The sequence below is a fragment of the Crocodylus siamensis genome, chromosome 6, assembly GCF_052110815.1.
Source record: "Crocodylus siamensis isolate JL-2025a chromosome 6, ASM5211081v1, whole genome shotgun sequence".
Taxonomy (NCBI): Eukaryota; Metazoa; Chordata; order Crocodylia; family Crocodylidae; genus Crocodylus; species Crocodylus siamensis.
In genome coordinates, this window is record NC_143400.1 from 17680444 (window position 1) to 17749416 (window position 68973).

The 68973-nt window shown below is 54.6% G+C and overlaps 2 protein-coding genes and 1 pseudogene across 3 annotated transcripts; 2 read left to right on the forward strand and 1 right to left on the reverse strand.

Annotated features, from left to right (window-relative positions):
• The first annotated feature begins 7350 nt into the window (after positions 1 to 7350).
• On the forward strand, positions 7351 to 26944 carry NDUFS2 (NADH:ubiquinone oxidoreductase core subunit S2). 2 transcript variants are annotated; one of them, XM_090053323.1, is made up of 14 exons: positions 7351 to 7509; positions 7727 to 7833; positions 10848 to 11038; positions 17048 to 17168; positions 18161 to 18273; positions 19254 to 19328; positions 20080 to 20157; positions 20920 to 21005; positions 21816 to 21935; positions 22345 to 22474; positions 23698 to 23793; positions 24398 to 24481; positions 26459 to 26516; positions 26776 to 26944. In XM_090053323.1, the coding sequence occupies exons 1-14, from the start codon at positions 7376 to 7378 to the stop codon at positions 26811 to 26813; spliced, it is 1431 nt and encodes a 476-aa protein (XP_089909449.1). In that variant the 5' UTR covers positions 7351 to 7375; the 3' UTR covers positions 26814 to 26944. The 2 variants fall into 2 exon arrangements, with proteins under 2 accessions (XP_089909449.1, XP_089909450.1); XM_090053324.1 differs by lacking the exons at positions 26459 to 26516; positions 26776 to 26944 and adding an exon at positions 25243 to 25914.
• A 2407-nt stretch (positions 26945 to 29351) lies between these two features.
• FCER1G (Fc epsilon receptor Ig) lies at positions 29352 to 52930 on the forward strand. Its single transcript, XM_090054548.1, has 5 exons — positions 29352 to 29670; positions 42787 to 42878; positions 43947 to 43994; positions 47529 to 47552; positions 50152 to 52930. The coding sequence occupies exons 1-5, from the start codon at positions 29616 to 29618 to the stop codon at positions 50218 to 50220; spliced, it is 288 nt and encodes a 95-aa protein (XP_089910674.1). The 5' UTR covers positions 29352 to 29615; the 3' UTR covers positions 50221 to 52930.
• A 12453-nt stretch (positions 52931 to 65383) lies between these two features.
• The window catches only part of LOC149861340 (intelectin-like protein), a 6212-nt pseudogene continuing 2622 nt past the window's right edge, over positions 65384 to 68973 (reverse strand).

Genomic DNA, 68973 nt, shown 5'->3' on the forward strand with positions numbered 1-68973 from the left:
GCCTGTCCCAAAAACGGTTCTGGGAGGAGGCTAAGCTGGCATCCCGGAGCAGGGGTCAGCTTTGTGGAGCCCAGGAGCCATGGGATAATGACCTAATGCATCTGCTGTTCTTCGGATAAGATTAGAAAGAAGAACTGCTCTTGCCTGACCCAACGGCTCTGGAAAGAGGAACTTCAAAATGCCGGCTTTGCCGCATGAAACAATAGCTTTGCTCTAATCCATAAAACGTGATAAGGCTAGAAGGTACTCTGATTGGAGAACCCAAAGGGATAGGAAGCGGGGATGAAAGGATAAAAGTCATGAGAACTAGGCTCCTGGAGGAACCACTGTGGGGAAGGACAAGGCTGAGGACCCCATAAAGGAGACAGTTTCACCACCCTGGACACAGGGTGGGGTTCCCGAGACAAGCCAGGTAATGACTTAGGATGGCGGGGAGTGTCTTTCCTCCAGCCCGACACGCTAGCAGTTTTGTAAGCCCTGGTATTGAGTTGATGCCATTAGACCATTTTGCTGTTACTTGCAATAAAAGTTATACTTGTTGCTTTGACCTTGGCGTGTGACTTGTGGGTCACTCACCTTTCCCCTCGGGGGAGAGAGCCCTGACAGCAGGTTCCTGGTTTTCCACAGTGCAGGCCAGAAGCAGAAGATGGCCTGGTCGAGGCGCGCTGTTGGGGTTCCTTGCCGACTGGTCAGGTGCCCATAGAGAACCGCTTCCCTGGTCAGGTTTCTGAAACCTGTCACCACCAGGATGAGCGCACAGACTTTCTTCCACACCTCCCTGGCGTATGGGCAGTCCCAGAAGAGATGGTCGACTGTTTCTCCCTTCCAGTGGCAGGTTGGCCTCAGGCATTTCGATGGACCTCTCTGCCCTGTGCTGTTTCTCCATGCCTGCATGGGGAGTGCCCGGTGGGCTGCCCACCAGCTCACGTCTCTGTGCTCCTTCTGCAGGTGCCTGTGGAAGATTTGCTCCCATGTGGCCTGGGAGCTGTCACCAGGTAGTCGGTCTATGGGTGGTGTGGTGCCTCTTGCCTTTACCACCTCACATATCTTGCAGTGGTTCACCAGGGTCACTAGGGTAGCATTGTGCAGCTTGTATTTCTCTCAAAAGCGCTTCAGGATCTCATAAAACCAGGGGGAAAACACGGTCCATGGGCTCCCATTAGTCGTTGTGTGCACTTGCCACTGTCGCAGCAATTGCCCTGCAAAATACTTAACAAAGCTGGCCGTTTTAGGTTCCCTCCCTGTTGCCAGTTTGCAAACTTGGCTCGTGTGCTTGGCCCAGAGGAAGAGGAGGATGTTTGGCATTCCTCTGCCTCCGGACCGTTTCATTTTGTACCGCTTGGCCCTCTCCACTTTCTCCCATGTGGAGTTCAAAAGAAAACACACGTGGCTCTCTGGATTCTGCGAACAACTTGTTCTGAGGGGGGAGACTAGAGCGGTGTGTAGCAGTGTTGGCAGGAGCACTGCTTTCAGTGGTGCCACCCGCCCCCCATTGGCAGGCAACGTGATTGCCATGGCCCCAGCCTCTACATTGCCTTGCCCTCCGTCTTCTCCCATGCCCTCTGCCCCGTCAGCTCTGGGTCAAACCCCACCCCGAGGATCTTTACCTCCTCCTGGGGGACAGAAACCCCCAGGGGTGATGGGTCCTCGAGCTTACCCAGTACTAGGCAGGTGCTTTTGCTCATGTTGAGCTTGGCCCCTGCTGCTGCTCTGTATACCTGGGGGTGTTGTAGTGCTCTTTCCACTGACCCTTTGTCTCTGCATATGATCAGGTCTTCCGTGTACACGAGGACTTGCATCTCCTCCCCGTTCCTCCCAGGGATTTCCACTCCCCTGATCCGGGGGTCCTGTCTGAGAGGTTGCGCTAATGGTGACATTACACAAATAGACAGGCTCAGGGAGAGCGTGCACCCAATTCTGCTGCAGCTGTGGCTGCCAGGGACCTGGTCACCAGGACCCCGCTGCTCACGCTGGTGCAAAGTGTCTTTATCCAGGTGACAAAGGTTGCGGGGACTCCCATTTTTTTCAGAGTCTCAAGCAGGAAGCAATGGGATACCCAGTCATATGCCTTCTCCAAGTCGAGGTTCAGCAAGGCTATGTTCGGTCCCCTCTCCCACTGGTACTGCAGCGTGTCATGCAGCTGCATCAGGGAATTACAGATCTGTTGCCCTCGCACTGTGCATGTGGATCACTGTACCTATAACAGACTTCAAGCACTCGGACAAGACTTTGGATTTTGGTTTGTAATCAAAGTTCAGGAGTGTAATTGAGTGCTAGTTCCTCAAGTCCTGCCTCTCACCTTTCTTGTACAGAAGGATTATGAGGCCTTCCTCCATCTCTGCTCCAAAATGGCCCTCCCGCAAGCACTCCCTATAGACCTTCAGCAGGTCCGGGCCCACCTAGTCCCAGAAAGCAACATCAAACAATTTGGGTAGGCCGTCTGGCCCCGGAGTCTTACTGTTCTGGAAGCTGCCAGGCGTCGTGTTGATCTCCTGCAGCGTCCACTCCTCCACCAGCCTCTGTCCCTCGTCCTTCCTGAGGACCCGTGTGAGCCTCTGCAGGCAGTCCTGCATTGCCCCGGGGTCCTCCGGCTGTGCCATGTAGAGCTCCTGGTAGAAAAAGCTGCCACCATCTCCATCCGCCCGGTGCTCCACTCCACCTCCATTTACCAGGCTGGCCCACTGCTCCGCATGGTTCCGGTATCTGGATCGGAGGGTTTTCCATCCCGCATAAGCGCTGCCCGAACTCCCATTGTATCTTCTCATCTTCCAGCAGAGTCACGTTCAGTTTCCACATGCCTTGGCCTCTCTTGGGCTGTTCTCGTATTTCTGCTTCAACTGTTAGGTGGCAGTGGTCAGAGAAAGAAACTGGTGTGGATTCGGCCTTGGCTACCTTCCACCCTTTTGGGAGGAGGACAAAATCTGTGTGTGATTTGGACTGCCCCAGGGGATCTACTCAGGTGAAGTTTCCCCCTGGACCTGTGGCCTCTTTGCATGCATCCACTGACCTCTTTGATCCCCTTTGCCTGGGAGAAGCCCAGCCTGCGGCCAGCCGGAGGGGAGGATGCTGGGACCCTGGTGTCATGTTCCTATTCCCAGTGCCAGGCACACGAGACCAGGGCTGCAGGAAACCTGAGCTGAGCACACTCAAGGCACTGGACTTCCTCAACCAGGAGTTTTGCCTCTGTAGTGTAGCTCTGGGCACTACACTGGCTCCCGTGGGCTCTGGGCACTACACTGGCGCAGCCCTGCCTGGGCTGACCAGCTGGATACAGCCTCATTGGGAATGTCGCTGGTGCAGCTCTTTGGGAGTTTTCTGGGCTGCGTCTGCTGCCTCACCCACCCCGCACTGATCTCCTCTGCTCTAGTCCCACAGGGGCTGCCCAGAAGGGCTGGATGCGTCTCAGCTTAGGGAAGGTGGCTGTGCCCTGGGTCTTGGGGAGCTGTGCGCGAGGAAAGTACCAGGTCCTGGATGCCGTGAGCATGCCCTTCTTTGCTCTTTGACTGACTCCATGGGCAGCCACTTAGCCCAGGCCAAATAGTGATCCCACCAGCCCAGCCTGGCCAGGAGGGGGGATCTTTAGTGCTACTGTGCGCAAGCTGGGAAGCTGAGGCCACAATGAGCCTCCGTGACCGCAGTTGCGTCACCAGACAGCCCTGGTCCCCCAGCACACAGGACACAGCCCTGCAGGCAGCCTGCCAGCCCCAGCTCTGGACAGCAGTGAGCGCGGCTTCCGTCCCAGGGGAGAGAGGGCTCAGCTCCAACGGGAGCTTCATCATGGGATTTCCAAGAAATGGCAGCTCCAGCCTCGGGTCCCCTGGCCAGCAGCAAGTCCTGCAGGGACCAGGTGAGGGAGGTTAATGGTGAATGGGCTCGTCTAGCACAGCCTCCTGCTCATCCCAGGGACATGGCTACCAGGCAGGGCCGATGTCTGCTCTCAGCGTAGGGGCTGCAGCCCCCCATGCCCAGGACTGCCTGGAGGTGGGTCCCTTGGAGGGAGTGAAAGCCCTGGGGGCTCAGCAGAGGCAAAGGCCCGGCTGGTTCCAGGGCAGTCAGGTCCCTGCCAGCCTGCAGGTATCAGGGCTGCAGCCCAAAGGATGGGAGCCCCTGCCCGTGGGGCAAATGACCAGCCTCCATGGGCGCCAGCCTGGCCTGTGTCCTGCAGGAGACTTGTGGGCAGCCTGTCCCCATACATCCGCTGCTCTGGGGAAGAGGAGCCGGCCTGGTGGGCCAGTCTGTGGCCACGTGGGGGGTGAGAGGCTGGTGCTGGGCAGCGCGGCGTGCTCCTCCGCCGCCCTCGGCTGGGCCTGGGAATGTCAGCACTTGGCAAGCAGACAGGGTCCCACAAACCACAGTCCAGGCCCATTCCCCCATGGACCAGGAATGTCTGCACGGGCAGAGCCGCAGTCCTGCGGGAGGGGGCAGGGCCTGTCTGGCACCAGTGGCTGGGAGTAAAGATTTCCAGTGAGTGATTCACTGTGGCCGCCCCAGCAGAATACACTCAGCCCCCCTCAGATGCCCGCCACCACACATGCTGCACAGCCGCCGAGACACCCCACCGCAGCGCGTAAACACCCGCCGGGCCTGCCGCAACACACATGCTGCCCGCCTCCCCCGGGACACCTCACCGCAGCACACAGCCCCCTCCAGACACCCTATTGCAACACACCGAGCCCTGGCTCACCCCCAGCACAGCACGCACAAGGCAGACACAGCCCCTCACTTGCCTCACAGTCATACCTGCACAGCCTACACGCACCGCCTGGGGCCCCCCATGCGCCGGACACCCCGAGCTCGCGCTGTGCTCCTGCGGTAGCACCCCAGGCAAGCACCTCCTGCCCAAATTGTGCATCCTGGCTGCATGCAACTCGGGGGTCTGACGCACCCAGAAGACTGCTCTGGGGTAAGGCGCACAGAGCCCCATGCTCATACGCGTGCAGGCCACACGTGGTCCCACATTGTGGGACTCCTGGACAGGCTGTGCAGTGCTACGTCACATCCAGAGCCAGTCCCAGCTATTGCAATGCCCCGGGTAAATGCCTTCAGCCTCCTCTCCCCCAGTGCATGCAGCTAGGTGGGCCAACCAGCTAGATACCACTATTCACTCTGCACCCCTGGACATACCCCTGCCACCCCTGGTGCCCAGGCCCAAGGGATGGGATGGCCCAGCTCTCCCACAAGCAGGCAGGGATGCTAAGTTTATGGGGGCCTGTCCCCATACTCGGCTGGGGCTGCCATCTCCTGGCGTGGGCCCTTCTGCCCCTGTGCGGCTCCGCTCCCTCCGACCGCTGGGACTGCCAGCTCCCGCGCGGCGCCTGCCCCAGACAAGGCCCGGGTGCTGGGATCAGGATGAAGCTGGAGCTGGTTCCCGGAGCCCCCTTGTGGCCACTGCTCCTGCAGCAGGGAGAAACCGGCCCCTACCCACAGGACGGTGTCCTGCCCCAGACCTTGTGCTCCCTGCATGTCGGCGGTTTCTCCTTGCCCCCTGGCTGCCTTCCCTATGTCCAGTAATGCCTGGGAGGGCTGCTCTTCCTGCCCTCTCCTGGGCTGGTGCAGCTGCCTCCTGCAGACAGCCCCCAGCTCCTTCTGAGCCCCAGAGACCCCCCACCTCCTCCCCCACAGCTCAGTCTCAGGGCTTGGCTTCAGCCCAGCATGGTGCTCAGCCGGCTCCAGCACCATCCAGGCGTCCAAAGCAGGGCTGGGCAAAACCCTTGCTGCCCAGAGAAGAAAGCTTGCTGGTGTCCTCATAAGAACACCAGAACTGCCATCTGCTGCATCAGACTGTAGGTCCACGTGGCCCAGCCTCCAGTGTAACAGGGACAGAGGGTGGATGCAGAAGGGAGCCAACTGGGTATGACCAGGGTTTTTTCCCTACTGTTCCTCCCTCACTTGCAGCCTCCAGCACATTGGCGATGTGTAGAGGGTGCATGCGGGTGCATGTGCATCCCCTGAGCTTGGCTGATGCTGCCAGTGGCGTCTGCAGGTGGTCGGCGCTCACCACCCCCACCCGTGCCGCCAAAACTGCTGGTGGCGTCTGCAGGCGATCATTGATTGCCACTTGGTGCTTGCCACCCCCGCCATTGCCAGCATCTCTGTGGCCGCTTGCGGGTGGACCCTGCTTGGCCCACCCTCGCTGCCGACATCACTGCAACTGCCTGTGGGTGGTCCCTGCCCCCACTGCCGCCTGCAGATGGTCGCTGTGCCCCCCCAGCCTCAGGAGGCACGAGGCGTTCATGCTCCAGCACTTAAGGTCTAGAAAGCTCTGATTCAGAGGCTGTATCCCTCACTCCCATGCTCTCTAGCTACTGATGCCCCTTTCCTCCAAGAATTTGTCCAATCCCTTTTTGAATCTGGCTAACCCGTCAGCTCCTGCCACATCTGGTGGCTGCAAGCTCCACACTTCAGTGACACGCTGCGTGAAAAAGAACTTCCTTGTGTTCATGTTAAATGAAAACCTACTCGTTTCAGCGTGTGACCCCTAGTCATTTTATTGTGAGAGAGTCAATAAGAAGCCCCTATTGACTCCTGCGTCACCGTCTGGTATTCTGTAAGCCCTTCTCCTGTCCGCCCCTCAAGCGTCTCTTTTCTAAACTGAGCAGACCTGGCCTCGGCAGTCTCTCCTCAGAGGAAAGCCCCTCCACGCCGCTCCTCGCCCTTCTCCCCACTTTCTCCAGTTCTCCTCTATCCTTTCTGAGGTGTGGGGACCAGACTCAAGGTGTGGACGCACCGTGGATATATAAAAGGGCATCGTGATCCTTTCCGTTATGTTTGCAATTCCCTTCTTAATGATCCCTAACTTTTTGAAAGCCTGACGTGGCTTTCATGGGCTGCTCCCTGGCCCCGCACAGGCTCCAAAGCTCCCTGCGGGACTCCCCCAGCTAATCTCTGGTCCCTGGACCAGCAGCCCCAGGCAGCCGTAGCCACGGGCCAGTGCAAGGAGCCCCTCTGGTCTGGAGGGCCGGTGGGGGACCCCGCTCCGCCAGGGGCAGGGCTGCCCTCTCGGCCCCCCAGCTCTCGCCCGCGGCTGCCCCCAGCTCTGCTCGGTCCTCCGGGACTCGCTGGGGCACATCCCGGGCTCTGCGTGCAGAGGGCCTGGGGTGGCTCTGGGCATGGGAGGGAGCAGACATCTGCAGGGCGTTTCCCAAGCTGGGGGCTGCGGCGGGGCAAGGGTTAACAAGCGTTTCCCTGGCAGAAGCTGCCCGTACCCGCACTAAAGATGGCGGCTCCCCGGATGTCCTCGCAAGGGCTCTGAAGTCAGGCCGGTGTCCCGGATGTTGTCTGTTCGACTCATGGGCCGAACAACACCCCTTCCCCTCGCCCCGGATGTTGCCCGGCCGCCCTCACTAAAAATGGCCGCTCCCCGCCAGCCTTTCCTATGGGGGTGAGGCCAGGGAGCCCCTGTGTCCTTCCGCCCGGCTGTCGGCGGGGCCGCGGGAAGATGGCGGCGCTGCGGGCGCTGTGGAGGCTGCGGGCACCTTCAGGGGCATGGCTGCGGGCGGCGCCGAGCCGGTGGGGGGCCCGCGGGGCTGGGCAGGGGCAGGGGCCGGGCGGGGTCGGGCCCCTCCGGGGCAGGGCGTGTGGCGGCCTCTACCCGCGAGCCGGGCTCTGGGCCGCGTGGGGAGCCTGCGGCAAGCCCTGGTGCGTGGGTCACCCTGGAGACGCGTTGAGGGGGTCGAGGCCCGGGCGGCAGGTCGTGTCACACCCCTTTCCCCGTCTCCGTGCCCAGAGGCGCCAGGCAGTGGCAGCCGGACGTGGAGTGGACTCAGCAGTTTGCCGGGGCCGTCATGTACCCCTCCAAGGAGACGGAGAACTGGGTGCCGCCTCCCTGGAAAGGTGAGTTTGGCCCCGCTGCCGGGTGAGCGGCCGCCGGTCGAGAGCCATGTCCGTGAGAGAGCTGGGGCTTGGCCTGAAGGACTGTCACATTACTGCGGAGACGTCGGGGTGTAGGCGCCCCAGCGGGGTGTAGGCACACACCTCCGAGCATTTACTCAGGAGGAAGCGCCGGTCCTCAGGCCAGAGAGCAAGGAGTGACACTTCCCCAGAGCAGCTGAGGTCTGTTTACCCTGGTGTTCAGCTCAGCTCGATGGCGGCTCCTCCCCTGCCCCCTTTCCCAGCCAGCCGCTGTAATAGCACCTGCTTCTGGCAGCCAGCCGTGACCTTGGAGAGCTGATCCCCAGTGTGCTTCTTTTGGGCATCGTGCTTCAAAGAAGTTAACTTGGAGAAAGTCCAAGGGAGATCGGCCAAATGCTCAGAGGGCCGGGAGACCTGATGTATGAGGAAAGTTGGGAGAACTGGGGTTGCTTAATTTGTGGAAGAGAAGACCGATGGGGGGATTTGATCAGTCTCTGAATGCAAAAAAAAAAAAAAAGAGTTGCATATAGTAAGGAAAGTGAGCGAGTATTTTCTATATCCATAATGGGCAGGGTGAGGAGTAATGGTCATAGATTGCAACAGAGGAAACTTGCATTGGAATTCCTCCTAGCAGCCAATATAAGTGAAGCAGGATTTGAAACCTGTTGAAACCCAAACCTGTCTCCCTGGTGCATGAAGGAATCTGGGCCTGGGTCAGATGTACCGAGTGATCCAGATCTGCAGTTCCCAATCTATGGTACGCATACCACCAGTGGTACACAGGCAACCTGTCAGTGGTATATGTTAACAGATTTATTACAGTTACTTTTATATAACAAATTTCCTGGTGGTACTTAAGTTTGTGTTGTTTAAAATTGGTGGTGGGCAATCTGCCAGAGTTTGGGAACCGCTGATCTAGATGGTTTGAGTGAGGACACCTTACGATGCACTTGGCTTTAACTGGCTAAATGCCAGGCCCTGCAGTGAGGTGGGGGAGCTTAGGTTGTGCTTTCGGAAGGGAGAGTCTGTGTTCAGGAATAACATGATATCAACATGGATATAGGGGTCATGGTAGGCCACCCTCTTTGGCCTAGCGTGATGCTGTAAGGAGGGGGTGGATGCTATCGTGGGATGCCTGAGTAGGTATCTGTCAAGTGGGAATGGGGAAGGGGTGTTTCTTCCATGTGAGTCCTTCACAAGGCCACTTCTTGGATCCTGTGCCCTCTTCTGGGATTAATGCTTGCAAAAGAACCTTGGGAAATTTGGAAAGGATTTGGGAAATGGTCACAAAACAGTTGAGCCCTAGAGAGACTGTAAAAGCTCAGTCTTCCTGTATTATTCAAGAAAATATTAGAAGGCCTTTGGAATGTGGCCTGCCAGGGCTTTTCTGGGGAGGAGGTTGGAAGCTGAAGCCAGGCAGAGTCAGACTAGAAACCAAGTGCCTGTCTTCAGTGGTAACAGCAATTAACCACTGGAGTCACTTCCCTAAGCAGGGAGTGGTTTTTTCCCCCCAGGGTGAAACTTTCTGGCCCATCCTCTGTGCAGGAGGTTGGGCTGGACGAGCATAGCTTTAAACCTGTTAATGTGTGGGACATCCCTCTGCTACCTTAGCATCCAGCCAAGGACATTGTAAGGAAATGAGCACCTGTAAGCCTGGCCAGGGAAGGCAGAGTGAGGGGGTGCCTGCAGAAGAAGTGTTTGCACCTGGGAACCCATGCTGCTGGCAGTGCTGAGGGGAACAGGCCGCAGGATGCTGAGCAGGGTACCTTGGCTTGCACACCCCTTAAGTAGACAGAAACCTTTAAGTAGACAGTGTGCTGCATCCTAAAGCCTGTGCTTGGTTTGGACTGTTTGACCAAGGGCAAGGGCAGCTTGATGTAGGAGTTGGGCCATGCTTGTACTCTCCTGCATGGAGCATTGTGGGGGTTTCACTTTCCTTGAAGGTAGTGGGGTTGGCAGCCAAAGAAGTCAACAAATGGTGGTAGAGACTCTGTACTGAGCACCCGCAGCTGCCAGGACAGGCACCCTGTGTTGTCAGACCTCAGCGCTGACTTGGGAAACCTCCTGATCTGAGTAGGAGAGAAGCTGTTCCCCTCCTCCCACCAGGTTTCCCTCACTCCTCCCAGATGCTGATGTGTTGAACAGAAACTGCCTTGCAGAATTGCCTGGGCTGCTTCATTCTTGAAGGCTTTCACTTGGTGCCTGGATGTGTGCTCTCTCTGCTCTTGTTGGGGCACAGGCTGTGTGGGACCAGCTGCCTGTAGACAGAGGTGCATGTGTGATCATCCCACTGGGCAAAGCACAGTTGAGATCGTTCGTTTGTTCCACTGGGCAAAGCACGGTTCCTCTGTGGGTACTAATACTGCGTGTTGTGTTGTGTGGAGAGGAACAGGGTTAGCGTTTCATCCCACAGCTGCCTGAGCAATTCCCCAGCCAATGAATGCCCACCCAAAAGAGGAGGCATCCTTCATGCTCCTTCCCGGAAAGTGGGAACCTGCTGAGAGATGTGCCCTGCCCTGTGGGGAGCCGTTTTGTCTTGACTGTAGCCTTTGCTGCCTAGCAGAGCTCTGACAAGCCCCTGGCCTCCTCCAGTGGTGTGGTGTTCCTTGCTGGGCTTGGGTTGTGCTGAGCCAGTGTTGCCCAGAGAGCAAACAAACCAGGGAGGCCTCTGAGTTTCCCTGTAGCAGATGGGGATCTGTGAGGATGGCCCATTCCCAAGGCCCTTCTAGGTTGTTCTGTGTGGGGCCCTCATTGGCCTGGTGGGAGGTGCTCTGCTTTTGCTCCACAGCTGGGAGGTACAGAGGGGAGCCAGACAGGTCACTGCATGTGTGCCGGGAGATGCCAGTGGGCAGGGAACAGCAGCTTCTAAGAGGCGCATCTCATCATATCCAGCCCTTGGCTGTGCTGGCACTGTTGGTATAAGTCTGGGGCTCTCACCTCCTGTTTGTGGTGTCTGTGGTAATTAAACTACCTCTTGTTTTCCTGGGCCCATGCAGACAGGGACCCTTTTGCTGGCAAGAAGATCGCCAACCTGACACTTAACTTTGGGCCACAGCACCCAGCGGCGCATGGAGTACTACGCCTGGTTATGGAGCTGAGTGGGGAGACGGTGAAGAAGTGTGACCCGCACATTGGCCTGCTGCATCGTGGCACAGAGAAGCTCATTGAGTACAAGACCTATCTCCAGGTACTTTGCCGAGCAGGGCTGTGGACATGGCACTTGAGTCCTGGGGCCCCTTGAGCTGGGAGACCCCTCAGCCTGCCCTGGCAAATCCCACAATGTGTCCATCTGCCGGCAGCTCTGCTGGGCTCCCTGTCGTTCGGTGGGTGTAGGTCTCCTTGCAGGGTCCAGGCCAGCAGTTGCTCTGCACATGGCACTTCTGCTAAGGTCGTAGCAGTGTTGGAGCACTGGGCCTAGTAGTTGAGCTGTGTCCCTTTCTCACAGATGCTTGCTTTCTGGTCCCTTTGGGACCTCGGCTATGTATGCAGGGTACCAGCTCTCTGCCCCAGAGAGTGGAAGTAGGCAAACTTCATAGATTTCATAGACATTGGGGCTGGAAGGCACCTTGGAAGATTGAGTCCAGCCCCATGGCTGAAGGGCAGGAAGTCAGCTGGGGTCATAGGATTCCAGCAAGATAAGCATCCAGTTTGTTCTTGAAGGTGTTCAATGTAGGTGCTTGAACCACCTCCGTTGGCAGACTGTTCCAGACCTTGGGGGCTTGGACAGTAAAAAAAATTCTTCCTTATGTCCAGCCTGAAACGGTCTTGCAGGAGTTTATAACCATTCAACCTCGTCATCTGTTGTGGCGCTCTGGGGACCAAACGTTCCCACAGATACTGGTAAACCCCTGATAAACTTATAGGTGGCCATCAGGTCACCCCTGAGCCTGCCCTTTTCCAGGCTAAAGAGCCCCATAGCTCTCAGTCTGTCATCATAAGGTCTGTTCTCTTATCATTCGTGTGGCTCTCCTCTGGACTCTCTCGAGCTTCTCCACATCCTTTTTGAATTGTGGAGCCCAAAACTGGACGCAGTATTCCAGCTGCGGCCTCACCAAGGCCGAGTACAAGGGGAGAATGACGTCCCGGGATTTGCTCGAGAAGCATCTATGGATGCAAGCCAGCTTTTTGGTCGCTTTACTAGCCGCAGCATTGCATTGCAGGCTCATGTTCATCTTGTGGTCATCATGTTCATGATGACCCCCAAGTCTCTTTCTTCCGTAGTGCTATCCAACGTAGCACTGCCGAGCCTATAAGGAAGCTGCAGGTTTTTCCTCCCAAGGTGGAGAACCTTGCATTTTTCAGGTTAAACACCATCAGGTTCTCATCCACCCATTTGCTGGGCCTGTCTAGGTCAGCCTGGATCACTCTCCTGTCTTCAGGTGTTGGTGCTTTGCCCCAAAGTTTGGTGTCATCGGTGAACTTGGCCAGTCCGCTTCTGGCTCCAATGTCCACATCATTAATGAAGATATTGTACAATATGGGTCCAAGGACAGAGCCTTGGGGGACCCCGCTGGTCACAGCGCACCATGACGATTGACTTCTGTCAGTTACCACCCTCTGGGTCTGACCACGGAGCCAATTTCCCAGCCAGCAGATCGTGGTGGACCCAAGGCCACAACTGGCCAGTTTCGCCAGGAGGTGATCATGGGGTACCAGATCGAAGGGTTTTTTGAAGTCAAGTTATATGACATCAATCTCTTTTCCCTTGTCCAGGTGATTAGGTTGTCAGGTCGTAGAAGGAAATTAGATTGGTCAAGCAAGACCTACCCGCAACAAACCTGTGCTGGCTGTCCTTCAGGATGTTGGCATCAGCAAGCCCATTAAGGATGGTCTCTTTAATAAACTTTTCTAAGACCTTCCCTGGGATAGAGGCTGATGGGCCTGTAGTTAGCCAGATCCACTTTCCTCCCGTTCTTGAAGATAGGCACCACATTTGCCTTCTTCCAATCTTTGGGCACTGCACCAGAGCGCCAGGAGTTCTCAAAGATCTGTGCCAGGGGCTGGGCTATGATGCTCGCCGGCTCCTTGAATACCCAGAGGTGTAGACTGTCAGGGCCAGCTGACTTGAAGGTGTCCAGCCTCTCAAGGTGTTCCTTCACGAGGTCAGCATTGATGGAGGGCAGGGGATCTCCCTCACCCAGACCTCCCTGTCCCGTAGTGGGCATAGGCGTCCTATGGGACTGATGAAAGACTGACACAAAGTACCCATTTAGTAGGTTGTCTTTTTCCTGGGCGTCAGTTGTCCCATCTGGTTAGGCAGGGTCTAATGTTACCCTTGCTTTTCCTCCGGCTCCCCACATATCTGAAAAAGGACTTTTTATTGTCCTTGATGCTCAAAGCTAGTTGCAGTTCAGTCACAGCCTTGGCTTTCCTGATTTGCTCCCTGCAGGACCGGACCAGCGCAGAATATTCCTCCTTGGAGGTGAATCCTGTCCTCCATCCTTTGTAGGCCTTTCTTTTTAGCCTCAGGAGGTCTGCTAGTTCCCTGGAGAGCCAAGGGGGCTGCTGTGCCCTCTTGCTGCCTTTCCTCCAAGATGGAATAGACTTAGCTTGTGCATTGAGGATCGCTCCCTTGAGGAGCAACCACTCTTCCTGAACTCCCCTCCCCTTGGGGTCGTGGTCCCTTAGGGCCTCACTGACAAGCGTCCTGAGCTTGTCAAAGTCTTCTTTCATGAAGTTGAGGACTTCAGTGTTGCTGACTGACTTGCCAGCTTTACGGGGGATGGTGAAGGTGATCAGCTCATGGTCGCTGTTGTCCAGCTTCCCATCAATCACTAGGTCGCTGATTAGGTCATCCCCAGTAGCCAGTACCAGGTCAAACAGCGCTTTACCTCTTGTTGGGCTTTAGATTTCTTGAGTCAGGTAGAGGTCATCCAACCCACGAGAGGAAGCTTTGCAACCGCTCGGATTTTGCTGAGTGATCCTCCCATGAGATGACTGGGTAGTTGAAGTCACCCATGACAACCATGGTCCTGGAGCATGCGGCCTCAGCTAGTTCCTGGGCAAACTCCTGGTCAAGCTCAGGACTTTGGGTGGGAGGTCTGTAGTAGACTCCCACTGTTGTCCCCTGTGCCATGTTCCCCACATAATTTAACCCAGAGGGTCTTCAGTCGTCCACCCTGGCCACCTACATCAGCTTGCAGGGATGCATAGCTTTTCTTAACATAGACATCTACACCCCTGCCCCTTTTATCTATGTGAACCTTCCTGTACAAGGTATAGCCATCTATACCCATGGACCAGTCATGGGTGGAGTCCCACCAGGTTTCCGTTGTCCCTATGACGTCGTAATTATTTGTGTTAAGCGGGAGGACGAATTCCTCCTGCTTATTCCCAAGCTCCTGGCGTTTGTGTACAGGCAGGCAAGTGTCCCCTTGGAGGCTCTTGCCTTGCCCACAGATTGTACCAGGGCTGGGGTGGGCTCCCTTAAGTGCCTTGACCTGCTGGCTTTGCAAGGGTTGCTCAGTGGCCAGCAGTGGCGGTAGTCCTCCCCGTCCCCCAGCGTGCTTAGTTTAAAGCCCGGTGGAGCAGATCAGCCAGTGTGGCTGAGAAGAGCCTCCTCCCCAGGGGAGAGAGGTGGAGGCCATCTCTTCCCAGTAGCTCGCTGCCTCTCTTGCCAAAGAGCAGGCTGTGGTCATGGAAGCCAAAGCCTTCCTGATGACACCAATGCCGCAGTCTTTGGTTCACTACCTGGAAATTGGTGCTGGATGGTAAGATACTTGCTGTCCCCCTCCACAGATTTGTCCAGTGAGTTTGACGTCATCTTCCATTTGTCTTCCTGACCTAACCCCACATGGGGTTATGGGGCTTAGCCCTGGGAGTGGTTACCCTGGCCTGTTGCTGCTGGCAGCCTGTCCTTTGCTTTGACCAGCTGGGGTGGGCCCCCGTGGCCCACTCCAAAACTCTCCCTCGGTCCTCATGGCACAGCATCGTGGTGGAGGTGGTGTCTCTAAGAGGCCTAGACACCAGTTATATGGACTGCCTGGAACAGCCACTACACTGCTTGGAGACCCTTCGGCAGGTGCTACTGAGTAGACTGATGGTTGGGAGGGGCTCCTGGGTTCACATCCTGGTCTGCCCTCTGTGGAGTATGTCAGATTCCTTATCTGTAGACGGGGGCTTTCATCCCTTGTCCCTTGCCCTAGGGCCCTGGAGTTTGGCTTCATCCATAAGGGCTTTGAGACCCTGGATGAAGGTGCTGCTGATGGGTGGGGAGCAGGCAGGAAGCTGAGGTTCTGACCTTGTAGCAAGCACCCTGGGTGACAGCAGGGGGGTGGGAGTGGGGGGGTGTCTGCTCTGCTCAGAGCCCCATGATTGCTGGAAACGGGGGTCAGTTACTGACCTGTGTTAAGGATGGTAAACGGAGTCCTCAGCCGTGCTGCCCTGCTCACGCTGAGTCTGACTTCCACAAAGGAAATATTGCTGGAGAGTATGGAGCTGAGCCAGGAAATGCTGAGGGTGCCAGGCCATGGTATGCACATGGGACGTGGCTGGGGATGCAGCTGAGCTGCGTGCTTGGGACAACTCCCTGCATGGGAGCCATCAGCTCTGCAGAGCTGGGACAGGCCATTGGTAGCTACTGGGAGCAGGTGATTCCAGCCAGAGAGTCGCAGCTCAGGTCTGGAACAACCTCATCTTGGCTTGGGCGTGTGGGTGAGGAGCAGCTGGCCAAGGATTTGAGAGCAGCTCTGGCCCTGCAGGCAGGGGCAGTGGAGGTGGGGATGGCTTCTGGTACTTGTGGGAGCACTGTGCAGGTCAGATCTGGATTGGGGACCTCCCTTCACATTGGAGACAGGATTCACTTTTCAGCCCTAGTGTAATGCTTCGAGATCCCTTGAGTAGGCTGCAGCCATGCAGAAAGACCTTGGGTTGGGTGTGCTCTGAAGGGAGGGGGGTGCATCTCCAGACGATGTGGGGCAGGAGACCCCGGGGAGCAGAGCTGAGTAAGTTGCTGGGCCCAGAGGTGAGGAGACGTGGCCTTCTGCTGCAGCCTCCAGCCTGGCAGCTTGTGGGCACGTGCAGGATGGATGTAAGAGCGCACTCTCCAGGCATGGCAATGTCAGCCATGTGAAGGGGCCTACCTGCTCTCTTGCTGGGCTGCTATCTTCTGTGGTGCTGCACCTGCGCTGCCCCTCTGAGCCTAGGTTAGGTGGTGGCACTGTTACTGGTTCTTAACCACTTGTGCTCTTAAAGTGTGAGCTCTACCTTCCCATTTGTCTTCTCTCAAGGACGGGGGAGCCCTGTAGTAGTAGGGCAGGGGTGGACAATTATTTTGGGTGGAGGGCCGTTTACTGAGTTTCGGCAAGCCATAGAGGGCTGCATGACAGGCAGCTGGGGCAGATAAATATTAATTTTATACATTTTTTTAGGAGTCCTGTGGGCTAGATAGAATGGCCTGGTGGGCTGCATTTTGCCCACCCCTGTAGTAGGGGCGCTGGCTGGCTGCCCCAGTGACAGCCCCAACAATGTGGGTGCTGTCAAGAGTGCACAGGTGTGTGTGTGCAGGTGGTGCTGATGCGGGGTGTGCCCACTCCCACATGGGCTTGGGTCTTGCAGGACACAGTTATGCTGCCAGGGGCCTGGCCCTTTCCTCCCTGCACTCTGTGTCCCTGAAGTGCAGGCCCCAGGGAGAACTAGGTGGTGGTTATTGTTGGCCTTGCACTTTGCTCTGTGCCCTACACTCCTGTGGCTGCTGCAGCAGTTGGCTTCACGGTGCACAGAAGAAGGCTGTAGAATAGCAGGCAAAGCCTTCTGGAAGTGGTAGTAGCCTTCAGGGATGCAGGTCCCATGGTACGTGGCTGCCAAGGGCAAGGGCTGCTTGGCTAAGGTCAGGTGCCAAGGCTGAGTGTGCCGTTGTGGCAGACCTAGGTGGGAATGCATCCTCTTGTCTCCTCTCATCTGCTCAGCAAAGGGGTGACACTGGTTATATGGGCTGCCTGGAACAGCCTTTGCACTGCTGGCCAAGGCCCTCCTTTGACTCCATTTCAGGGAGGGAGGAACGCAGCAGCAGCATGCATGGGTTTCCTTTTCGGGGCAGTGACTCTAGCTGTGGCATCTGTCTGCCTGGTAGCATTGGTTGCATGCGTGATTCCTGGGTTGGGACGGAGCAGGCATGCTCTGGGGTCCTGCCATGTTCCCATGGGTTGCCCTTCCCATTACAGCATTTCCAGATGCTAAGGGCATCTCTGTTCTGCAGGCATTGCCATATTTTGACCGCCTGGACTATGTGTCTATGATGTGCAACGAGCAGGCCTATTCCCTGGCCGTGGAGAAGCTGCTAAACATCTCTCCGCCTCCGAGGGCTCAGTGGATCCGAGGTGAGAACTATTTGCCTCACCCCCTCCGTGTGAGCGATCTTATCCTTTCCTGGAGCTGGGTGGCTGCATAGCTGAGGGGCTTTAACATGGAGGCCCATCTTGGTCACCAGCTACTCTCCTCATCTGTCCAGTCCTCTCAGTAGGCAGAATGGAACATGACATCTGAGGTCCTTAGCCATGCTTCTGCTCTGTGCAGCTGTCATGCCTTCTCTGAGAGTAATTGTCAGCCCAGTGATCTGTGTTGTCTGCTAGCCTGTTCCTGCTGGTGGCCATCTCCAGACACCCCTGTAGCAGGTTGATGGGAGATGCCTGGCTCGTCAGCCTTCAATGGACAGGGCCCATCACTCCCATAATGTGCCGGGAGTGAGCTAGTCACAGCTATTCATGGGACTCCAGCTGCCCCAGCTCATCCTCTGTGGGAGAGGGGATTCTCTGTATTCCTGTGAGTTTGGGCAAACTGCCCTTGCCCTGCCATCCTCTGCTTGCTTCCACATTGAACACAGCCTGAGCAGTGCCCAGCCCTTTGGAGCCCAGAAGAGTCATGGGCAACTCCCTGCAGCGAGGGCTGGATTAACACGTAGGCAAACTAGGCATGTGCCTGGGGCCCTGAGTTGCTGGAGGCCCCTGGTCCTTCCCTCTGCAGGAGCCTGCCTCCCTTCCCTTCCCCTCTGGCCTTCTAACTGTGACTCCCAGCCCCACTCCATAGGGGCGGCAGTGCCAGGGTGGGGAGGGGGTGTCTCAACTGGCCTGGGATCCATGAGTTTGTTTGCCTAGGGCCCACTAAAGGGTTAATCTGGCCCTGCTGCAGCCATGGCCACCATCTCTGCCTCCCTAGAGGGACCCCTGTTCCTTCAGGTTATGCGAAGAGCCTGTATTCAGGAGCAATTGTTTCCCATGCGCCCTTCCTAGAAGAGCTGGCCACCCTGGTGGTGGGTCAAGAGGCCAATGCTCTCTCACTTCTGGTTCCCATGTGGTGCCTGTCTCTGCCTCAGTTCTCTTTGCGGAGCTCACACGTCTTCTGAACCACATCATGGCCATCACAACCCATGCCCTGGACATCGGGGCCATGACCCCCTTCTTCTGGATGTTTGAGGAGCGAGAGAAGGTAAGTGCCAAAGTTGCTGATACCTGAAGTTCATCGGGCGGCCAGTGGCCTATGGGGGAACAGCAGAGCTGCCAGACACAAACAGTTGGCCTTCCCCTGCCCAGTTCTGCCCTGAGAAGGGGCTGTGGCACTTGCCTCTGAATGGGTTCTGTTGGAGTAAGGCAACTGCATGGTGCTGTTGAGGATTCTCCCCAGTCCAGTTGGGAGGAAGTCCCAGGTCAGCAGGGGCTGTAGCAAGCTCCCGAGAATCCATGGCTCTGCATGTGCCTGGGAGATCAGCCCAAGGAGCAATTCCTGTCCCAGCAGCCTGAGGTGAAACATGAAACATTGCATGTGGGATCAGGTGTTCCTGGGAGTCTGGAGTCTCAGCCATTGCTGAGCTACCTGCAGCACAAGGCAAGGGAGAATGTCACAGAATCCAGTTCTCCACTGGGCTCTGCTCACTGGTGGTTCCCAGGTTGGCCTCCCTACCGTCCCCATCACCCATGCGAGAGTCCTGCCAGTGCAGTGTGGTGGGGCCCGTCCTTGTCTCTAAGGGAGCACTGTGTTGACTGGCATGCTGGGGATGTGACTGAAGCAGTGTTAGTCACAGGTGGGTAGTCTGACACCCCTGCTTCCCTGGCTTGTGGGGCTTGGCTCACAGCCTTGAGTGCAGATCCATTGATCCTTGTCCCTTCTCTGTAACCCTTTGGCATGTCCTGGTTTTCCAGCTGCCCCTGGGGGAGCCTGGGCCAGCACACAGCAGAAAATCTTGGAGCCTGAGTTGTTGTGTACTGCCCCAGACCTTTCTGTTCTGCGTACTCTGATGCTGGATGGGTGGCTCCTGTTTGAGGGGGTCACGAGGAAGGCAGTCCTGCAGCTCTCTAGAGAAGTGCTGGTTTCCCTGGTTCTTGGTACTGGGCCAGGCCAGGGTGTTGGATGGGGTGAGGAGAGGTTGGTGGGCCAGAGTAAAGAATTTAACGTATTTCTGTCCCCTGCAGATGTTTGAGTTCTATGAGCGAGTGTCTGGGGCTCGAATGCATGCTGCCTACGTCCGGCCTGGAGGGGTGCACCAGGTACAGGTCATGGCTGCCAGCTTGCACCATCCGCAGCTCACCCCTTCCTTGTCTGTGCTATCTGCCCAGCTCATGGAGGCCAGGTTGCTGTACTGTGGAGTGGGTTGCTGGACATTTGGACCCTGGGCCCAATCCAGCCCCAAGTCCCTTTGCCTCTGTGATAGTAAAGGGACCTGGCCACTGGCCAGCTGCTAACAGTGGCTCCAGGAGCTGGTGTGGGTGAAGCTGAGGGGAGTAGGTTCCTGACTTGATAAAGGCAGCAAGGATGGGTGGATGTAATGGTCCTGGCTTTCCCCACTGCTGTGTTGTGCAATCCCAGCTCTGAGCAGAGCCCCCTTTGTGCACAAGTGCTGTTGCTCTCCCTGTCTGGGTCAGGGCAGAGCTGTTTCTTCTGTGGCACAGGCCTGCCAGCTGCCTGTCCCATGGTACCCTCTGGGCTGTTTGATGGGCTGGCAATGGGCCCTTGCACCAAAGGCTCCTCTCAGCTGAGCTTTTCGCTCCCAGTTGGAAGGCTCTGCAGTGGGCCCTCCTGTGACTGAGTGAGGGGGTCTAGCTGATACAGCCAAGGGGGGAGAGAAAGTGTCCATGTTCAGCGCAGGTGCAGAACAGTTCCTTGTTGCGATGCTCCACATCCAGGGTGCAGGGGGCTCCCAATTGCTGTCCTCCATGACTCCTGCCCTTCCTGTGTGCAGACAACATGCTCTAGTAAGGCTGGATTTTTGCCCTGCATTAACCTCCTTCTTCGCTCCAGGACCTACCCCTAGGGATAATGGATGACATTTATAAGTTTATACAGAACTTCTCCTTACGGATTGATGAGGTGGAAGAGGTAAGGGGCCCAGTGTGCCTCTTTCTTGTTCTTTCAGTGCATGGGCCACCCCTGCTGTGTCTGGGGAGGGAGTTCCAGCCTAGTACTGCAAATGTGGGAACATTGTGTCCTCTGCTCTCCCCATCGCCCCCAGGAGGTAGTATGCCTCAGTGCTTGAGAGGGTCAAGGCCAACCCCCACTCCCATGTTGGGTGTAGCCAGCAGGGGTCATTTCCCGCAGCTCCTGGGGTAGGTTTCTGTTCCTGAGTCAGCTCTTGGATGTAGTTTTGTTATGAAAGTCCTTGGGTTTCTGTTAGTGAGCGACTGTCACGGCCACCAGAGGGGCAAGGGGCTGCTGGCCCAGTGTTTGACCTTGAGCTAAAGTCTGGTGGGCTGGGCCAGCTGATGGCAGGGCCCTACTGTGCAGGGAGGCAGCTGGCCTGGCTCTGCAGGGGCCACCCTGTCATCTAACAGAGGTCTGACTCATGGCTGCAGGACCTCACAGCTCCTTCTTGGACGTGAGTGGGGGTCAAGGCAGGAGTCCTAGTCCAGGTTAAACCATGATGATTCCATTCTTCCCTCATCCGCTGCTTCCTGCTGCTGGACATGGGATTCTGCTGTTTTTCCCCTGGATGATGGTGTAAAGTGGCCAACTGCCATTTAATGCCTGTGCCATGTTTGCTGCACGATGGCAAACGTGGGTGGAAGATGGGCTGCTATGGTTGTGTACACGTGACTAGGCAGTGCTCCACCTAACCCTTGGTGGTGGATCTTTGCCCTATAGATGCTCACCAACAACCGGATCTGGAGAAATCGCACAATCAGCATTGGTGTCATAAGTGCAGAGGATGCTCTCAACTGTGGCTTTAGGTAAGAAACCTTGGCTAGCTGTCTGCAGTGACCTTGAGATGGACAGACCCCTCCAGGCCTTGAAATGGAGGGTGCGAGCACATCCCAGTCAATGAGGCCTTTTACCCCTGTCCTTGCTCCTACAAGCCAGTCTGTGGGAAAGTGGGTTGTCAGTGGTATCAAAGTCACCATGAAAACAGAAGAGCTTCCCTGGGTTGTGGAGGCTGGGTTGTCCCACCCCAGCTGCCTGCTGTACCCCGTCTGCTCCTAAGGCCAGAGGAGCTGGTCTTGGAGGCTAGTCCAGCCAGAACACCTGTCTGGGCAGTAGTGTTGGGTCCCATGGTGGAATATCACACCCAGCAGAGCCCTGGCCTCAGTCTGTGGTGCCCCTTCTCCTTCTACCTGTAGCGGGCAGCACGGCCATGCCTGTAACGAGAGAGCATGCTGCCAGGCTGGGTGCTGATGGGCTCCTTGCCAGCTAGAGCTCGAGGGCCCCAAGTTGCCTGGGATGCACCTCCTGTGCCTGGGGCAGGATGCAGAGACTCCTAAGCTCCCTCCTAGATGAGCCACTCGTTCTCCTTTGCTGTCTGCCTCAGCAGTAGGGATGATAGTTGCCCCTTAGGGTTGGCTCCCTAGGTGTTGCCAAGGTGCCCATCGGCATCATGCTAAGTGTCCCTGGGCCCCAGATTTGGTCATGAGCCCCACTAGCAAGCAGTCCCTCCTTGGGGGTTATTTGTACAGGTTGCTTCCTGGGCTCATGGTGATGTGGGAGATGGGCCAATCTCTGTTAGCTGGACCTGACCTAACCTCTTCTCCCTTCCTCTCCATTAGCGGCGTGATGCTTCGGGGCTCGGGGATCAAGTGGGATCTACGCAAAACACAGCCCTATGATGTGTACGACCAGGTGGAGTTTGATGTCCCAATTGGCACATTCGGCGACTGCTATGATAGGTGGGATTCCAAACAGACCCTGTGTGTGGGGCTGCATCTGTCCTGGGCAGGCTGGGCCCAGGGCAAGTTTATGGGTCTTGTGCTGCTGGCCACAGGTCACAGTGCAGTGCAGGGATCTTTCTTGGGATTGTTTCTTCCAGCTGTACAGGCCCTATGATGTCCCTGTTTCCCTCCTGGCTCGGGTGGGGCGAGAGTAGCTTCGTGTGCCAGCTAAATGGGTTGCAGTTGGCTTGAAGAGACTGCTTTGCTCTTTAGGGCACCTGTGTTTCCAGGCTGGGGGGCAGGTGGGTGCATCTCCCTGGTTGGGTGCTGCATGGCCTCTTCCCAGCTGCTGGCCTGGTAGTCATTCCTGCTGCTTGCGGCTGGTCTCCTCCCTTGATGCTATGTCCTGTCCTGTTACTTTTGCCAGGTACCTGTGTCGGTTGGAGGAGATGCGTCAGTCATTGCGGATCATCCTTCAGTGTCTCAACAAGATGCCAGAGGGGGAGATCAAAGTGGATGATGCCAAGATCTCTCCTCCCAAGCGAGCAGAGATGAAGGTGAATCCTCTCTCAAGTGCCTGGTGGCAGGGAGTACTCTGTGTGCTCAGTGATGGCAGCAAGTACCTTCTATATGCAACTTACTGACAGTTGGGAGGGAGATTCATTTGTGGTGGGAGCAGGGGCAGTGAGTTGGGGCCCTGCTAAGGAGAGGGCATGGTTTTGGCGCACTAGACTCCTGGGCTGTGCTCCTAGCTCCTGATGTGAGCTTGTTTCCACTCCTGCAAAATGTGATGCAACTAGCTTTGCAGGGGCGGGCAGTTCAGAGCACAGTGCTCTGAGCCCAGGGTGCAAGCACAATTGTAGAGTACTTGGGTACTGGAGAAGAGTCCTGTTCAGCAGCTCAAGGAGGACCCTGCCCCTGGAAGGGAAGCAGTAGGGTGCAAGGGATGCAAGGAGCCACTCTGCTGCCTCAGGCAAGGAGGAATAGCCTTCTTTTGCCCACTTCCTTTGGTCACGGGGCTGGGGAGGAGAGATCAAGGTTCTGTGATGCTGCCTGGGTGCTGTTCCAGCTCTACTGTGTGATTGTTTGGATATCAGAGCCTCTTTGCTCCTCAGGCACCAGAGCCTATATAGTACCTGGTGCTCCAGGTACCCTGGTTCCAGTCCAGGCATCTGTACCTGGTAGATTTTCTGGACTGACTGAAGCAGGGGGACATGTGGTAGAGGCACCTCCTGGGACTGAGGCCTGCTGCATGGTGCTGCTGGGTTACAAACCTCCCACTTTGAGAGGAAACTGCTTAGACTTGCTTCAGAATTCCTGGAGTAGCTGTTAGACCAGCTTCTTGTCCAGGACCTGTAGCAGCAACATACTGCAGCATTCTTCTGTGTCCCAGCACCTGACAGCTGGGCAGTTGTGACCACCGCCTTCCTAGAGAAGGGGAAACTGAAGCGAGGAAGCAGAAATATGCTGGTGGTTGTTCCAGTGTGAGGCACGGCAGAGCCAGTGCAGAGCTCAGCAGTCCTGACTCCAGTTTCCTGGCCCAAGGGGCTGTGCCCATGTTGCTTTGTGCTTCTTCCAGAGCTGCCACTCTACCCCATAAGTGTCTACCCTCCTCTGCCAGGTGAATGATTCTGTGCTGATGCTTGAAGAGCTGGAGGTGTGGGACAGGCCCTTCTTGACATGTACTCTGCCTGTGGAGCTCCATGCAAATGCTGCCGGGGATGGAGCCAGGGTTTGCAGGCAGCTTGTTTGTTACAGTCTGGCTTCCCTTTTTGTGTAGACCTCCATGGAGTCACTGATCCATCACTTCAAGCTGTACACAGAGGGTTACCAGGTGCCCCCCGGAGCCACCTACACAGCCATTGAGGCCCCTAAGGTACTCGCTCCCTCTTCTGCTGAGTTGAATGCTTCCTTGCCTTCCATTTCTTCTGCTTTCATGTACCCTGGAGTGTCTGGGCCTCTGTCTGTGCATCCCTGGCCAGCAGGAGTGATTGCCCCCCCCCCCCCACCGTAAGGTGTGGGGATGAACTGCGTGGGCACTAATGGAGCCTGTCCCTGGCTGCCAATCCCATTGGCAGTGCCCATTGACTGCAGCTGTCCCAGGCAGCCTTCTGCGCCTTGGGTTTGTGAACAGTGCTTACAGAGGCAGACAAAAAGCATGTGATTGAGGGCCCTAGCTGGGCCCATGTTGCAGAAAAGGCCAAACTCTAGGACCTGTCTTAATTGCTCAGGGGTTGTGCATGGGCCCTGTTCCCTCATTACAGCAGGTGGCTCTTTACATTTGTGTATGTGACCAGGACTGCGGGGTTGGAACATGCCTCCAAAACCTCCTGAGTTGCCTCTGCCTTCCTGGGAGCCTGCACTGCAGCCAGACACAGGGCTCTGGGCAGGCTTGGTAGCAGGAGGAGGGGGAGGGCTTGAGGAGGAGGAGGGGAGGTCTCTGTGTATTACTGACTTCCCTGTCTTCACTATCCCTGCAGGGCGAGTTTGGTGTGTACCTAGTTTCAGATGGCAGCAGCCGGCCGTACCGCTGTAAGATCAAGGCACCTGGATTCGCCCACTTGGTAGGAGACCCCATATGAAGCTGGGGTATGGTTAGGGTCAGGATAAGGGGTTATTTTGGACCCAGAGTTATTCCCAAGGCATGTCACTTGGAAAAGGGAAGGATTGGGGCAGCTGCAGCTGGCATGGCCTTGGGGCTGCATCAGTTATGCTGCAGTTCTGGAGCTTCTGTCTTTGTTATGGCACTGATGTGATGGGTGAAATAGCGTGCAGATGCTTCCCCCCCACCCCTTTTGCTTCCCCACCTCTGCCTCATAGAGCAGTGCATGCTGGGACCTGTCCTCTGTCAAGGAGAGGGCTGGCATGTGCTGTGTTCAGTCTGCTGTGGGCTTTGTCACTTCTGCACTTGTAGAGGTGCTTGTAGAGGGCCCTGGTGTGTCCTGCCATGGGCAATGAATTTCTGATCCCATGTATGCATCCCTGGCCAGCCTGTACTGCAGAATGGGAGTGGGTCTCAGAAGTCATGGCCAGGTCTTGCAGCAGTCTCTTTTGGGCCAAGCAGCAGAGCGGAAGACATGTGGGAAGCAGCATATTTCCTTCCTTTGCTGCAGCCAGAGCCCTGGTTGTGTCTGCCATAGCTGGTGATCACTGCAGTGTCAAGTCAAAGCCCTGCAGCACCTCCTCAAGGTGCAGCTCTCGCTGTGGATAGCTGGAGGGTTTGAGGGGCACAGGAGAAGGGCCAGGACAGCTGTAACCCTGCTGCACTGCACAAGTTTCTGGAGCACATCTGCCCCATGCTCTTCCTGTGTATGTTGCACATTAGGGCCAAGGTGCTGCCTGCTCACGTGTGCCTGGCTAGAGAGCAGGGCTCTTCCCCTACTGCACGGAAAGCGACATCCTTGTGCTGTGCTCACTGCCGACTGCTTCATTCTTGCCTGAGCTTGAGGCCCATGGTATGCTGAGCATGATCTCCCCAGCATCACCAGTGCTGGGCAGCATGATAGGGGGAGGAGGGAGCAGGCTGCAAAGGAGGGGCTTTCTTGTCCACTAGGCTGCAACCCTCAGCAGCAGGTGGGTGGTGCATGTTGCACCCATGTGTGGAGGGCCATTGCAGAGCTCAGCCTGGCTTGGGGTACAGGACACATGAGCCTCATACCTTATACCCATGGCCTTAGCATGAAAGCCCTCACTGCAGATGGTTCTGCTGACTTGGCCCAGCAGCTGGGAGTCCCTGCTGATTGCCTTGGGGCTGGTCAAGTAGTATGCTTTGCCTCTGAAGCTAGTAGGAGCTCTTATCTTTGCAGGGCCTGCACACGCAGATCCTCCTTTGCATCTTCCCTCAGCACTGTGCTCACTGCTGTGTTAGTGTGGCCATGAGCAGGCTGGGGCTGGTACCCATAGGGACTTCTGAAAATGACTGGAGTACCTTGACAGAGTGCCCTCCCCCTGGGGCTAGTGCTGGCTGCAGTGCCCAACATTGCCTGGGATGCTTTGCCTCGGGGAGCAGCGTGTGTATGGGGTGGGGGTGGAGGGGCAGTTGTGGGTGCTGGCCTTGTAAGTCCCTCCTGGTTCCATCTGGCACTAAAGTGCCCTGTGCCTGTAGAGAGAAAAGCAGCTGGTCATGGTCCTGGCCGGAGCAGCTGTGCTGCTCTCACTGCTCCACATTGGGGGTGGCTCTGGTGGGTGCTGTGAACCCTCTGTTCCCAGCACAGATGACTGCCTGGGAGAGCCCTCCCCATCTTGCACAGGGCTCCCTGGACACCCCTCCTGCAGGAGGGCTCGGGAGCTGAGGCCTGCTCACTCCATTCAGCAGAACCCTTGCTTCAGGCCTTGCATCTGGCCCTGAGACACCCAATGTAAACCTGCTATGTCTGTGGGAAGGAGCTGGCTGGCAGGCTCTGGGCTTCTGCCTGCTTTGGAAGCAGACCATCCTTAGCAGTGCTAGTGCCATGACTGCAGCTCTGGGCAGGGGTGGGAAGGCAGTTGGGGGCAGACCAGCTGCAGCCTCGCAGCTGGTCATTCAGTCTTCTCTCTCCTAGGCCGCCCTGGATAAGATGTCGCAGGGTCACATGCTGGCGGATGTGGTGGCTATCATTGGTATGTCCCATTCAACTTCCCATCAGGCTGAGCCTGATGGGGCTCCTGGGGTTGGTGAGGGGTGTGGGGTGGATGGTGAGGGGTGTGGGGTGGATGCTGAGGGTACAGCAAAGGGCATCAGGCTGAAACTGTCAGTCAGGGTGGGATAGAGTGGCAGGCTAAGGGGAGCTTTCCTGAGGCTCGAGTGGCCATCCTCCCTGTAGGCTGGCATTCTAACCCCAGAGTGCACTGCCCCTGACACCCTTCTCCCTGTTGGCAGGCACGCAGGACATTGTCTTCGGCGAAGTGGACAGATGAGCTGCAGAAAGTCACTGGATCTGGACAGTGTCCTGTGCCTGCTGCACGTGTGTGCTCCTCAGAATGGCCTGTTTATAGTGTATGCTGCCATAAGTGTGTGGAGAGCTGCGCTAATAAAGCTCCCATCTCTACCTGCTGCCTTTCAGCTGCTTGAATTGAAACCGGAAGAAATAACCTTCCCTGCTTGCCACTCCCCTCCCATCTCTCTTCCCTCTCCACATCTGGCTGTAGCTCTAAGCCAGGCCAGGCCTGCGGTCCCACTCCCAGCAAGGCTGTCCCTGAGCTCCCCTGCCCAGGCCCTCAGTACCTTTGTGTGACAGCTCTCCCCTCCAGGCTCAAGAGCTGAACCTGGGTGTTCATGGTGACTGCCCAGAAGAGGACCCGTGCACTTTGCTCCACTGGGGAGGCTTTTGGGTAAGGGAAATAGGGACTTCTTACATGGTCCTGCTGCTGGGGTGGGAGGACTCAGGCTGTCCAGTCTGCCCTGCACCTCCTGGGGGAGTGTTCCCTGCCCACCCTCAGCACTCAATGGTTTGGGTTTGTTTTCTGCTTGTTTTCTTGTTTGAAACTTGCCACACTCCCCTGCCCCTATCTGTCTCTCGGGTGAGGGCAGGTGAAATGTAGACCCTGGGCTGTAGGAAGAGGCACACTGCTGGCACTGCTTGTCCCAGGAGCTGCCGGCTGTGCCAGGAAGGCCCTGTCCTGTTGTGGTTCAGAGTCCACATTTGAGTCCTGAGCAGCTGGGAAATCTGCGGCTGCACAGGATGGCGATGGTGCTGTGGCTATGGCCACCCTCTGCCCTGTGGGAGTCTTAGCTTCCTGGAAGAGTAGCCTTTGGTAAAAGGTTCAGCATATCCTTCCAAATGCCCTTTGGCCCCATGTCCCACAGAAGCCCCCAGGCCTGATCATGTACAGCCCTGCTGGGCTCTCTTGTGTGCCCCCCTCCCACCACGAAGGGGCAGCAAGGCCACGGGCTGGTGGCCCCATGAGCATTAGGCTGTCTCCAGGAACTGACAGCGCTGCTGCTGCTGACTCAGGGCTGTGCTTCCTTCCCCTTCTGCTATGCTATGATTTCATTCTTATGGCAGCAATTTCCTCTGCACATCGTGGGAGATGTGTGGAACAGGGCAGTGCTTGTGTATCCCAGCCAGAGGAAACTGGGTGGGGAGGCACGCCTGCCAGGGCCTGGGAAACCTGAAGAAGAGCCCCTGGCACAGTACCTGCACCTCCTGGCTCTGGCCGGGGTTGACCGTGCAGTCCAGGCTGCCACACTGGCACCTCCATCAGTATTGCAGGCCAGGAGTGGGCATGTGCTGTGGTGGGAGCTCCCCCTGGGAGGCTGCGCCAGGGCTGCACTTGGTTTGGTGTGTGAAGCAGCTGGTTGTGAGGCTGCCTGGGTCCCCTCTGGTGCAGGGTTTGCAGTTCAGGCACCCTGGGGCTGGAGGGCTGGTGAAGGAGGCCCTGCGGACAAGCTAAACTGCTACCCTGGGGACCTTTGATTCAGCAGCAGGTCTGAGCTAATGCCTTCTGCAATGCGGGGCTCTGTGCCCCTGGCCGCCTCAGCCACGGCAGTGTCACCCTCTCAGGTGCCCTTGGGAAGCTGTGTTCTCGAGCTGACTCCCTTCAGCTCTGCCGGGTTGCTGTCTGTGACACTTGCTGTATCCTCAGCCTCTCCTGTGCAGCATGCAGGGCTAGGCCTTCTGATGCCGTGGTCCGTGGCCCAGCCTGGGTGCTGGGGGCTATCTCAGGGCTGTGGGGTGCACGGTGTCCTGCATGGCGTTGCTCTGCAGACACATGCATGAGCCCTTCTGCTGGGAGGGAGTTGCTTTTCTGTGAGGCTGGGGCTGGCTGGACAGGCCCTAGGGCTGAGACAGGTCCAGGGCATTGCATGCCAGCAGGTCAGAGTGGGCATTGTGTGCCTGACTCTGGCTGTCATGGAGCCAGTGCTTGGCTGGGTGCTGTGGCGAGGGCACCTCGGAGAAGGGCTGTGAAGCCATGTGTTGAAGGCTGGGGGAGCAAGGGCAGGGGATGCCTGCGCCCATCTAGTTCCTACAGCCTTGTGCGAGACTTGTAAAAACTTATAAAACAAACAAACAAACAAGTTTCTCCCTCAAAGTCCTACAGGGTCCCATGTCCAAGGCCCGAGCCAGCCTCCCTGAGTTGCCTGGCTGCATTGCAACCCAGTTGCAGGCCTCTGGTGTCTGGGCCCAGCTTGCTGGGGGGGACCTTGGCACCTGGCTCTGGGAGCAGCCTCGCCAACAGCAAGACCCCTGGGCTGGGGCAAGGCAGGCTGGTGACACCGTGACTGAACCACAGCGGGCTCTTGCCAGGCAGCAACAGTATCACCAAGGCCCTGGTAGCCAACTGGCCCCATGAGCAGGGAAGCAGCCTTGACTGGGGTCTGGATGGTGCTGTAGTGCCCTGGAGAGCAGGATCCCTCGAACAAGGACGATGGGGGAACCCAAGCCACGGCCAATGGCCTGGCATCTGGTCATGCTGCCCCTTCCTGGGAGGGACGTGCACCGCCAAGCTGCTGGCTACTTCCCTGCTGCAGCCAGGGCCTCCCCAAGAGGAAGCAGCTCGGCGTGGTGGAGCGCACAGCTAGGGAGCAAGTGGTGAGCGCAGGAAGGCGCTTGCTCTGTGGTCGTGAGCGTCCTGCTGAGTCAGTCGCACGCCCAGCCCATTGCACGCAGCGCATCCCGGACCGACCACAGCGGTGGTCACTGCGCTCGCTGCCTCAGCCCCAGACGTGGGAGTGCTCGGACACGCAGCAGCTTGCTTGGAGGGGCCCAGCGGACCAGGATGAAGTCGTGGCTCGTGGCTGCTCTGCTGCTGCTCCTGATGGCGGGCGAAGCAGGTACTGGGCAGGCAGGGGCACCAAAGGGTCTTTGTGGCGCATGCTTCTCTCTGGACAAGCAGAGCTGTGCGTGCTCTCCAGGGTGGGGTTGTGAGGCTGGTGGAGCCACTGCTGGGAAAGGGGCACGGTGCCCGGGAGCAGCCGTGGCCAGGAGGACGAGACAAGACCCCTCTCCCAGCTGGCTTAGAGGCCACAGCCCTGTCCTAGCTGTGTCCTGGGGAAGCTGTTCATGGATGTGATGTCGACACGCCTGGTTTGAGCGGCTGCTCCCCAGGGTGGGTGCAGGAGCTACCTCCCGAGGCAGGAGAGGGTTCAGCTGGCTGCCTGGGGCATACGGTTGTGAGGTGAATAGGAGCCTTTGGGGCTGAGGGGACAGGGATGGGGTTGGCCGGCTGAGCTGGTGCTAGGGGAGAAGGGCCCTGCCCTGTGTCACGCCACCCAGGGAGCGCAATTGCAAGTGTGGGAGCCTCATGTCATGAGCCCCCTCCTCCCACAGCCACTCGGACCCTTTCTGAGCCAGGAAGTGGAGCCGGCTGTGGTGCTTGCATCCAGCCCGAGGCAGCTCAGCGTGGAGGGGGGGCAGGAGGGTGCTGAGCAGCTGGACCAAGGGGTGCAGGGCAGGTGGGCTGCTGAGCAGCTGGGTCAAGGCCGGCAGCCTGTGCAGGGGCAGGAGCTGGCGGTGCCACGGAGCTGCGCACTGGCTCTAGGCAAGGCAGTTTTTTCGCAGGGCTCTGGCCTGCTTGCTCCCTGCACGTGAGCTCCTCTCAGCCCAAAGGCTCCCGCCTGGCTTGTCAAGGGGAGCTTGGTGCACCTCCTGGCCTCCAGGCATGTGCCCAGGGTCAGCTTCTGCCCCCAGCTGGAGCGCGAAGGCTGCCAGGTCAGGGGGCCCTGACCGCTACTGCAGGCTGCTGCTGGCAGTAGTCCTCCGAGCGGTGCCCGGGCACAGCATGCCAAGCCCGCTTCCTGTAGCGGTGGTGGGTGGGGGGTGATGTCCTGGGGAGTTCCCTGTTTCCTGTCTGCTCGGTGGCCACGCAGGGGAGGCAGCGCCAGGCAGGGAGCAGAGCTCTTGCCCGCTGCAAGCCAATGTAGGCACCAGAACCGTGAGTGGCCCGGCCGTGGATGCGCTAGGCTGCGGCTCAAGAGACGGCTCCCAGTCTTTCTGCAGCAGGGCTCTGGGTGAGACCTGGTTAGGCTCATCATGGAGTGCGACTGGTTCCTGAAGGACTGCAAGATGTAGGGCCTGCTCTGTGCCCTGAAGGACTCTGCAGGCTCCAGGGCAATGTCTGCTCCAGCTCTCTCGAGCGCGCTGCAGGCAGGGGCAGTTTGTCCTACCTATGGGATCTGTGTAGGAAGGCAACAGAGGTGTAGGGGCCATTTGAGATGGTAGTGCACCTCCCAGGTGAGGGCAGCATTCAGGGATTGGCATTCAGGTTTCCTTTCTGTCCCTCCAAGGCCCTGCTTTGGGGGTAGCAGCTGGCAAAGGAAGCAAAGAGGTGGTGGGGAGGGGGCTGTGGAGCCAGAGCAGTGAAAGCACATGGTGCTGCCTGTGGCCGTCAGTGATGGGGGCTTCGCCTTTGCTTCAGCGCTCGGGCTCCTCCTGACTCCTGAGCCAGAGACTGTCATGGGCAAGGGAGGGCCCATCCTCTTGTGGGCTAACATCAAGTGTAGTCACTGCACTGGTTTGATACCTGAGCTGAAAATGCAATTAAAATGGCACTGTGTAGTGGAGGGTGCACCCCTGTCAAATCTGGATTTGATCTGGCTAACTTGACCTGGAACAGAACATTTTCAAACAAACAAACAAAAAAAAGGCATGGAGGGGTCCTGGAGCCGAACTCTGGAGCCAAGGGCACTCCGAGTGCGGGGTTCAGCACCAGGTGTCTGCTAGCAGAGAGTGGAGAGTTGCAAAGGGAGCATCCTCCACTCCTTTGCTGTTCCTGGGGCTGGGCAAGGCCCTTCCCTTTCCCCTCTCTCTAGCTGTGTTGCCCCATTGCCCCACAAGAAAAAGGCTTAGTCATCCAGCAGCAGAAAGCCTTTCACAAGTGCTGTTAGCAGCTGGGGCCAGTCCCTGCCTGGGATGTGCTTAGTCCCAGCAACCCTGAGCACCGGCCCTGCACAGCCCTCCAGGGCTGGGCTTTCTGTGTGCTTGGGCCATCCTGCTCCTTTCTGCCGGCTGGTGGGCTCCTGGAGGGCCGCCCAGCACCCCTTGCAGGAACGGCCCAGCGTGTGCTGAATTCCTTGCATTTCTCCTCTTCGGGAGGCAGGCGCCCAGGGTGCAGCTGTCCATGACAAACACTTTCCAACAAAGACGAGCCCCAGTACAAGTGGATTTGATTCGCATGGGATGCTGGGGCAGGTCTCGCTGGACCTGTTCTGGCCCAAATATCAGCTAGTTTTGTGTTAACCCTACATTACAGGAGAGCTAAGGAGCAAAGTGGAGGTGGGGTGAATAAGGCCAGTGCCAGGGCAGTGCCTGAGTGCCAGTCCCATTGTCTAACCACTAGGCCAGGCATCCTTTTCATGATTCTGGACCTTCCCTATCAAGTGTCTGTCTAACCTGCTCTCTGACCTCTGCCGACCGATGCTACAGTCTCCCGCAGTTGCCCACTCCAGCCTTCCACTGACTTTCCACTGACTGAATCTTCCCTAGCATCTGCCCTAAATTTTCTTTGCTGCAAATTAGACCAATTGTTTCTTGTCCTTCCCCCAGAGGATGCAGGGACTGACTGGTCTCTGGCTGTTTACCATTAACTGCTGGCTTGTTTGTTCATCTGTAGCCAGCTCTTTTAGTACCAATCCCCATCCTTCAGCCTCTCCTCACCTGCCATGGTCCCTCTGGACAGACCAGTTCCAATCACAGTCCATGTTACCAAATAGAAAGCCACTGTTTTAATCAGCTCTTCCCTTTGTCTGCCATTTATTTCCTAAGGAGAGGTGTGTTCTTGATCGCTAACCAGTTAAACCTGTGATTTTTATAGATCTAAACCCTAATTTATAGTGGATCTTGTTGCTAGGGACATGGGGATCCTCCAACTCTATACATTTACTCAAGCAATTACAGTTCAACATTTGGGGATTCGTATTAATTTTACATTATTAGTACATTTAGAATTTGGTGCATGGGCCAGGGATCAGTTGCTGGCTAAGTGACTTAGCGCTTGTGGTTTGTATCAAGCAGCATGTCTTGTACTCAGTGTGTTCACCCCTCCTCCCCGCCACCGACTAAGCCCCTGTTGCAGCGCCTGATGTACTGTGTCTTATTTATAACACTAGACCTCCAACGTGTTTCTGCAGAGAAGCCTGGAGCCTAGAACGCAAAGGGGCTCGTGCATTGAGAGGCTCATGCTTTCAACATTAAAAAACAAAACAAAAACATATATGTATTTTTTTTAAAAAACATTATTATACGGTTACACCTAACCTTGTTCTGAATTAAATTCCCATTTCATTTTAAGTAGATTTATTAAAAATGATACTAAGCACCAGACTTAACATATTTAAATACAAATCCTGGTGACTGTAGCTCCTCCCTGCGTTGGCTCCACTTAGTCCACACTGTTTCTTGAAGCAGGTGCCCAGGCCTAGACGGAGAGTCCTAGCTGAGACCTGCTCCATGCTGAGGAGGCAGAACAGCTACCTCTGTATCCAACCTAGGCCACCTCTGTTAATGCATCTCAGAACGACATTTGCCTGTTTTCACAACAGCATCACCCTGCTTGCTCCTCTGCAGCATGGAGCCCACCGTACCCCCCTGACAGGAGCAGATCGGGGGGGAGAGCGGTTGTAGCGGTGCCATTACACCCTCTTTGATATCTGCTTGATGCAAACTTTAAAACTACTTGGGAGAGGCAGCAGCATTTCTATTCGAGCAGGCTTGAGAGGGGCAATCAACCTCATGGCTCATTATCATCTCCCTCTTTTTTCAAAATCCCAGCACCCCCACAATGTCCCCTGATTTTTTTCCTAAATTACCTATGCGGAGTCACTTAGAGAAATTCCTGCACAAAATGAGTGTGTTTGATTTCTTCTTCCTAAAATGCTGTCTGGATTGAATTCCAGCTTGCTTATTTTCTGGTTCACTGAGACCGTGTCTAATTCAGATCCTGTTCTTCAGAGTGCCTATCCTCTACCCACCCACGGGGTTTATAACTTCATTTTTGGTATTCCATCACCTAAATCATTAGTGAAAATATTGGTAGAGCTAGCATGGGCTGCCAGCTCCTGCTGGGCCGCAGCTTGGCAGTGAACCACAAATCGCTGCTCTTTGATTACAGTTTCAGCCACTTGTGCATCTGTGCTCTGGTGGGTTTCTCAAGACCGGGTTTCCCTAACTCACTTGTGAGACTGTCACATGGGGGTGTCGAAGGCCTCGTGGCAGTTGAGATACTGCATCTGCTGCCTTTTACTTCTTCACCAGATAAGAGATCCCATTGAAGGAGGAAATCAGATTGACACAGTTTGTTCTTGTTGTGGCCGTTGCTTGTCCTTTCAGTACTTATAAATGATTTAATAATTTGTTCCTGTACCTCTGGAGAAGCCTGTTTTTGCTCCCTGCTCTGTCATTCCCCTCCTGTGTCCTTTCCCCCTTTTATCTAGCTACCTGGTCCTATCCCCTTCCCCGTCTGCTGTTGAAGATAGTAGCCGATGGCTTGGAGACAGCAAGGGTGAGCTGCACCAGGCTGATCCCTGCGAACTTGCCTACTTTTGCTCCCACATTGCAGACATGCTGCACTAGCTCGCCATCAGAAGCAGCCTGGCCAGGTGGCAAGGAGTGCAGCGCAGGCCATGAGACCAAGAAGCAGGGCGCATTATTGTGCAGAAGCTCCTACTACCACCTCTGGGCTGCTCCTACCACTCGAGATAGCTTTTGTCTGTAGTCTGGATGTCCAGGAGATCCCAGGATAGGGGCCCTGCCCTAGGCTGCAGAGGAAGACAAAGCCCCACAGTCTGACTTAGGAGGATATTCTTCCTGACCCCAAATAGGCCAGTGGTCTGACCCCAAGTAGAAGAGCAAAACCCTCTGGCCAGCAACACCCGGCGCTCCTGTACCAGCCGAAGCATCAGGGCACCCTAGTTACCACCCCTCACTTTAGCTGTGGCCAGCATCCTGGTGCCTCAGGAGAAGGAGAAATCCCCGTCCCCCCTCCTGTCCTCCCTGAAGCCAATGGCATTCCTGAAGAGAGCAAGTTACTGCCTTGCCCCAGCTGATGACCAGCAAAAGCCCTGAGCATGGGATCCCATACTGCCTGAGCTTCCTTCATGCCTTAAGCTGAGGGCTACAAGCATGCAGACCGGTGTCACACCACGACTGCAGAGTCCCCTGTGCCATTGCACCAGTCCTTCCACGTCCTCGTCCAGTTCTGCCCGACACACTCTTCTCTGCCCCCGGGAGACTGCTCCAAAATCTCACGCCTCTGATCAAAAGAAACCCTCTTCCCATTGCAATGCTCCATTTTTCTGCAGTCAGTTTGCAGCCATTTGACTTTGTGCCTGCCCTGCTTTTCAGCCTAAAATGTGCTCTCCTTTCCCTATTATTCACCCCCTACTCTTCTTCATCCCTCTGCTTTCATGTTATGCCTTATCCTCAGCCTCAGTCATGTGCTTTTGTTTCCATTGTGCTACAATGCCTTGTTGATATTCAGGTCCTTCAAAGAGCTCCTAGTACAGCTATCTCCCTCTTATTCTGCTCCCCATCTTCCTTTCACACTGGGAGAGTTGTTGCTGGGCTGCTAATAGCATGCTCCTATTGAGCTGACAGCAGTGGTGCTCAAGCATTTAGCCCTGTGGGTCAGATGAGTGGCACAGGGCTGGTCCCATGCACCAGATACGATCCGAGGATCGGGCCTGTGCACCCAGATCTGCCTTGTGCCGCTGTTACCTAGCCCCACATGCCTGTGCTGGGGCCTTGGGACCACATGCCACCTTTGCCTAATCCTGCAAGCTGGCATCAGGGCTTTGGGACCCTGCATTGCCTCTACCCAGACCTGCATGCTGGGATTGGGACCCTGGGAGCTTGTGCCATCTTTACCCAGACCCACATGCTGGGATTGGGCCCCCAGGAGCCTGTGCCACCCCCGCCTGGCCCCATGTGCTGGGATCAGGGTGCACACCGGATCTAGTGTGAAGGGTCACAGCTTGCAGGGCTCCCCATGGGCCTGAGGAGCTCCATGGGCCAGATAACAAGGTGCCAGAAGCCAACACTATGCTCTTATTGCAAAAAAACGCCAGCAGCAGACTGGGTTGTATTATCAGGAGTGTCACTTGCAAATCCAGGGAAGTGACTGTTCCACTGTATTTGGCACCCATGAGGCCTTACCTGTCCAGTTTTGGGGTTTAAGCTTCAAGAAAGATATGGAAAGATTGGAATGCATCCAGTGGAGAGCAACAGAAAGGGTTAGGCGCTTTGGAGGCATGACTTGTGAGGAAAGAGGAGAAGAGAAGACTGAGCAGGGATTTGGTAACTGTTTTCAAGTCCCTGAAGGGCAATTACAGATAGGTTGGGGATGGGCTGTGCTCTGCGGCTGTAGGGAACAGGATTAGGAGCAACGGCAGGCTGCCTGGAGAGGTTGTAGACTTGCCATCCCTGGAAATTTTCAAGAGCGGGTTAGACAGGCACGTGGCTGGGATGGTTCAGTCAGGGACGATCCTGCCCTGAACCATGGGTTGAACTAGGTGGGACATCCTGAGGTCCCTCTCAGCCCTGCTTTCCTAGAGTTATAATATATTCTCTCTCAGTACCTGCCAGCTCTCCGCCATCGCTGGCCCGCTGGACATCTCAAGAGACCTCACCTCCCAACTCCTTGAGCTTTTGGGATCTGCTCCTGCAAAGTCCCTTATCCCTATTCCACTAATTGCTCTTGCTCCTTCCTTTTCTCAGAGCAGTGAACTCTAGTTCAGCTATCGCTTCTGCTGGGAGAGTCTCAGCTGTTTCCTTCCTGGCCCTCTGAATCGAATCTAAAATAGCTGCTCCCCCAGTAACTTCTTCGAACTTTGAAACTAAAAGTTTCCCCTGGTGCCTTCCGAGAATGGGATGGGCTGCGTCTGTCCTGCCCTACTGCTTCGCCAGCTCCTTCCTGGGTGCCTACAGTCACCAAGCACTGGCATGTCTTCCTCTGCCTGGCACCCCGGCAGCTTTCTTGGCGGGTTCTCTGCAAACTCCAGAGCTCCAGGAACCGTCCTGAGCCGCGCAGGCAGAGCCCCCTTGGCTTGGGTGAAAACCGGGATGAGCCGGAGGCGTGCGGAACCAGAGCATCTCCTGCAGCTGCTTGTTTCTGGCAGCCTTAGCCTATGCTGACATGACCATGCCACCTGCAAAGGCAATGTGAATGTGCCACTGCCCTGACCTGGAGAGGAGAAGGACGAAGGCAGGAGAAGTGGGGTGCACCGGGAGCCGTACCGCTGGTCTTGGGGAAACAGCATCTCTCAGCTCCAGCAGAAAGGGAGGGTGACGCAGTGCAGCACAGGCCCCCGTGCACAGCAGTGCCCCTCGCACAGTGCCTGTGTGCTGTCCTGGCTCCATGGCCAAGCTCCTAGGAGTGCTAGCAGAGCCTGCATTCCCCCACCCTGAGCCCAGGGGCTGGGGCCAGTGTGCTGGAGAGGTGAAACCAGGAGCCAGTGCACTCATGCAGGGGAACCTGGTGCCTGGAGCCAGCAGAAACACCTCTGGGAAGACCTGGGGTGAGTGCAGCAGGCCAGTGCCGTGCCAACAGGGCACAAGGCCCAGTGGGCAGGGAGGTTCCCTGCTGAATGCAGCTAGTGCATGGAGCTGTGCTGAATCAGGGCACCACAGACTGCTTGAAGCCTGGAGCCTGCAACACTGGAAATGGAGCATGAGCAGGAAAAGGCCTTTCCACCCAGCACAGACAACGGGCTCAAACCAGCCCCAGCTCCCTGCCCCAACACTCCCAAATCAAGCAACGCCCCCCCTCCCCCCTTACACTCTCACAGGGGCACAAATGCTCCTGACAGAGCTTTCCTTTGCAGGGGGACCAGAGCCAGGCTCCCCATCATCCTTCCACGATGGCGCTGGGGCTGGGGCACGGAGAGTGCCCAGACACTACGGCGCTGGGGGCATGGCACACTCTGCAACACTGACCTGGGTGAGACAGAGTTTGGGGGCTGGTGATAGCCAGCTGGGTCGGGATGTAGGGGAATGGTTGCAGGGCTAGGGCAGGACAGCGCAACAAATGAAAGAGCTGCCCCAAGCAAACACCAGGGGCTAATTAACCAGCAAAACTAGCTGCCTGTGCTGCTGTGCAAAGCCTCAGTCCCCTGCTTGCTTGCTTGCTTAGGTCCCACACTCTGCCAGGGCCCTGCTCTCAGTGCGGGGAAGGGCAAGGGGAACTGCCCTGTTCTGGAGGAAGCCAGGCTTTACTGGGGTGTCAGTGATGGGGAACGCCGCAGGCTGAGCTGGACCGAGGTGCTCATGTTCCTCTCCCTTGCAAGCAGCAGGCCACACGCTGAGACGCCCTCCCCACCTCAGCCTCTTGCTGGGTGGAGAGATCTCAGAGTGGGCTGCACTAGTGTCTCTAGGCCACTGCTTGTGGTTTGGTAAAGTTCAAGCATTTTGCTAGAGCCACTGAGACTTGCTTTGCCCTGGACTGGTGCCATTCCTGGCCTGTGCCATGAGAGCTTCTGCTCCAGTTCAGGACGATGCCATGTTTGGGGTCAGGCACGGATTTACCCCCTGGACAGACTGGTGTGGCCTGTGGCAGGGTTTGTCTTCCTCTGTAGTGGCAGGGAGTGGCGAGTATATCGACCACCTGCCTGTCCCCTTCCCAGTCTGCCAGGATGTTGGCTTCCTCAGTCCCTCTGCTTTCCCTGCGGCAGGTTCAGGTGTGATGTCTTGTGCTGTGTCACGGTTGACTGTAGCTTTGAAAAATGTTTAGGTACTAGATTTGTCTGGGATGGTTTGGACAGGGCTGATCCTGCCCCTCGGCAGGGGGTTGGGTTCAATGTGAGCTCTGGCGGTCCCTTCCAGCCCCACTGCTCCGGGATTTCTATGATTTTTCCCTGGCACCTCTGCAGTGTATCCTAGCAGGCACCTTTGGGTCTCTGCAGCAACAGGACACTGCTAGGGCCCTTGTCCCTTGCTTCATCTGGGGCAGGTGGGAGTGCTTTTGTGCCTGGGAGTTGTGGATGAGAGCTGCCTGTGCAGTTAAGAGCAGGTCAGATAAACACTTGTCTAGGATGGCTTAGACAGGGATGACCCTGTGCTGAGCAGGGGCTTGGACTGGATGTGGCCTCCTGGAGGCCCTGCCCTGGAGGCCCAGCTGGTAGCTCTGGGCAGGGGCAGCTCTGGGCTATGTTGGGGAGCCTAAAGGCCAGGGCTATTCATCTCAGCCCCTTGGTATTGGCACCTCCTGGGAGCTGAAGCATACAATTGTCCATCAGGGTAGGAAAACCCTTCTCTTTCCTGTGGGTTTTCATTGTGGCAGGCTCCCCACAAGGAAAGTCCCACAGTGCTGCCCTAAGCAGCTGTGTCTTGACATCTGCTCTTGCAGGGGCACGAGGCTGGCTCACCGTGGGCCCTGCACCCTGTGTCCCCAGGCTCTGTGGCCCTGGCCACACTGGCTGGATGTACCAGTGGGCTGGGAGCAGACAGGCCTGGTGGGCTCTGAAGACCTGGGACCCAAGGGGCGGAGAGGCACGGTGCAGAGTGCTGGTATGCTGTGCGCACCCACCCCCACGAGGGGGGAGCAGCCAGGACCATGGAGGGGGACTCGGGGAACTATGTCCAGATCAGGGATGCTCCTGCACACACCGGGAATGTGGTTGGGGCTGTCATCTTCACCAGTGACTGCTGCCTGACAAACACTGTGCCCTGGCCGCAGGCTCGTTCAAAGCTGCCCCTCCACTTCCCCTGCTTGACGTGCATCGCGAGCTGCCAGCCGCCTCCTGACACACTTGCACCCTCCCCTGCAGCAGCTGGGAGCCAGGACTCTGGGGCTTGGCTCCCATCGCTGCTATGAGTTTGCTGGCTGCTGGGGGCCACTTCCCCTCCATGGTCCCCCAAACACCCATCCTTCCCCGTTCTGGGAGCGCCTGGTGAGCTCTGTTCCCCAGACAGCTGCAGTCCTATCTCACCGCTGGCTTGAGACCCTGGTGCGTATTACCCGCCCAGTCACCAGTGTTGAGTTTGTCTGGAGCTGGCAGTGAACCCCAAGCCTGCTGTGTCTTGCCCTCCCCCCCCAGGCTGCTGCACTGTCTACTTTCAGCAGCTTTTGCTCATCCTGGCCCCAGCGTGTTTCCTGCAGGCCTGCGGTGTGAATGTGCTCTGCAGCATACTGGGCCCTGCCAGGCTGGGAGGCCTTTAGGTCTCCAGGCACTAGCAGAGCTTCTCCGTCTGACCTGAGGCTGTGCGCCCCTCAGCGTGGAGCCAGGAGCTGTGGGCTGGAGTGGGGAGGCAGAGTCCAGGAAGGACTTTTCAAGCCTTGGAGAATGTGCTCTCTGTCTCTCTCTGGGTCCTGTGCACTCCCACAGCACAACTCGGCTGCCTTTTTAGGTGAAGCTGCGTGACCTGCAATGTAGAGGGAGCACAGATAGATCCCCACGAGACCTTCTCAGTGCCGTAGTGAACCATGCCCAGAGCACGATTGGCAGCAAGGGGAGCGCCCCATCTGAGCATCTCGCTGTGACTCGGCCGCAGGTCACCTCCCCGCTCTGTTCTGCTGCTCGTGGGTGCAAGAAACCAGGACAAAAGTCTCCTTGTGCTGTTGTTGGGAGTAGCAGGACCACGTGCTACCCACGTGCTGGGTCTGGAGCTCAGGGAAGCCTTGGCTGGGAGCGAGACAACTACAGCTGCCACAGCACCAGGGGATTTACTGCAGGGTGGGCAGAGGGGAACTATATCATTGGCACTAGAGCAGAGGGCTTATAACACAGCCCTTGAACACGTGTTCATCTAGCCCGTAGTCCTGCCTCCAGCAGTGATCAGAGGAAGGAGAAAGACCACTTTCTTTCTGGCCCCCAGAGTCACGCCACCTCGAAGCATGAGGTCTGCTTTCTGTTATTTTAGCTTGCATAACCAGGGTATCATTGCTGGCATTGATGTTGTCCCACCTGCTCAAACCCTTAGATGCATTTTTGATGCCATTAGGAGGATATTTTGGAGTAAATCTATTTTCAAAGAGACCGGGAGTCCTGTGCTTAAAGGAGAGACTTTAAATAACTTGTTAGCACAAGGCCAAGCTCCTTAGCCGTCTCTAAGAACACAGACTCAGAGTCAAGAGCTTTCTCCCAATAGGCAAGATGCTGATGCCCGAGGTCCTCTCTGAACTGTAAACCTCCTGGGTGCAACCCTGGCTCCAGAAAGCCAGTGGACAACCTCTTATTTTAGCGGGGCAAGACAAGGCTTAAAGTTGTCTGGAAGAAATGCCAATCCTGCCAGGGGTTGGACATGGGCCCGAGCGTAGACGCTGACTTTTGTTTTTGCCAGTGGGTGCTTGCAGACATAACCCCCCTCTCCTCCCAGCATTTCAGTTTTAACTCAGCACATTCCCACGCTGAGCCCCGTGCTTGCCCTGAAGAGGCAACAGGTTACTTCAACCCCGCTCTGCAGTGTCTGTAAAGATTGGGCGCGTTAGTGGGGCTTTTTTGGCACCTTTATCTAATAGGTGATTGAATCAACTTTAGCTACGTGCATCAAAAAGCCTCGCTGAAGAGCCCTTCTTTACAGGCGCTGCAGAGCTGGTTGAAGTCACTTGCTGCTGCTTCCGGTAAAGCGTGGTTTATTGTCTTTTTTTTAACATCTCAGCCGTGGCTCGTGGATGCTGAGCACCTGCTACTTTTTTCAGTGGGTGCTTGAGCCCCAGAACATCCACAGAGTCGGTGCCTATGGGACTGAGGCCCAACCCCACCAGGAAAATAGCTGTGGAGGTCACTGGCTAATGGTGAAATTGCATTAGTGAGCAATAAACCCCACCGCTTTCTCGGCCCCAGGTATGTGAGGAAGTCTGCTGCAGAGGCCTGGCATAATGGCCCTGAGCCCAATGCCCCGTTGACTACCCTAGTCCATCCCAAATTGCCCAGTGTAGAAGGGTCCCTATGGACCTTTCCCGAGCCTACAGGACATCCTGCGGGCAGGGGCTGGATGCAGGTGTTTGCAGAGCATGCGCAGCGAGGCGAGGAGGGACTCCAGGGGGGCGGGGGGGAAGCAGCTGGAATTCAGCTGGAGCCGTTCAGAAGGGCTGTCGGGAAACCCCAGTCTGGGCTGTCGTGTTGTGGGCAGCCCTTACACAGACCCCAGACAGGGACCCACTGACCCGCTCCAGCTTGCACGCGGGGAGGGGTTCCCCTCTGCTGGACCTTGGCCATCTCCAGTTTGAATCTGGCCATTTTACTCTTCTCCAGTTTTGTACTCTGGATGAAACAGGCCTGCACCCCCCCCCCCCCCCCAATGTGTCTAGAGAAAGCAATCATTTCTCCACTCTACCTGTCTCTAGGCTAAACAAGACACTGGTCTCACTTCCTCTTGCACAGGCAAGCCACTCCCCACCCTTTTCCGTGCCTCGTTTCAACTGAACACGGGGGGCTAGCGTGGCATATAGCACCCCAGCCCCTTGTACTGTGGCACTAAGGTTTCCCTACCCCTCTTGGACATACCGTACCTGATGCCTCCTAGGATTGCATTGGCCTTCTTCATGCTGTGGTGGCTCAGTGTCATCCTGCACTCTCAGCTGGTTCTGGCAGGCCCCGCTCCTCCTCATCTCGTCCCTGCTGAGCCCTGGGTACAGCAGAAGGCTGTTAGGATGACTTGCGCTTTGTCATATTTAATCCCATCCCGTTGTGGTCACTGGAACATTGTCCTAATTTTCCCCCCGCTGACAGCCCCTCCCCATGGTACACCTTCAGCGCGTTTCATGGGTGTCTGCCACCACTGCTAATGAGAACTGTAATCCAGGTGGGTCCTGAGGTTGATCTGGGAGGCGGTCCACTAAAACCCAGCCTCCAGCCCCTTCCTGCTGCCCTCCATAAGCCAGCTCCTTCCCCCTTACCACTCCTCTGCTTACCTCCACTGACTGCCCATGGAGCCCCCACTTGTTCCCTTACCCAGTGCTGTAGATATGAACCCTTGCTCCCTAAGGAGAGGCCTGAACATGGCATTTCTCCCTGCAGAGGCGCTGGTGGAGCCTGAGCTGTGCTATGTCCTGGACGCCGTCCTGTTCGTCTACGGCATCGTTCTCACCGTCCTGTACTGCCGCCTGAAGGTGAGGCTCTGCTTGATCCCTCCGCCAGCAACTCCTGACAGGCAGCTGGTGGCGGAGGCGGTGGGGCGGAGGGGCTGTCAGTGACCCCGTTCAGATCCTCTTGGGGACGAGCAATTACAAGGAGGTTTCAAGGCTCCATCTCAGTAGTGATTAGGAGGGATGAGGAGTCTTAGTAGCAACTAGTGGCTTGGGAGGGACCAGGAGCCTGGTACCAAGGGACTGGTGCCATGGCCCAGCAAAGAGGTGTCGGAGAGCCCAGGTGTAGAGTGGCAGTGGGGCTGCAGGGGGATGTTAGCAGAGCCCCATGGGAGAAGCTGGCATAGCCCCTGCTGCTGCCAGCCGGCATTGCCTGGGGTATGATGCACTCTGGCAGCCCCCAGAGGTACCACTCCTTCTGCCAACAGGCAGGAGAGCAGTCCAGTGGTTAGGGCACTAACCAGGGAGACCTGGACTCAGTTCCTCATTGTGCCACAAACTCCCAGGACGACCCTAGGCTACGTTAACCTGCTGCATGTGTCTTATCCCCTGGGGTGTCTTCCGGCCACGGTGCTGCTCTGCACAGGCTCCCACTGAAGGCAGAAGGTATTTGCATCTGTGTGGCTAGCCAGCACTGCTGCCAGGCACAGCAAGCATGCAGTGTAGACATGGCCTAGTCTGCGCCTCAGTTTCCCATTGTACAATGGGGACAGTAGCCCTACCCACCTGCACAGGGCGTGTGCTTAGATAAACACCTTAAAGAGCACGAGAGGCTCAGATTGAATCAAAGGGAAGTCAGGCTGAAAGGGACATTCAGAGGTCATCTAGCCCACCCCCTACTCAAGGAGCAGATATATCAGCAGAGAGGGGTCCATACTCAGTGTGGAGGGACCTAGCACACACCTTGTAGGAAGCTAGTTTCTATCCTTGCAAGATCAGTGCAGCCCAACGGCCACTCCAACCTGTCCCAGGGCTGGGCAGAGGAGCTGTTACCTAATGTCTCCTCTGTGCTGGGCTCAGCAGAGAATCCGGCCCCTGCAATGTTTTCAGGCTCTTTTTTCCTTAATTTATGCTTTTCTTTTCCCTCTTCAGATCCAGGCTCGAAAGTTGCCAAAAATGGATCCCAAAGCAATCTATGAGGTAGGTCCCTGTTCCTTCCTACCACCTATTGTGTGCAGTGAACAAAAAACATAGACTCTTAATTGCCTGCTGGTCCAGAAGAGCTGAGATCTGCTGTTTGCCTGGAGTCATGCCGCAGAGCTGGGGGGATGGTAGGGGGGTGTTTATGGCTATCTTGTTCCTTTCTCTTGCAAGTTTGGCCTTCACTCCAGTTCCAGTTCCTGTTTTCACTTGTGCTGTCCCTCCTGTCTGCATGGCTTTTGGGCTCTGTGCCCTCATCAGAGGGCTTCTGTCCATCTGACCCAGGATTCAAACAGACTGACACCTTTCTTCAGCGTTAAAGACACCTACCTAAAAAGGCAGGAGAAAAGCTGGGGTAGATCAAGCTCACAGTCTTGCCCTTGCTGGAGCCACTGACTTGGTGGGACCAGCTTCTCCACTGCTAACCAGAGGAAACTGAAGTGGAGCCTGAAATAGAAGCTCCTGAGCATCCTGCAACCCCTCATTTCCATCCCATGGGCCAGTGAGCTGCATTGTGGCGCATAGTCTCCATCTGCCCAAGACATCCCCGTTCCTGGACTGCAAGTTCTCCGTACAGAAGGACATCAGTAGTGCCATGCTGGGTTCGACTTGTGGTCTGTCTAGCCTAGTATCCTGTCCCTGACAGCGGGAGAAGTGGATGCTATAGAGGCAGAGCATTGAACTGGACATCTCTAGAGTAATCTGTTCCCTATTCAGTATTTTCTCTGGGATTCACCATTTATTGGGTTAGAGATGCCAGAGGAGCCATCTCCAGCTGTCCTGTTCCACAGCCGTTACTAGCTCGATCAGCCATGAGTTTGTCAGTCCTTTTTTGAACCTGGCTGTGCAGGTGGGCTGTGCAGTCTACCTCCTCCATCTGCTGTGGCAATGAATTCCACAGATTAACTGTGCGTTGCATAAAAAGTACTTCCTTTGGTTAGTTTTAAATTTGTCACCTACTAATTTCAGCAGGTTTCCCCTAGTTCTAGTATTCTGACACTTGGTGAGCAACACAACAGTTCCCTGTTCACTTGGTCCACACACTTCTTTATTTTATAACTCTCACATCCCCCCTCCAAGCTGAGGAGTTTAGTTTCTTTTTAGTTTCTCCTGGTGTGGCAACTGCTTCAGGCCTCTGGTCATTTTGGTTGCCTTTCTCTGTACTTTTTCTATTTCTCCTACATCCTTTTGGAGAATTGGGGACCAGAACCGCACACACTATTCAAGATGTGGGCTCACCATGGATTCAGATAATGGCAAGTTTATGTTCTCTATTATGTTTTCAGTTCCATTCCTAACGATGCCCAACATTTTATTGCTTTTTGGTCACCGCTGCACGTGGAGCTGATGTTTTTATAGAACTGTCTATAGTGACTCCAAGCTCTCTTTTCTGAGCCATGACAGCTAGTTCAGAGCCCAGCGCTGTGTACGTATAGCTGAAGTTATTTTCCCCCAGGTACATTGCCTTCCACTTGTGGACACTGAAGTTTATCAGCCATTTTTTTTGCCCTCACACTTAGCTTGCTGAAATCTTTCTGCAGCTTCTCTCCATTAGCTTGGGACTTGACTATCTGGAATAATTTGGTAGCATCTGCAGACTTGGAGATTTCACTGCCCCCCCTGCCGCCCCAGTTTCCAGGTCATTGATGAAAATGTTGAACAGCATAGGGCCCAGTGCAGATCCCTGTGGGACCCCACGTGACTTCCCTGCACCCTGAAAAGTGACCATTTAGTTTTACCTTTGCTTCTTATCTTTTAACAAGCTCTCAGTCCACCAAATCTCTCTAGCCCCATGGCAATGCAGGTTTTTTTTAAAGGCTTTGGTCTTGAGGCATCTTATCACATGCTTTTTGGGAGTCCAGCTGTATTATGCCAACTGGATCCCCCTTGTCCATGTGCTTGTTGACAGCCTCAAAGAACTCCAACAGACTCTTTCCCAGCAGGTCTCATCTGTCCATATGGCTGCTGATTTCATTCTTTATTACAGTTTCTACTACCTTCCAGGCACTGTACAGATCAGATTAACTTTTTCAAGAAGACATTTTCTCACCATGGGTTTCAAGACAGGAAGTTCGTAGCAAAAGGTGCAGCAGGTGCTAAATGGGCGCTAGCTGTGAGCACTGGAGAGGGCAAAGAAAAAATGCTGTGGCACTCAGAAAGGCCACAAAAATAGCAGATTTCCTGGTCTAGTGCAGGCTAAGGTATTGTGGGAAGTACAGATACTGAGTGAGCTAGAAGATGCTAGGGAGTTGCACTACAGAAATAAATGTGGAGTGATAATAGAGAGGAAACTAGATAGGAGGTGCCATTGCCAATAGGAAAGCAAGGGACAGAAATGTAACTTTAATCTGCATGACACAGATGCCTCCTATCATGGAGATGAGCAGCTCCGGTTTCTTTCACATGACTGTGGTGAGGCCACAGACTATGTCACACTACAGACACCTGCGTGCCAGAGAGATGTCGATCGAAATGACCAGTGGTTCTCAAACTTGCTAGCCTCAAGGCCCCTCCGTAACATTTCTGAATTTTGCAGCTCCCCAGCTGACAATCACAGAGCTGGGATCTAAATTCAGAAAAGACAGAGGGAGCCTTGAGGCTAAGAAGGTTAAGGGCCATTGATCTAGTTGGTGCCAGGTAAGAGCAGCGGGGGCATGCCCTGCTCTTTCCACTCTCTGCCCCTTCCCCGGTCTCTACCTCAGGGGATGCGGCAGCCTGCACTGATGAGGCTGCTCTTGTGGGGTCTCACACCATGGGGACCACCCCACAGCCTCTCCTGCTGTTCCCAGGAGCACGGGAGGAGTGGAGGGGACAAGCTGGGCTGCAAAGCAGGGCTCCAGCCTCACGTCTGCCCTCCTACAGACTGCTGTGGAGAGCATGGGGGTGTCAGGGGTGGCAGTCCTCAAAGAAGCAGCCACAGGCATTGCTGGGGCAGGTGCAAGGTGCAGGACAGGGAAGGAGAGCACGTACTGCCTCGCGCAGAGGCTGGGTGGCACTGCAGTTGGCATCCCATTGAAAATCACTGAATTAGACAGATGTGACAAAGGGCCTCTAAGCACTGGGGTCTTAGTAAAACTGCACGAGCTCCATCTGTCCAACGTGGCTAACAAGGGGCAGGGACACCAAGTACAGGCATGTGAGGGGTGCCAAGCAGGACCAGAGAGCAGTGTAGGAGAGGGAGAGGGAGAGGGGTAGGAGCAGGAGGGCTGAGAAACCAAATGTGGTGAATGTCACTAGCCCAGGGTAACTCAAAACTTCTACTTCTGCTTCCGGCCAAAGCCACAGAGCACTGAGGCAGCTCTGCAGAGAGAGAAAGAGCAAAGGGAGGCCACAGGGACATGTTGTTGGTCAGTCATGAATTCCTGTGGGGGGCTGAGCTGCGGAGCTGGGGAAGGTCAAGGTGTTACCAGGGGCCAGGCCTCATTTGGGAGCTGACCTGCATGTTATGTGGGAACGCAGGAGGGGCAGGGGTTGTTTGTGCTGTTTCTCTTCCCGTTCCTCCTGACTTGTCTCTTTCTCTTTCTTTTTGTGCAGCCAACAGGGGAAGCAATTTATACTGTAAGTACCCCAAATCTGCTGCCCTTCCTTCTTCCATGTGAAAGTAGCTGCATTTCATGCCACGGTGAAGGCAGCTGTGGTGGGAAACAGAGTGGGCAAGGGATTGCAAGCTGGCTTTGATTGATCTTGGATGGGTAATAACCAAAATGCAGATGTGATGGTGCCATGGGGGGATATAGGATTTTTAGGAGCACATGGTATTCTGCAGCATCACATGTTTTCCTCCAGTTAAAGGGAAACTAAAACCTTTATTAACATGCCAGGGACCCTGCACTAGATTATTCCTTTTAAGTTCAAAGAAAAAACAAATATACCTTTATTGGCACATGCACTCATTTGCTAGATTGGTGGTGGTGGGGGGGGGGTGTCTTTTTGGCAGCTATACCTCAAATTAGCCCTGCACCATCCCTGAGTGCCACTCCAGTCCCTTCCCCTTCTGCTCCAGGGCCGGCTTTAGGGAAAATGGCACCCTGGGCAAACTTGTATTTTGGTGTCTTGTCTTTGAGTTTATGTAGTAGTATCAGTGAATGCTTCAGAAATAAAGCCCAGAAGGGTGGGTTGCTGGGCTGGAATGGGAGACTTGCTTTCCCGTGGGCAGGCACTACTGCCGTTGTGCGAGAGCAGGATGGGTGGGCTGGAGCAGGTGCCATGCCGTCTGCACACACCTGACTGGGCTCCTCCTGGGCAGTGGCTGGACGGAGGGGGGCATGCCAGGCTAGGCACTGGTCTTCCTGCCTGGGGGGGATCCGCTGGGCAGGGGCAGGGCTCTGTTGTGAGTGCAGGCTGCTTACGTGTGTGTGTGTGGAAGGCCACTCGCAAGGCCGGCCCTGTTCTGCTCCTTGCCCTATCTGCCATAGTGCTGCCTGTTCCCTTCCTAGTCTGCCACATGCCCCACACAGAGGCTGCCCATGCCACTTGTGGCACCTGTGTGCTGCGGGTTGGCTACCCCTGTGCTATATATTAAGTTTAAAAAAAAAACAATTAGGCAAAAAAAACATCAAAAGATGTTGTTTCATTAGTCCTGTAGTCATTATGGTTAGATGTACGTCTCTCATTCAGATTCATAAAAAAAATCTGGCCTTCTTGAGGGTCTTGACCTGCTTCACTGTCAGCTCTTTTCACCCAGGAGTTAATGTGACTGCATCCAAGTTAAGGTTTTAAGCTGGAGCAAAAGCAGTCCACAGGGCTGTGAAACAGAAGAGAGACATCACCAGGCTTGGATGATGACAGACAGCTGAATTGCAAAAGAAAGGATAGTTTGTACCAAACATTGAGAGCATTACAAAAGAGAGATAGGGTGCTAACATCTGTGGAGTGAGGAGAGATTAGCAGGAATCAGGGAGATAACAATAAACCAAGTGACTCCCTCGCTGCTGCCTGAATAGACATGTTGCCAGTCCTCCCAGGCGGTTGGTTTTAAAGCTTGGCTGGAGCAGGAATCCAACTGTACCACTGCACCCCCAGCCACAGCATCCACAACACAGGTGGGAGCATAATGCAGGGGATAGTCCTACACAGCTGCTTTGAGACTGGACTAAGTGGGGCAGACTGGGACTGGGGCTTTTCCAGGTCTAGGCAGTGACCTGGAGGGAAAATCCACAGCGGTGTTAGGAGGGGCTGGGATTTTGAGCTTGCAGTCAGCATGGCCCAGTGAAGGTGAAGTGTTGTCTGAGGTTTATTCAGCGCTGAAACTCTTCCCAGCACCGCTTCCACCCACAGATATTGAACTTCCCCTTGGACAGGTGAGAGAGAGATCCAGGGGGAACAGGAGGAAGCAACCAAGTTAGGGGGCCTGGGGCTCACTGAAGCTGCTCTGCAGGGTGACTGGTGCCTCCTGAAACTGGGGGGGCACAGTTTGTGAGTGGCAGCATTGGTGGTGGGTTGTTGAGTGGCAACCACCTGCAGAAGGCGGAGCGGGCAGGTGGCGAGCGCGCCCCACCCCATGCTCCCCTTACCAGTTGCCTATTGTGCTTTGAAAGGGAGCTGGCCTTGAGTCTCAACCCTTGTCCCTAAGAGGACAGAAACTCCTGCCCTGCTTTCTGCAGTGACGCTGAGATGCAAGGCACAGTGGCTCAGCATCCAGAGGAGTGTGGGAACAGTGTTAGGTCACAGGCTGGGGTTGGTGGCTACATTGCTGCGCTGAGAAGTTAGAGATGCAGTCAAACCACTTTGAGGAAGGGAGGCTAGAACCTGTGAAGCGCCGTAACCAGCCCACTACTGGAGCTGAAACACAGGAGGGCCTCCTTCCCCCAACTCCCTGCCTGCTTGCCTACCTTCCACCCTCCCCCCGGCTTCTTGGGCTTGCACGCCAGATACATGTGCACATCACTGCATGCTGCCTGGCCATGGCATCACATGTTGCACGGGCTCAGTAACCGTGTCCCTGCTGCAGAGGTAACAGGATTGCACACTGTGCCTAAGTATCAAAAAAGCCACCTCCGTGGCTGAAAACCTGCCAGCCTGGTGTTTACAAGGTGGCACAGTTGAGCTTAGAGATGACGGCATTTCCCTCGATAGATCTCTCCCCACGAGCAGGGATCCCAGTGGCTTGGTCATCCTTGTATCCACTTATACCTTCTCTCCCTCTTCCTTCTCACAGGGGCTGACCACTCGGGAACAGGAGACCTACGAAACCCTGGAGCCCAAGGGCCATGTGGGTTCCCAGTAGTAGCCACTGGTGCGGCCTCTACAAAAGGATGTGTCCTGTTGGGAATTTATATGATCTCCATCCCAGCCCTCAAAAGAAAACTGTTGCTGAAATCAATGGCTCCCGTCGGCCCCATTCTGACATGTCGGGGAGAGGCTGCATCCTTCCTGGGATCCCTGGAAGACAAACATCCTGACCTGCACATCACTCCATTGCTCTGCAGCTGCAGACTCAGTTTCCCCTGTCCTGCCTCTCTCATGTTTCCAGTGCAGAAGATACATAGGTGTGCTCCCCTCATCCTCCGTGCTTGTCATCAGTGCTTCGCAGAGTCTCCACTAAATGCAGGGATGGGCTTTCCTCCAACAGCAACACCCTGTGTACCCGCAGTGAAGAGGTATCACACAAACACCTCCTCAGTGCCACTCTGAAAATGAGGAGCCAGTAAAATGGTAGCATTTGTCCCTGGTAGGAGTGGATGTTCCCTGCCGGGTGCTTGCAGGTCATGGAGGTTTCCAACTTAATTTGATCATGTGCCTTGTGTTGCTTTGCTGCGTAGTGGTGACCGTGCTGCAGCATCTCCATTTCTGTGGGCAGACTTAGCGACATGCCCACCTGCTCCATTCAGGAGAGTGATTAGCAGCAAGACTCCCTGCCCCTTGACTGCTATTTCCCTGGCCTACCTGGTATTTTCACCCCAATGCTGGTTGCTGTTAGCAGTTATGGAGAGATGGGTATTTTAGAACATTTATCTGAGTGGACCCGATTGATCTCACAGTGGGGCAGAGGCAGAGGGAAGCTCAGGTGAGTCTCAGAGGAAAAGCGGGCCCACGGTTCCTCTTTTACCCTCCAGCCTGTCCTCATTGGACCCAGGCCCAGTAAGCAGTGACAGGGCCAGGGGCTGCACCACACACCAGTGACGGGGGAAAAGAGAAGGTGAGAAGCACAATGTTTGCAATCCTGGATTGGTTCCAGAATCAAGGTGCTCAGACTGCACTGAGCTTTTGCTAGTTCAAATCCAGTCCAGGCTGGAGGTGCCCAAGCCATGGTTGCCTGATGCTTACTGAATAATCCATCGGAAATGGGTTGGTGGGTTTCACTCCAGGTCCCGATGGCCTGCGCTAGCAGCGTGAAAAACTCCATCCCCTGCTCCCATCTGTCCCTGCCCAAATTCCAGCAGAGAGCAGAGGTACGTGTTTCTGCTGCGGCTCCCCTGTCTGGGGGCTGGAGGGCTCTGCTCTCCCAAGCTAGTGGAAGAGCTTCAGGGGCACTGAACAGAGATGGCAATTTTCAGAAACTCTTTACAAACGTGGGCCCGACTTGGTGCAATTCTGAACCTCAGAGCTTCACCCTTCCATAGTCCTACCTTCTTGACTTAGCTGCCAACTCCCAAGTTCAAGGTTTGATACTTTCCCTGGAGGATTTGCTGTCATCTTTAGTAGGCCACACCTGGTGAGGCGGGGCAGGAGAGCGCAGCGTTAGGTATAAGGACTCACATGAAGGAAAGACACAACCCCGCAAGTAGGAAGAAGAGGAAACCTTTGCACATACTTCATTTTCAAATGTAAAGCCATTTGGGGGCACATCCTAGGGGAAGGGGGACATTCACCCTACTGTAAAGCGCAGTTGCAGCTGGGATCAGAGGTAAAATATTTTCACCAGAGCAACGTAAGGGGGCTGGGCTAGATGACTTCTGGAGGTCCCTTCCAGGCCTACTTCTCTATGATTCGATACACCACTGGCACAATTACTGTGGACAAGGGATTTTGTATCATGGGGTGGGTGTTTAATAAGAGCATCTACCGGCAAGAGCACTCTCTGAGCGCTGGAGCCATCAGAGAAAGGCTTTTTGTGCTTATACCTGTGTGCTGCCCCCCAGCCACTTGCTCATAAATGTTTGTGGCCCCTTTGATCTTGATCTGTGCATCACTCCCTCACTGTCAAACGCGGGCCACCAGAAACACCCGAGGAAGTGCACTCCTGTTCCTGCTCATGCTAAGACAAATGCAGCAATGTGCAAGGCTGTTCCCTCTGCTCAGAGCCCCAGTGCCTCTTTTTGTCAGTATAAGCCGCTCTAAGGATAGAGAACCGTTCCTACTGAGTTTGATCTGTAAGTAAGGGATTTAAAGTTTTTTAAGCTGCCTAGATTGTGAAATGAGTTGGAGGCTTGCATTCGGATGTGATGCGATCAGAGCTATCCTTGGAGTCTTTATGACTAATATCGCTTTTGCAATAGTGCTATTTAGGACAAGATACCACGTCATTAGGATTTCACGTACGTGGCTGTAGAACGTGATGGAGCAGAATGCTTTATATTTAGTGTCGGTCTGATGAGGGCAATTCCATGTGCAATAACTTCCAAGGTTTGAAAAATCTGTTTTCTTTCTGTGCTGGAACAAAGCTGAAACCCTTTGAATGTTTTTGCAAGCGACAGTGTCAAAATGCTTATCATCAAGTTTTTCGTTCCTCGTCCTCTCCCTTTTTCTGTCAGAGTAGACAGCTCACCCTTGCATGTTACAAACTTTTTTGAAATCAATGCATCGCTGCAAAACATTTTGGCTTTTCTGAAAATGTGTATTTCAATTTTTAAAAAAGCGGAAAATGTTCTAACCCCCTCCTAAAATACCGGAGTATGTATAGTGCTGCAGGCATTAAGACTTTTTTAAACATATGTAAAATATTATACTTGTATTGGCTTATGTTCTTTTTTCTCTCATAAAAAATTGATGATAGGACAGTGTGTGTGGGTGTGCACATCTTTATTTAACTTTGGGGGCTAGGAATGGATCTTTCTTTCTCCACCTGCCTTAGTATCCAGGCTGTCTTGTGCTGCAAGTCTGTTGGAGTGGATGTGAAACCTCCATATGATGATGCCCATGTGCGGCAAATAATGGCACGAATGAGAGTCTGCTCTCTGTGACTAGGCTCGACGATGCTCAAAATGAGCAGAGAGACCTCCTGGATAGCTCGAGTCAGGACCAAGAGGGGTGGGAGATGGTAACATACAAAAGGAGGTTCAAAAACTGGATCCTCATAGCGACACTTGGCTGAAATGCGCGTATGTGATGGCACTGCAATGAGTGCTGCGTACAGCCAAACACAATACTGGCAGACAGCAAGCAGAGCTGTCACTAGTAAGGTCTGTGACCTGGGCCAAACCCTGCTGGAAAACTGGGGGGTGGGAGATGGGAGCTGAGCGCTGGGGGTGCACTCTTACTTGGCTCAGGGACTCAAAGGGCTGCTGTTGCCATTCCCCCTATGTTGGCACCCAGAGCTCATGTCATGCCCAGCACTTCTGATTGCAAGGCTCAGATGAGGGTTATTATAAGAGCCAAAACTTCATATTTCCTTACCACTGCGTATTACTGTCGTGGCTCCATTGCTGTGAAGTCTCTGTTTCCTTACGCATCACGCAGCAGATCTGGCCGACACATGGCACTGATGTAAATGCTGTTTGGGAATATTTTAACCTTTGCCTGGTAACCCCACTGTTGCCAGCTCATGAAGTTTTATGGCAAGCCTCACAATATTTGCTTTTTGCTCAAAGCAGATGCACAGTATTATGTGAGACTCCCAGCTCTCATGGAATAAAAATGTAAGAGCCTAGTCGCCATGATTACAGAGAAGGCTTGAGACCAGCAGTGAGTGCAGCCCACAGGTGAAGACAACAGAAGGCAAAAAAATAGAAGTACCCCAAATGTATCCTGCCCATAATTTTAAGTTAGTGTGATGATTTTTGATCTCTTGAGGGTGCCGATAGCATGACATTAATTCCACAGAGTAGGGGAAGGCTGATTATCAAGCTAAATCTATTCCAACACGGAGGAAAGGCAGCAAGAAGGCACAGCAGCCCTCCTGGCTCTCCAGGGACCAAGCGGACCTCCTGCGGCTAAAAAGGAAAGCCTACAAAGGATGGAGGAAGGGATTCACCTCCAAGGAGGATTATTCTGCCCTGGTCCGGTCCTGCAGGGAGCAAACCAGGAAAGCCAAGGCTGCAACTGAACTCCAACTAGCTTCAGGCATCAAGGACAACAAAAAGTCCTTTTTCAGGTATGTGGGGAGCCGGAGGAAAAGCAAGGGCAACGTTGGACCCCTGCTAAACCAGATGGGGCAACTGACAACTGATGCCCAGGAAAAAGCCAACCTATTAAATAGGTACTTTGCGTCAGTCTTTCATCAGTCCCATGGGACGCCCATGCCTGCTATGGGACAGGGAAATCTGGGTGAGGGGGATCCCCTACCCTCCATCAATGCTGACCTCGTGAAGGAACACCTTGAGAAGCTGGATACCTTCAAGTTAGCCGGCCCTGACAATCTGCACCCCAGGGTGCTCAAGGAGCTGGCGAGCGTCATAGCCCAGCCCCTGGCACGGGTCTTTGAAAACTCCTGGCGCTCTGGTGTAGTGCCCGAAGACTGGAAGAAGGCCAATGTGGTGCCAATCTTCAAGAAAGGGAGGAGAGTGGATCGGCTAACTACAGGCCCATTAGCCTGACTTCTATCCTGGGGAAGATCTTAGAAAAGTTTATTAAGGAGGCCATCCTTGAGGGACTGGCCCAGGCTAACATCCTAAGGGATAGCCGGCACGGGTTTGTTGCGGGTAGGTCTTGTTTGACCAATCTCATTTCCTTCTATGACCAGGTGACCTATCACCTGGACAAGGGAGAAGAGATTGATGTCAGATATCTTGACTTCAAAAAAGCTTTTGATCTGGTATCCCATGATCACCTCTTGGCCAAACTGCCCAGTTGTGGCCTTGGCTCCACCACGATCCGCTGGCTGGGAAATTGGCTCCGTGGTCGGACCCAGAGGGTTGTAATTGATGGCAGTCACTCATCATGGTGCCCTGTGACCAGTGGGGTCCCTCAAGGCTCTGTCCTTGGACCCATGCTGTTCAACATCTTCATTAATGATGTGGACATTGGAGTCAGGAGTGGACTGGCCAAGTTTGCTGATGACACCAAACTTTGGGGCAAAGCACCCACGCCAGAAGATAGGCGGGTGATCCAGGCTGACCTGGACAAGCTCAGCAAATGGGCAGACGAGAACCTCATGGTGTTTAACACTGATAAATGCAAGGTTCTCCACCTTGGGAGGAAAAACCTGCAGCATCCTTATAGGTTCGGCAGTGCTACAGTAGTGGATAGCACTACAGAAGAAAGAGACTTGGGGGTCATCATTGACCACAAGATGAACATGAGCCTCCAATGCAATGCTGCGGCTAGTAAAGCGACCAAAACGCTGGCTAGCATCCATAGATGCTTCTCGAGCAAATCCCGGGACGTCATTCTCCCCTTGTACTCGGCCTTGGTGAGGCCGCAGCTGGAGTACTGCGTCCAGTTTTGGGCTCCACAATTCAAAAAGGATGTGGAGAAGCTTGAGAAGTCCGGAGGAGAGCCACGTGCATGATCAGAGGTCAGGAAAACAGATCTTATGATGATAGGCTGAGAGTCATGGGACTCTTTAGCCTGGAAAAGCGCAGGCTCAGGGGTGATCTGATGGCCACCTATAAGTTTATCAGGGGTGGCCACCAGGATCTGGGGGAACTTTTGTTCACCAGAGCGCCCCAAGGGATGACGAGGTCGAACAGTCATAAACTCCTGCAAGACCGTTTCAGGCTGGACATAAGGAAGAATTTCTTTACTGTCCGAGCCCCCAAGGTCTGGAACAGTCTGCCAGCGGAGGTGGTTCAGGCACCTACATTGAACACCTTCAAGAGTAAATTGGATGCTTATCTTGCTGGGATCCTATGACCCCAGCTGACTTCTTGCCCTTTGGGCAGGGGGCTGGACTCAATGATCTCCCGAGGTCCCTTCCAGCCCTGATGTCTATGAAATCTATGAAATCTATGAAATCTGTACAGCTTGAGTTGATTTGAGTTGACATTGGGTCAATCTGATTTAAAGCTGCTGAAGACCAAGCTTATATTTCTACAAAGGCAGTTGACAGTTATTTCTATCATTGAGACAAGGGCTTTGCTTGGAGTGACAGAGCAGGACCCCCAGCCCTAAACTTCTGTGAACCTGTGATGAGAAGGGAGGAAGGAGAGGGTGAGGGATAGTGAGGCCTGAAACACTTCGCAGGATGCTGAGTCTTTGTCAGTGAGTTTGCCGCTGTGCCATTTCCCCAGCTCAGGGCAATGTTAGGACTGGATCCTCCAACCCCTTATTCAGGGGTTTGAGAGGCTCAAATGAAACGGGTAATGGACTGGGTTTCATTTGTGTTCAAAAGCAGGTGGAGAGTTCAGCAGGCCAGGGGCCTGCTCCAAGAGGCATCTGCAAAGAAGTCTCTTGTACTATTAGTAGTACTGTCGGGAAGAGAGCCGGGGAGGTGCTGGGCGCAGAGAAGGGGCGGGTGGAGGAGGAGAGCATCTGAGCGGGACAGGGCGAGTGCATTCAGGGTTTGATGCTTGGAAAGAGCTGCTTCTCCATCTACGTGATGGGGAAGGCTGCGGCATTGCAGGTGGATGGAGGCGTTGCACTCACACAGCTTTGCAAGGAGGCAGGAAGCAGCATCGGGACACTGCAGTGATGGGATCCGGCGATGCTGTGGAGACCTGAAAGTCATTCATGAAGGCAACAGCGCGTGGCAGCCTGGGGAGGCATTCAGCTGCAGAGGGGTTCAAGACTGAAGCAAGGCTGATCTAGGACAAGGTGGTAACAGGAAGGAGACAAAGGGGAGCTACACGTCCACTGGAACAACTCACTTGTATTCAAAGAGCACCAGAGGCCCCAGTCTCGATGGAGACTGTTTTGTAGAGACTACACAGATATACGGATAGCCGTGATCCCTGGCTCAGCACGTTCACAGCTCGGGAGGACTCATGACTGATGTTGCAGATCGAAGGTGCGCAGTCACACACAGACATGTATTATGCAATTTAAGGGGTTTTTTTGGTTTTTTAATTTTGACCCACCCAGGAGCCAAACAGTCCTTGGCTGGGAGTTTCTTCGGAAGCCGCACATGTGCCTTGCGAAGGAAACACCAGGAGGAAACCAAAGCAGCTGTATGGGCCACTCCAGACCAGGGTTCAATGCACAAGGGGCGCTTGGAGATTGGAGATGTGCTGGTGTACAAATGGCTGCTGAAATCTTCTGCAGGGATAAGCTTATCTATGGAGTGACTGTAAAGGGAGGAGCGGGGAGGGCAAGGACAAAGCCCTGGGAAGCTGCCTGCGGAGACAGGTAGGAGGGGGGAAGAGGACCCCGCGGGAGGTGACAGAGTGAGCAGAGAGGCAGGGGAGACGGTGCAGCCGAGCCCCAGAGGATCCAGGGATTGACCATGTGAGTCGTGGTGCACCTCCATTCCTGCAGCAGGGGAGAGGCCAGGTTGCGTGAGAGTACAGCAGAGCGCTGAGGTCTGGCTGCGATGACGGGGCCGATTCCCTTCCTGATCAGTCCTTCCCTTCTGCACCTGGGGAAAGTGCCTCCTCCCACAACCCCTGTCTGTGCAGGGCCCTGGGCTTGGCCACTGGCATTTGCTGGAAAGCAGAGGCAGTAGAGGTGAAGAGGGTCTTGAACCTGGGCCTCCTGCTCCCTGGGCAAGTCTTCTTCCCACAAGGGAAAGCACTGGGAAGGTCCTGTTGCATCCTGTTGTCTCGGGGTTTTGCCTGACTCCAATTGCACATACCTGGGCAGCCACATGTCACTGCTCAGCAGCCTGGCCAGAGCACAGCCCTGCTGAGTGTGGTCCATGAGTGCACACACACCCTTGCACACCTAGAGCTGAATTCAAACTGTGCGTAAGTGCCCACATGCAGTTGTGTGGCTGTGTCATTGGGTTTGCAAAGTGAAACAGGATTCAGCTCTTATTAGTGTCCATGCCAGGGCTGGGAAGGAGCAGGCTGACTTGGTGGCCAGAAGATGCAGCTACTGTTCCAAGGAGTTTTGGATGTTAGGTCACTCCGCTTGCTTCTCATCTCCGTGTGGGTGTTTCCATTTTTAGCAAGTCCCAGATGCAAGACAAACACGGAAGCTTTACTGACACATGCATCTGAAAGGCCAAAATGATGAATTGCAGAAGCTGTAGGTCATTGTAACAAGGGAAGGATGACTCACCCAAAGGAAAAATACCCCAAATAGCCACTCGCTCTTTCTCAAGTGCAGCAAAGAGCTGCTGTTCATGGCTGGTTGGAGGAATTTCCTGGCCTGCTTTGAATCTAGACTTAGCTGTACAATAAGTTTGACCAACCCCCGGCTAGCTCAAAATAAGGCAGGAAACTGTGGTCACTTTGGCTGCTCAGCCCCTTCTAGCTTCTTCACCCCTGGTTATTTCGGGCTGTGCATTATGCTCTGTCCTCTCCTCTTCTCTGACAGTGTCACAGAAACAGGATGGGAAGTGAGATAATGTCATGCTGAAAGTGGGAAATAAAGAAAGACTCCTTTGGGCCACAGAAGCTTGGCGCTTGCTCCTTCCCTTGGCCTCGGCTTTCCCAAAACAACAGATCCCAGCTCCTCTGACCTCCCTCCCTCCAGCCTTGCGATGAGGATCTAGAGCTGTCAGTCAGCAGAATGGCAGCTGGTTTGTGACAAGCTTTCCTCTAAGGTGTGCATGCACGGCTGCGCACTAGTAAAATTGTGGCCGTGCACAGCCTTTTCAGGGCCGCGCACCAGGAGAGGAGCTGAAGGTCAGCTCCTAGGCAAGGCAGGGATGGAGGCTGGTGCAGGCTCCGGGGAAGTGCTCCCATAATTGTGAGACAAGCTTTGGAGCACTTGTCTAGCTCACTGTGTCAAGTACTGAGATAGAGGACTTGTCTTGTCTGCACTATGGGAACTGTGATCAGGAACTACCCACCTGGCCATGGGTCCAGGGCTGTTCCTAGTGTCCCTACGGGTTGTGGCATTTACTTCAACATGTTCGGCAGCTAGCAGCATGGGCAGCAACACACCTTTGTCTGCAAGGTTCACCTGCACAGGGGAGTTCATATAAAAGGGGAAAGTCCCAGAAAAGCCCTGAATTATTTAGGAAACCTAGCTGCTTCCTCCAGAGCAGTATTGAATGGGAACCCAACGATGTGCTAGAACTTAGTGTCATGGATTGAAAAGGTAAAATTGAGATCATGACCACTTGCAATTCCCATTAACATGTGCAAGGGACTTTCAGAAAAAGCAAGGGACATGTTTGTGTCCTGGCTACAGTCCACCTTGCACAACACCACTCAGATTGCTGCAATCTCCTCAGAAATTTCAGTTGGATAGGCGAGCCCCCTCGTCGCTCTGCTCTACACTGAGGCAGTGTTGTGTTGTGCTGTTAATTAGCTACTGCGTCCCTTCCTGTATGGACAGTCTGTAACATAGTTTGGTATTCTTTAGGAACGAAGGTGGCAGGATATCATCATCATCATCATTATTGAAATGTTTCAAAAGGGTAAACGATTCATATTGTAAATATAATTTGTCATACACAAACACACGCATAGACACACACAAACAGAGAGTCCTCCAATACCTTCCATAGTTACCCTTATTCACCTTGTTCTTCAAGTTACTCTCCAGGTTTCTCTCACCCATTGCTCATGCACCGAGTGTGAGGCAAAAGGCATAGTTGCCTGTCTGTCTTCTTTTGAAAAGTTCTGTGTGTTCCCAGCTGGGGTCTTTAATGGCCAGGTTCATATGGGATTGTAACTTGGGTGAGGATCTCATGTATAATGCAAAGGTGCCCAAGGCTTCGTTCACGTGTAGGTTTTGTCCATTGTTACTGTTTCGTTCACCTTGCCCAAGTGGAGCGATGTTTAACTCGAAATGCCAGAGAAAAATGGAACATCATTTCTGCTACCCCCAGAACAGAACGACTTGGCCAGTTTGAGTCTTTTGTGTCTCCTCCCCTCAAATTATCAAATGATTAGTTTCACCAGCAGGAAATGCTGACGCTGGGTCTTCTGGAAGGAGGTACTGTACTAATGGAGAAGGGTGTGAGTGCTAAAATATACCAGGAGCCTATTTCAACCTGTTCTGGCAGGGCGTTTTCAAGGATGCAGGAACCCTTCTGTCTCTATGAACATGCCTTGAGTCTTCCACCAAAGTGCGAGACTGGCCCCCCCAGGCCATGCTGTTGGCCCTTTCCCCCAGCCTGTGCCCCAGGTGCTTCCCCCTGAGTGGGCACCTTCACACAACAAGGGGGGTGGCAGAGGGAAGGTGCCTCTTATCTCATCTAGGTGAATGTTATGTCAATAATTAACATTAGGAACACTTGTGATTAATTAACCAGCAAATGAATCTCTTCAATTTTTTAATTTAAAACCATGAGTCCAGAAAGCATCCTCCCTGTGGGGCATAGCATGGGAGGGGGGCATAGCTGGGGGTGCTGATGTTCAGTGGGGTTCAGTTCCTGTGGGTACATATGGAGGGGATGCTCTTCCAAAGCTGAATGGACAGAAGCATTGAGCTGCCTTTTGAAAGCAAATCACCGCTTCTGCGCCATGCAGCCAAACCACAGACCTGATTGTGCCCTATTTTGCTCTCTGTCTCTGGGAACAGGTTGTTTGCACCTGTTCTGAACTATGAGCAGCCCACCCAGCTAGGGAGATCTGATCAATACATGTAACAATAGTAATGACTATTAATTACCTGTGTAGCGACATACAACCGTTTCAATATGGGAATTAAAAAAAATTGTAATGGAAGCTCTAAGTGGCTCATTGAAACCTCACACAAAAATCTGGCTGGGAGGGGAGTACCTCAAAATGTACTTTGAATTAATCTAGAAAAATGCATCTGGGCCTTGCTCAAATATGGGACCTAGCCAGCCCGGTATTGGAGACAAAGTGGACTTTAGTAACCTGCACATTCATGTTGTATGGTGATTAAGAAACTTTCAATAGATTGTCCATTACATTGAGAAAAAGGATTGAGGAAGATGCCAGTATACTAGCTGATGCTTTGTCATCTTTTTAAATCCCACCTTAACTAATAGTGAGCCCAGTCCCCAATACGTTCCTGGTGTGGCGGGCCAGTAGGGGGCGCTCCTGCGTTGAGCCGCCCACCTCCCTGCGCCCGACCACCTGCCAGGCTCCGAATGCCTCCCTAGGGGCGCCTTATGCTCAGCCGACCCCTCTCCCGGAGCACACTCGCTAGTCTGGGGCTAACGTGCCGCCACCACCCTGAGAAGGGACTGTCTCGGCCCTGTGTCCTCGGGGAGACACAGGCCTAATAGTCCGACAGGTACTCGACCCGGTACAGGCACTTGGGGCACTTCCTCAAGTCAAGGGGGCAAAAAGTAAAGTCTCCCCTAGTCTGCAGACCTAAGGAGTCTCTTAGGCATAATTTAGACCCACCCCTCAATAAGTCTCCCACACCAGTCACAAAGGAGAACTTTATCGGTTACAGGGGTAGGGGAAACTAGGGTACAGGGTTGAGCAATATCTTAGAAATCCTAGAGAGCAAACAGTGTGGCTGCGGTAGCCTTTTGATTACACATCTGTGTTACTGCCAGCTAGATATCTAATCCGACTGAGTAGCTTCCTCACAAGCATCTTCCAGAGCTCTCCAGTTTCCCCTCTGGAGTCTGGGGGTGAGAGAGAGAGCTAGGTCCCGATGGCAAGGCTCCTCTGTCTCCCCTGCTTGGCTGCTGCTTCACCTCATGGCCGAAGAGAGAAGAGTGAGCCTCCTCCCCCTCCCAACCTATATAGCCCCTGTGACCTCCTTCACCTGGGCCAGTGGAGGTCAGCCCCAGTTGGCTGTCAGCCAACCAATTTGTAATACATCACCTGTTACCGGGCAGATTGCAGCCCACCAGGCAGATGCCCCTCACCCAGGTGGCTGATGCCAGTCCCATGGGCAGAGGGAGCAGGTTCCCCCTCCCTGAGGACTGCAGCCAGCTCAGGTTACCTAAAGAGACCGGCCAGGGTGTGGTCCCCTCCGTGCTGGCCCACCCTAATCAAATGGTTGCTGCTCAGAGATTTTAGTCACAGCGTCACAGGGCAGAGATTTTGGGGAGAAACAATGTGGCTTTCCGCCACACCTGGCTCTGTGTAAACTAGTAACTATTTGTCATCTGGAGTACAGGAACAGAAGGGGGAAACTCATCTGTTAGTAATTGTAGCAGAGATTTTCAGTGATGCCCTTTCATATATAAGCTATGTGCCAAGGGCTGGGGTTTGCATGAATCATGTTGCAACCTGAAATATTGAGAAACAGTCAGTCATGGTCTCAAAACCTTGAGAGAAGTTTATGCTCTACTATGGGGATCTCCCAGGCTTCTGGGCTTTTCTGGTTGCCACATGGGGCCAGGAAGGAGTTCCCCCCCACCACCCTCCTTTTGCTACATGTGTCCGGGTTTTTTAAGTTTTGTTTTGTTTTTTGTTTTTGCTGAGATTGGGGATCTGGACTGGGCTGTGCTAATGCTCCTGCTGGGACTTAAAGCCACGGGTTCCTGGCTAAAGGGTCTTGCCCCTCTGCTCAGGGTCCGACCAACTGGCATATTTGGGGTCAGGAAGGAGTTTGCGCTCTGGTCAGGTTGGTAAAGACTGGGAGGGTTTGCCTTTCTCTGTAGTGGGGGCATGGTGCTCTGCACTGGCTGCTGTGGTCCCCCGGCTTTACCTGTGGCAGGTGAGAGCGCTAGGCCTTGCAGCTGTGGGGCAGGGTTGACGATGCAGTGTTCCTAACAGGTTATACAGGGATTTGTCTAGGATGGTTTGGATAGGGAAGATCCTGCCTCAAGCAGGGGGTTGAAATAGATAACCTCCAGAAGTTCCCTTCCAGCCCTGCTTCTCTGTGGTTCTATGAAAATCATGTGATTAAAAAAAAAAAGAGTTTCGTTTCTTTTCTTTGCCCTCTAGTTTTCTGAACCTGAGGTTGCATGTTTACAAGCTTCCCCCCACAGCCACAGGGGCTGGACTGTCATCTTCATTTTGAAAATAGATGCTGATTAGGCCCATGTGAGCTGGCAGCTATTCGATCCGACTTCGGATCCAGCCGCGTCGGATGCCAGGGACCCAATCCATAGCTCCAGATCAGTTACCTGCTTTGAACCAGCCAAAGCGGCTCCAAAGCTTTGGAGCCACCTCGGAGTTCCAGCCATAGGGTATAATGGGGAATCAATGAAATATCTATAATGTGAAATATCACATGAATGAAATATCACATACATGTGACATGAGTTTTGCTTTCAAGAATTTGGGGGGCAGTTTCCCCCCCCAAACTCTTGCATCGACCTGGCAGGCTTCATGTTCTCAGCAGAGGCTACCATCCCTGCACATTTCATCCAAATCAGACATAAAACAACAAAGTTATAGTTACTTCATTGATTCCCCATTATACCCTATGGCTGGATCTCCAAAGCCGCTCCGAAGCTTTTCTGAAGCGGTTCGGAAAGCCTAATGAAGCCAGTGCTTCAATCTGGACAAGCTGCTTCAGATGCCGAAGCATCCAAAGCTTCTCCGGCTCCGAAGCATGGTCCAAAGCCTCACACAGCCCTAACACTGATAAGATGCGGGCAAAATGATGCGACTAGGGCAAACATCAACTATTGTAAGACATGAAGTGAGACCAGGAGAGAAGTCATTAGCCCGGTTAGTCTGAAGTCAGGTAGAAGGCAGGTTCAGCAAGGCATAGGCTTTCATATGCAGCATCAGATGCACAAGAGGGGGATCTGTGGGGGCCATTCTTTTCCTCCTCTTGATATATTTTTTTCTGCTCGTGCAGCTGCTTAATTTGAACGTCTTGCCATTTACATCAGGTTTGGGGAGCTCGGCTGGGCCGGTGCGAACAGGCCAATCTGCTGCATGGGCAACATGAATTCCTTTCCTGCCTGGGCATTTTAGACATTAATCTCTGCAACTGCAGCCCCATTTGAGCACAGCTCTCAGAACAGAGCTGAGCGGCCCAGTTGCAATGGGGAACCATTTTGGAGTGGACTAAAAACAATGCAATGAACCGTCTTGCGGGCTGTCTTGGCAAGGAGGTCAAAGACTGACCGGGGCAAAAAGACCTTGTATACCCCTAGGCAGGCTCCCTCCACAGCTGGATGCATGCATGGGAAGCTGCCTGCAGCTGTCTGTTTTGTGCATTAGACCCTGCCTTCTGGTGACCAGCTCGGTAAGTCACAGCCCCAGGATACAAGACGGTCCCACATGACACTTCACAGAACACATTAGGTTTTCTATGACTTAACCTAGTGGGGTTATGCCAGGCATGCCACTCACCAGCCCCAAGTGCCACTCTGACCCCTTTCCCTTGCCCAATTTGCTGCTCTGCTTTCTGTTCCCTGCCCTATCTGCTGTGTGATGCCTATCCTGTCCCCAATCTGCTGCCTGCCACATGCAGAGGCTGCCCATGCTGGTTGTGGCACACATGCTGCAGGTTGGCCACCCCTGGCTTCATCCATTTTTAGATGTGAGAAGGTATATAATGATCCATATGGATAAATAGTTATAACCTTGGAGTCAGATCATGCTACTTCCAGGCTTCACATCTCCTGGGCTTTCTGTCCTATGGCTTCTGATTCTGCTGCATTGTGCTCGTCCCTAATCTTTGTGGTTTCAGAATTTAATACCAGAATGGGCAGATAGCCTGACACTGAGCCCAGCAACCTGAGTCAGACCAAAACAGTTCAGTCCTCAGGTGACTACCAGTGGTTGTGTGTCCCAAACAAAGAACAGGAGAGACCAAGATGCTACCAGTGCCCAAGGCATTGCCAGGAATCTGGTTAGCCAGGGTGTGCATATGGATCTATGACTCAGGCTGAAGAAAAAGTGCAAAAGCTCCCAAATTTCTCTGATATAACTAAGGAAAGCTGCTCTCCTGACTCCTGATCTGGGGATCAGTTTGACCCTGAGCATCTGAGCAACTCAGCAGCTGAGCACTGTGAAGAGATTCTCTACTAGCAGTGAGCCACTTATCTGGCATCCTGCCTCTAGCGATGGCCAAACCCTGATGCTTCATTGGAAATAAAAAAAAAATCTGGCCAATAGGGCATTAAAAAACTCCTTCCTGGCCTCTACTAAGTCACTGGGACTGGATGGCATTCATTCACCCAAGAGTCCTGCAGCAATCATAACATGGCAACCACAGGAGTGCAGAGAACCTGTCTCTGGATCACATGAGGAGCAAGTCAAAGCAAGATATGCGTCTAATGGAGACTCTTTATCTGTCTCATTAATGGCTGAGGCCAGAGGGAGAGTGTCTGTATCCAGATAGTGCCTTGGCAGATGTGAAGTCATGTTGTCTCATCGGGGACGCTGGCTTCCCGGTATTCAGCGGTAGAACAGCAGCACCGCAGACTCTGCCATCTCTTTGGACATGCTCCAGCTCTGATGGGTTGCATAGCCCGTCCAGTCGAAGGAAATCGCCACATGGCCTTGGGTTTGCTTCTGGGAAGAAACCTCCACTGCCTATGCAGTGCTGGGAGGAATCACAGAATCATAGAGCAGTTGGCCTGGAAGGGACCTCCATGGCCACTCAGTCCAACCCCTGCCTGAGGCAGGATCATCCCTATCTAAACCATCCCATACAAATCCACTGTCTAAACCCTTCATAAAACTACCATCATCCCTGACACAATACAAGACATCAAACCCGAACTGGCCACAGGTAAAGCTGGGGGACTGTGGTAGCCAACATCCTGCTGCTGTAAAATGCTGTTAAAGTACACTCCAGAGATCCCAGGCAGAGGCCGTGCCCCCTGCTAAAGAGGAAGGCAAATCCCCCCAGTCTGTACCAAACTGACTATGGGGGAAAATTCCCTCCTGACCCCAAATATGGCATCAGTCTGATCCTGAGTAAGGGGCAAGACCCTCTAGCCAGGAGCCTTCAGCTTGACGTCCAAGCAGGAAGACTGGCAGAGAAGAGAGGCAGCGCCACACAGGAGCACAGCAGGAGCCCATTAATTCTGACGTCCTGGCTCCAGGCTGCAGCAAGAGATAGCTTTTGTGGACTAACTTAACCAAGTGTGAGACTCTGAGGGCAGATTCCTATTTTACTAGCGAGGTGTGGAACCCCCACTTCCCTTCGAGCCTCTAAATAGCAGCTGTTTAGCTGCGTAAGTGGTGATTTTGGCACTCACACACAGACAGTGGTGCTACTGCCCCAGCAAGGTGGACACGTAAGTGTGAACTAAGCATGCCCAGGAGATTTATTCACTGGCTGAGGATGTATCTACGCAGCTATGCACAAGTCCCATTCTGGACACTGCTGGATTTAAGTAAAAATGTCCCCACTTGGCAGCCCATGGCTAGCAGGTGTTAGAGGAGGAGGCAGGTCTTCCTCTCCAGTAGCTCAGTGATTCTGCTGGGCTCTGGCCATGGGCTGGAGTGCTGAGCTGGCCAGAGCCTGGCCACGATGCCAACTCACACTTAGTTCGGAGCCAGTAGTGCCCAGCCAGATACTTGCATGCTCGGTGTTACAGCCGGTGACTTTCACCCCCGCACACAGGGCCATGGCCGCCTTCTCATGATTGAACACACGGAACTGGATGAAGCCAGAGATGAATTCATCTGATGAAGGAAAAAGGGAAGCCAGGGGGATTAATGCAATAGATAAATGGAGGCAGGAGAGAGGGACACATACCCCACTGAACTGGGAAGGAGTGGGGTTGATGAAACAGAGCTATAAGCCCTCCACAAAAAGTGTCTAGGCCAGTGGCTCTCAACCTTGTAGACTCAGTGCTCCCTATGTAAGTTTTCCCTATGGATTCCCTACATGTGGGTCCAGGTCACCACTGGGCACTGAGACTGAGGGGCTGATTTATGTCCTTCGTTATCCTTTCCTAAACTCCAGGCCTGGGACCCAAACGGACAAAGTCTGGGTACACCAGCTGGTAGGGATGAGGTGCTGGGATGCACACGTGGCAGGCACTGAGTGGGTTGGAGGGACCGGGGGGGAGGGGAACAGAACACGTGATGCAGCAAGGGGGAAAGTGAAGGAAATAACCTCCCCGCTCCAGCCTGTATCTGAGGGGGCAAACGAAGCCCTGCCACTGCCATGGCTGCTCCTGCAGGGACTCCTATGCTGAGGACCAAAGCCTCCCGGCCCTGCATCCCTGCCCCCCTCAACCAGTCCTGTGAGAGTGTAAGAAGCAGGGGGCTAGGCAGGCAGGGCTGAAATATTCATCTCTAACTCCACATGTTTGTCTGCCAACTGTGGCAGAGCACCCTGCTCAGAGTGGCCGATGCAGGGGCTGTTGGGGTGCAGCCGTGGGTGCCCTTTGTCTGCAGGACTGTGGGGCAGGTAGGAGGAAGAGCATGCAGCACTCCTTGCACAGGAGCTGGGGTGTTGCAGTATTTTTACAAGGATCTTGTGGCTCCCCAGGGTGCTTGGCACCATGGTCAAGGACCACTGCTTTAGATAGGATTACAGTCGTGGTTGTGGTGCTCACCACTGTGTCACACTTCAATGCTTAGTTCTGCTGCACTGCACCTTTCAGTTTCTGGGAGCTACTTTGCATTCAGTGACCAGCTAGTACCATATATTAAGTGGGGAACACACACATGCATGCAGATATGCACACACAACCCTCCGCACGTGGATGCACATGCTCCTGTACCCTGCTGTCCCCTGGGGATTTTTGCTTTGGTTTTTCTTGAGTTGGAGCTCTCTTTTCACCCAAAATATGGATCGTTCGCACTAGCAGGGGAGGCAGGACATGCCCAGGCGACAAACCGCAGCTCACCTCAGCTGTTGGCAAGTAGTAGGCAGCAGTTTTTTTGGCACTGCCGAAGTCATAAATGATAGGCATGGCCGGGCCACTGTTGACCTTGCAGCTGCCAGCACCGTATTTCACTGGGTATTTCTGGAAGACAAACACGTGACAGGAATCCAGCACCATGGCAGGCCAGCAAACCTGCGCGATGGCTGTGGTGGGGAAGGTGACCTCAGCGCACATTCACTAGGTGTCCCATCTCCTACAACAAACTTCTGGGCACAGCAGGGGCATTACAAACAAGAGCAAGTAAAGCTGACAAGTCCAGGTGTCCTTTGGCATGGACTCGTGGGGCCTGTGGCCACATTTCTGCTCAGTGCCTGCACAGCACTGAGCACAGCCAGGATAAGGCCCATGGCAGGGCTCCTAAACATTCCCATGAGGCACAGTATAAATCAGGAAGATCATCAAGTACCTGGCATCTTTACCTCTGTGTGCAAAAACATCCCTGTGAAGATGCCTGACCCCCAAACCAGGACTCAATGGTGCCCCAAGGGTGAGCCATCACCATAGCATTCAAACAGGCTGTGTTGATGCCAAAGGCTTTTGGTCCCTTTTTCAATCCCCTGTGCCCCCAAGAAGCACCATATGCAATACGTGGGTTGTCTCGCTACCCCAGGTCTCCCACCCACACGGACGCTGTTAGTCACCCAGCCCCTCTGTCACACGCTGCCTCCATAGCCCCCAGCCCAAGGCTGCCGGTACCTCGTAGAGCCGGAGCAGGTTCCCATCCTCGGATGACAGGAAGCCGTTCTCAGTGTGGTACCTCAGGATGGCCGAGTCCCTCCACTTTCTCAGCGGTGCCCTGTTGGGGACATGCCACATGGACAGGTCTCCAGCTTGAAGATCGTAATAGCTGGGGTTCTGGAAAGCAAGGGCTGAGCTGCATTGTTCGGCCGTGTCTGGGGTATGAGCATGGCCTGCTAGACTCTGAAGGCTCAAGTGCAGCTGTGGGGACAATCCTGCCGCAGCCTCGCTGGGGGGCTCCCAGCTGGGGGGGGGTGTTTCAGCAGACTCAGGTGGGGTATGATAAGCTCAGCACCCCTTGTTGCGACCTGTGGCTGCTGAGGTATAAATAAGCCCCAACGAATTGCTCCATGGCATCCCCCCAAGCTGCAGCTCAGCACAGTACGTGCTTAATTCTAA

Coding starts and splice junctions, on each gene's coding strand:
- NDUFS2 (XM_090053323.1), top strand. CDS start 7,376: ATGGGGGTGAGGCCAGGGAGCCCCTGTGTCCTTCCGCCCGGCTGTCGG. Junction 7,510..7,726: donor CTGCGGGCGGCGCCGAGCCG/GTGGGGGGCCCG, acceptor CTCCGTGCCCAG/AGGCGCCAGGCAGTGGCAGC. Junction 24,482..26,458: donor CACCTGGATTCGCCCACTTG/GTAGGAGACCCC, acceptor TCTCTCTCCTAG/GCCGCCCTGGATAAGATGTC.
- FCER1G (XM_090054548.1), top strand. CDS start 29,616: ATGAAGTCGTGGCTCGTGGCTGCTCTGCTGCTGCTCCTGATGGCGGGC. Junction 42,879..43,946: donor TCCTGTACTGCCGCCTGAAG/GTGAGGCTCTGC, acceptor TTCCCTCTTCAG/ATCCAGGCTCGAAAGTTGCC. Junction 43,995..47,528: donor ATCCCAAAGCAATCTATGAG/GTAGGTCCCTGT, acceptor CTTTTTGTGCAG/CCAACAGGGGAAGCAATTTA.